The following is a 72089-nucleotide window of genomic DNA, read 5'->3' on the forward strand; positions in this document are numbered from 1 at the left end:
AGGGTAATGGGCTCATGAAGTTCCTTCGGATCACGACTTAGGACGGAATCTTGGATTTGCATCGGGAAACCCGTGATGTACTTATCAATGGCACGTTCCAAGGGAGTGACCATGTGCGGGATGAGGACGCTCAATTCGTGAAACCGATCGTTGTAGGCGGTATTATCACCTCCCTCTTGCTATAAATCCCAGAATTCTTCTTCCAACTTACGTAGTTCATATTTCGGGCAGAGCTGGTCTAACATGAGCTTCTTGAGGTCATCCCATGGCAAGGCCATGGCAACCTCAGCCCCAAGGTCTTTCTTCTTGCTATTCCACCAACTAAGGGAACTCGATTTGAAAACACTTGATGCATACATGGTCTTCTTGTCATCCGGACATGCACAGTGGAGGAACACGTTTTCCATGTGCTCGAACATTTGAAGAAGGGTTGTAGCACCCTCAATCCCAAAGTAATCGGTTGGGTTGGCGTTGGTGAATTGCTTGATAGAGAAAACATTAGGGTTCACGGGAACATTAGCGGCATTCAAGGTTTGGAGTTGGGTGATGAGTATTGGGAGGGCTTCTACAATTCCCTTCGTAATGCGAGACGATATGCTACGGCCAGAGTTGTCGACGCGGCGGGTATGGTTGATGAGGCGAGAAGACATGTTGCGGGGAAAATTGTGTAAAATTTATGAGACTTGAGTAAATATTGTAAATATGCGGGTTTGTGTAAATTGATATTTGTGAATTTTGTATAACAATTTGAGGTTGGGGTTTTTGGTTGAGGTTGAGAAGTGCATCACTTATGAAACAAAGTTTTATTATCGCTAACATTATGAGGAAAATAAATAAAATAATAGCGTAACTTGAAATTGAAATATAAGGTTTCATTTGTTGGTTAGGATTTCATGAATCACAATGGTTCCTTCAAACAAAATGAAAATATCGAAAACCAAATAAAAGTTGTTGAAATATATTAAAATAATAAAATAACATAAAATTGAAATATAAGGTTTCATTTATTGGTTAGGATTTCATGAATCACCATGGTTCCTTCCAACAAAATGAAAATATCGAAAACTAAATAAAAATTGTTGAAACATTCATGGATTAACTCCACAAAATCGATGAAAATTGAGTTGTGAGGGTGTTGAGATAGATGGTTGAAGTACTTCGGGAACCACCCTGTATTTGTGTACTTCACCCAACTATCCAACTAAAACACAATACGGAAAACCAAGTGTAGCCACGTATCACCGTGAATTCGGTTATAAATTAAGGATGTGATCATCACATGACCACGATTGATACAATGAGGGTAGTAGATCCATGAACGTTTGATGTGATACGTTTTGGCCTAACAAGTTTCACACTCACACCTAACCCTCCAGGAAGGCAACCAGGTCTCACGGCTGATTGAGATGTATGTGCATTGCACTTCCTTAGGCTCGCAAGCCTTAGTGTCAAGGGATCGATGTACAGGTGTGTCCCCCTTACAGTTACTACGTATCCATTACACGAATCATCCTCAAGGAGAGGGGAGGTAAAAGGTGGGATTTCTTAAGGAAATTCCCAATTTAAAAAAAAATCAACCTAAAGTTTTGAAAAATAATTTTGAGGCATAGCCTCGGAATAAGTGTGTGCTTTTGTGTACAGTTGTATATATGATAAACAATTTAAATAAATTAAGCTATATACAAAAATTTAAACAAGTATGGTGCACGTATAGGAACACGTATATGGAACCTAAGCATGCTACTAGGCCGTTACGTCTAACCACTTATCTTATAGCCTTCGGCTCTAATACCAATCTGTCACACCCCATCCTAAGGACACTATAATTGTATCATAGCTCAAAAGACACTATGTAAATACACGTGTCAATATCTAAATTATTTATTTCATATATCAAGTACGCAAAGCACAACATTGTCTCAAAAAAAAATAAACATTACAAACGAAAAATAATTAATTTCATCTAAAAGTCTTTATCCGTCATGAAACCTAAAGTCCAACTACTCTTTAACTCGTTTTCTTCATCCAATATAGCTACCTGCGCCATGCGTGAAAATATATAGTTTGTCAACATAACGTTGAGCAAGTAATCACGGTTTTTGAATACATATAATATTGAAAAAGTTAATTCCTTGCGATAAATATGAACCACTACACCTAGCATAAAAATAAATATAAAAATTGTCTATTCACTCGAATCACATAGATAAAGAGCTACTCCGATGGCGTATGATCATACTAATGAGGATGAGGATGAGGATGGGATACCAACCACCATAACTTAAAAGTAAACAAATAATCACGTTCGCACGTATAACCAATTGTGCAATGTCATATAAACGCAAATAATGGAATTGTAGTGTAAAATAAAATAATTGAGTTTATGAACGCATAACGCCCCCAAAATATAAAACGGTAAAAAGAGGGATGTGAATTACTTACCTTGAATAAGTAAGGCGATTAACGAGAGCACTTAAGTTAGTTCGCAGGAGTCTTGACGAAAAATCCTAATTTAAAGTTACAACTAAAATAAATATCCGTACGATGTAAACGAACAAGACACCATATCATGATGAGTTTATAATGGATTTGGGATCGATAAAGCGTTACATATATTTTATAATAAATTTATAAAAGTTGGATTAAAACATAAACCACTTAATTATTATTACAAGATTTATTTTTGATTTTTTTTAAACAACAAACGTCAACTTAATATTGCGTATAATTACATATCAAACAAATGCTATTTTGAAAGTTTAACGGTGATCAGTTCGTGTAGACGAAGAAAACCATTTTAGTTTATTATATTAGATTAAGTGGTAAAAGAGATATATAGATTTATAAATATTATATATAAGCGGAAGAGATTTAAACGAAAATTTATTTGGGGAGTTTTAACAGTGTTCGGCTCGTTAAATGAGTATAAACAATAATAACTGTTAGTATAATTATATTTAACTAAATAAAGTTGAAAGGAAAACATAGATATACATATAAAGTTATATATATATATATATATATATATATGAAAAAGTTTACGCGATAAATTATTTTAAGGGACTAATGATGATCGGTTCGTTTAAACGGTTAAGATAATATTAATTTTGATATATATGAAGTTTAAAATATAATAATGATACTAAAAATAAAGAAAAATAAAAAAAATCAGAAAACCGGGCCTGGGGGGACTCGAACCTGCGCCCCAGGCCAGTTCACGGGTTTAACAAAGGGGCACCAGCCAACTGGGCTAGTGAGTTACTTGCATAATAGATGGAAAAGAATTAAATATAAACAGACACTCAGATTACCCCCAATTTCTTATAAACCCTAAATCAATCCATTCCCAATTGAACGTTGATTGCCCTCTGTCAATTAAAATTGATAGAGGGCTTTCATTGTGGACTTAATTCTGAGCAGAAAGCACATAACAATTTACCGATATCAAGTTCGAATTGATGGAAGACGGCCACTTAGGGTTTGCGGCCAAGAACGAAATCATACATGGCATTACGGTGCTCCTTTGCTGCAATTAGGTTAAGGGTTTGTGTCGTGGGATTAGGGTGAATGTGTGTGCAAGTTTAATTGTAAATTGATCGAGTATTTATAGTGTTCTAAGGTCGGCTAAGCCGCAAGTTAGTTATAAATGAGTTAGCTGTCAAATTTGAGTCAATTTCCATGATTAAACTGTCGGTAGGTTCGATTTTTGATTGGCAATGATATGGCAAGATCAATTTCTATGTTTAATCCGTTAATTGAGGATCAAGAAAAAGAAATGGCGGTGGGGTTGCATCGGTGACAGGATGAGGGAAAGAGAAAGGAAAGTTTGAATTATTATATTGAAATTTGGTCCTTTATATTTTTTTGCCAAGGGTGCAAAAGTGATCAAAAGTTAGTTAGGGGTTAGTTTCATATGTTTTTGATAGTTGATATTAACAAATAAATAATTAATCAAACAAATAAAAAGATGGGTCTGGTTTTAATGTCCGAAATTTAACGAATGTTACGAAGCAGTTGGGTTTGGATAACTGCCTTAGGCAGTTATAATTCAAATTTTAAATTATATTAATAGGCCTCCAAAATATATCTTATGATTACGTGTGACATAATCATAAATTAATTTTACTAATGAAAATAAATTTTTTCCAATCTAACGAGCCAGGGGCTCTGCCCCCTAGACCTTGTTAGGGGCTGCCGCCTATAGTACCCTGCAACCGAGGAACACTGCCCCCGGACCCCATTTGTTAGGGGCTTCGCCCCTAACATCACAGTAGACTAAAGCAATAGCATGCACTTCGCACATCCCGAACTTGCTTAATGTTTATTATGATTACATTGATCCGCCTGTTAATCCAATTATACTAAAATACTAACAGAAATAGGTTTGTTGTTAAATAAGAAGTCACTCATCGCACGTCAAAGACACAAAATGTCACAAGGTGAAGGACACGCAAAACCTTGTTCTTCAATATGGTAGAGGTTGATATATGTATCAAAAAGAGCAAGTATCAAAATGCAAGAGCAAGTATCGAAATGCAGAATAAAAAAAAGCACTCATTGGAAGCTTACAGCATTAATGTAATTAAGATCAAACAATTTGCACCATCTCGCAATTTAGAAGTAGGTGATCACAACTTTCATCAAGCAACCCACAAACCTAGTGATGTTCGGTTTATTTGTTCATATATTAGTATGTTAACTTAGTCGTTTTACTCGTTTAGTTTAGGAACTTTGGTACTTCATACGTGGTTATTGTGTTTCAGGTCACAGATACTTAACGCACTTAATTTGGACCTGTACGAGCACGTAATGAAGACCCGGGATGATCAGCACGTAAAACAAGGCAATTATTTGGACCAACTGAGTGAAGAGACCCATCGCGTAGGGCGATGGGTGTTGAAGGTGGGGCATCGCGCTACGCGATGCCCTGTAATTTGACTACATTGACTTTTGGTCCATTGCGTAGCGCGATGGACCAGAGGAGGGGACCATCGCGCTATGCGATGGTCCACACAGACAGGAAAGTTAGGGTTTTATGTTATATTACGTTTTGACAACCCTAGACGCGATTATCGAGTTTCCAGAGCAGTTTTCAAGGAGAATAGCTGCCGATCATCATTTCCATTCATCTAGAGTCCATAGATGTGATCCAAACCATCATAATCGAAGACCGAGATATGCCGAGACGCGGCAAGACCCTTCGAGTCATACCCGGGATGTAGAGTATCGTATCTAACAGTTATTTTCTCGTGTACTAGAACGATTGATTGTAATTATTTTAATGTTAATCTATGAGTATTGATGTCTAGTATTATTGTGCACAATGTCAGTTTAGGTTTATTTCGATCAGAACGATTAGTGTGCCAGTTGCTATGATAATTGCTTATAGGATTGTTTGACCTGTTAATTATGAGAAAGCATGCATTTGCCATTAATTGAGTCACACTGGTAGGGACCGTTTGATAACCAGTGTCGTGTGTTAGCGAGCGTGGATGCCTAAGGTTTAACCTGTTAGTTAGTCTGTAGTTGACAGAGGATAGTTTATCTGTTAAGTTGCATGAGATTGCTGTTTGATTGCTTACTTGGATTCCCGGGTGTGATTTGCTTTGTTGACTGATTGAATCTTTGATTATTTGTTCGTTTATTACAAAACCAAACTGTTTGCTAGTGTGATCAGCACTTTACTTGAATTACTTCATAATGTTAGGAATTGATTTCACTTTACACCGACTACATACTCCTCGTGTTCGACACCCTACTAGCTTGCTTAGGTGATTAGAATTAATTGTTTTTGACTAGATAGTGACAGTCTATCATCAAAATGGCGCCATTGCCGGGGAGTTAGTGCGCTTAGTGTTTTTGTGTTAATTGATTTCTTTGTTTAAATTAGTTTAATTTAGTTGTTATTTCTATTTTTTGTTTAGTTTATTTTGTTTTCACATTTTACGCGGGGTGTGTTATTTGTGCAGGTAACAGGTTTATGCACACCCGCCATTCAGGAAGAAACTCTCCGCTGATTTACGAGCCAGAAATTGAACGGTTAACTCGGCAGAACTGAGCTCAGATCAGACAGTCAGACATGGAAGGTCAGAACCAGAACCAGAATCAAAACCAAAACCCACCGCCCGAGATCAATGTTTTCCAACCCGAACCAAACCCACCGAATAATCAAAATCCACCAAATAATGACCTACCACCACCAATAAACACCAATCAAGAAACCCCTAAATTCAGCCCGACAATCCAGAAACCAAAAATTGACAGACCCGGGCCATCAGTCCCGAACAACACCCCTCGTCACCAACAGCCAATTATACAAGATTTTGACCACGTCGGTATTCACACTGAAGACGAAGAAGAGGGGGATGAGGAATAATGAAGACCAATGAATGACGGGTTTGAGTCGAGAAATGCAGATGAGGGTATACAGGTTGAAGAGGTTGATGAGGTCGAGGAACTGGTTAGGGTGAGAGGTAATAGGTGGAGGAGCAGAAATCCGGATCGGGATGGTAGAGGAAGATATCAGGAGGAACGAAGACAGCCGATTCAGGTTAACCGGGGAGGTTTTGAGGAACCGAGGGCCAGACGAAGGAATTATGGGCTCCCAGCTGAAGGTGTTAACAGTCGGTTCAGACCGGCTATTTCAGATGGTGCCTCACCGATTGTCCCACAGTTACACGCACAGGGATAACTGACATTTAAATCTCGTCCGTCCTACATCAACATAGTTCCCCATTTTCACGAACTGGGATATGAAGACCCGTATTCACATCTGTCAGACTTTTCAGCTATTTGCGGGTCTATTGGTGATGGTACGTATGATCAGGATGAGGTTCGGTTACGGTTGTTCCAGTTTTTCACTAAAATACAAAGCCAAACACTAGTTCAACTCGCTACCAATGCATAGTATTGAGAACTGGGGTGAGATGCAGCAAGTGTTCCTTAACAAGTATTATTCATAGTCGAAGACCATCGAGGCCTGCATGGAGATTAGACACTTTTCATAGTTACCGAGGTGAGTTGTTTCATGAGGCCTTTACTCGTTACAAGGAAATGATAAGAAAGTGCCCGCACCATCAGATTGAGTTGTGGGAGTTGGTTAAGTGTTTCGTTGACGGGTTGACGTATGAAGACAGAAAGCATTTGAAAGCTTCGTGTAATAGTCAGTTGTTGAATCAACCCGAGGAAGATGATTGGGAATTTTTGGAATTTATGTGTGAAGATTCAAAGGCAGAGGCAGCTGCAGACCGAAGGCGAAAACACGGGTCACCCTGTGACATTTGAGCCAAAACAAGGTACACCTCAGTACGTATCTACCGATCAAGCAAATAAACGCCTTTTTTGTAACAAACGAACGATTAACCGAACAGGTCGGGTTATGACCCAGATATCTCGGGGGGGCATCTATAAGTGATATACGATCTATACAAGCTAAAATATTAGAAATATGGCCTTAGTTTGATAGCAAGCAACTTAAACAAAAATGTGCTCGTTTAACTACCCGCTATAGATTTAAACGCAAAAGATAGTTACAAACCAAGCATTGTATCATCCGTTAAGCCGAAAAAGACTTACCAAACACTTATTTGAAATGTGTTAAGCGATCCGTGAAAATATTTTTGATTTTTTCAAACATATAGTATGTTTTTATAATTTTACACAAAACTAGCCGAAAAACACTCGTTTTCGCACTGTTTAACGCACCCGATAAGTTTTTCGCGCCAAAAACTGAACCCGAACTAAATTTGGACCGGGCTTTTCATATTTGGGCTTGGAAAATCAGAATATTGGGCCAAAACAGCCCAAAGGGGGCCCATAAGGAATTCCAGCCGCAGCCCACCCCCACCCCCATTCTTTTATAAAACTTATTTGGAAGCTTTTTTATTCATTTTAGTTGATAAAAATTGAGGTCCATTCAGCTCTAAACATGAGTTTCCAGAAAACCTTCAAACCCTAAGGTAAGGAGCTCAAATAAGTAGCTTGTATACTTGTTTAAACTCGTTTAATACCATAAAAACATGTTTTGGTTACTAAAAATCATTCCTAACCCGTGTAAAAGTCCTAAAAATGGTCCATAAACATGTTTTGATCATAAACATGGTAAGGAACCTGTTTTGATAGTTTTTTTGGCCATAAACACGGATTAAAGGGTTGAAACGGCGTTTTTAAGGTTCAAAAGTTCGTTTTTGTGCACTAACCGAAACCCTAAGTTAAGGGCTGTATGTTGATGAAAAATTGCTTGGTTTGTGATATAGGACTTGTACCTAGCTTGCTTAGAAGCACAAGAACTTGAAAACTTTATTAAAAAGTCGGAAACGAGCCACACCCGCTAAGGTAATGCCGAAACACTCGCTTACGGACTATTTAGGTTAAGGTTGTGATGTGCATATTTTTAGGACTTGAAATTTTTCAAGAACACCAGGGACCATATCAATGAGTCCCTGTTCAAATTTGGTAATATTTTGACCATCCGAGAATATTTTACGAATTTATTACCGAATTGGGATGTTTATTTGAGAAAAATAGCTAAAATATTTTAAAAATTATGAAATTTTTCTGGGAACTCAGATTTGATGTATTTAGATCACATATGAATTTTGGGATTATTTGGAGAAGTTTAAATATGTTTTGTTTATATGCGTTTGTGTGAATTTTTATAACCAAATTTGGGCCGAAAAGAATATCGCACGAACATTTTACATTCTGAAATTGATACAGGTTGATTTGGGACATGATTTGAGCATTTAGAAATTTTTGTGGAATTTTTGGAAATTGTTTGGGATAAACGGACGATTTTTAGGCGAAATATAGCTGATAAAATGAATTTTTATAAATTAAAAAATCAGTAAATAAATTCCAGAAATATTTTTATTAAAATATACATATTTTAATTGATAAGTGGTTAAATTTTCATAATTTAATTATTAACGGTTAATTAATTATGCTAATTTGAATATTAAATAAATTCAGTTTTTATAAAAACCGGCAAGTTTGCGACTAGCGAATCTGCGGGAATATCAAAACACCAAGAGTGTTCAAAAATCATATTTTTGGACTAATTATGTAAAAACGAACTTTTCAATGAAAAAACTGGACAATCCGGGTGAATTGTGCGCGTTTCTTCTTAAATCAAACTGAATAAACGGAAACGGGCCCCGTGGCTAATCCGGGACCCCAGTATGTGATATTTCTTTATAACTTAATCATTTTGTTAACCAATACATTTACCCAAGCTTATTTTCCCATAACTGTTTTCTGAACGCGTAAACGAACAACTTGGCCCAGCTGGGAAAACGGGAATCTGAGCCAAATTCAGTTTTAAGTATTAGACATTGAACAACATCATAACCTAAGCCTATTGCCACTTTCTGGGCGTTCCACCTACACCCAGATTAGTTATACAGCCCAGTTTAGTATTGAGATTATAATAATATTAAAATATTAATATTATTATAATGTTGATTATAGGAACTACTGATAGCGGACCGAACAAACTACGAGCTGATATAGTACTGATTATCTACTAAACCGTGAGTTTCATGACCCCACTTCTAAACTGTTTTACGAACTTTTGGGGTGAAAAGCGTGTTTGCTTATATCTATATACTTATCTGAAACATGTGATGATGTGAATTATCTAAGTGCTAACACACGAAAGTCCCCACGATCACAGTGATTAACTTCGAGCCGGTGGCTTGTGAATAGTACTATTGGTTTGACAAACCCAGGCGGGGCCAGCACGGTTGCTGAGACATTATCCCGTTTGCACATGTCCATATTTTACTTACCAGCTATGTAGTGTTAGGCATAGCTACCGGGGCATGTTGTGGGCGGAAAGGGGCCACAGTGGTTGATTGAGCATGAGAAATGGAGGCACGCAGCACGAACAGTCCAGGCTTCACTGTAGCTTAGCATAATTACATCACATACATCATTTACATACATACATACTTATTTCATGATTACAAGTGCTGACTTGTGAATACTCATTACTGTTTTCTTGAAACTCGTAAAACTCACCAACTCTAGTAGTTGACCCGTTTTAAACTGCTTTTCAGGTGTACTTAAATCGGAATGATTTGGTGATCTGTTACTTGCTCAAGGTGTGTGGTTGATGCTATGTGAATAGAGGCAAGGGTGTTAGTAGTAAGAAGGTATAGTTAATGAACCAGTTTTGTTTGTATCACCTAGATTGTAAAACAATGATAGAACAATGAGTTGTAATATATTGTAAATTAGTTTGTAATGTTTCTTTATAAAAAATGTGTTGATACCAGAGGTGTCTGTTACATTCCCGTTTTATGCTTCCGCATTGTGCTAGTCGGGGTGTGACACACCCGAACGGTTAAATCAGCCTCGAGCGAGTCAGACAGAATTGCAGAGTTGGAACGGGAACTCGCGGGTTATCAAAAAGAGAAGAAGAAAGAGGTTGGTAAAGTCGGGGTGAAATTCCCGGTTTGTGCAGATTGTGAGCTTGGGCATAAGACAGAAAATTGCCCCGGGTTTGATGATGATGACGAGTACTCCGACGAGGAGGAAGTCAGTTACGCGTACGGGGACTCTAAGGGCCAAGGGTTCAATTCAAACACTTATCACCCGGGCCTAAGGAATCACCCGAATTTCAGATACGGGAACGCGTCCAGTCAGTCGAACCCGAATTTTCAGGGGTCCGGTCAGAACCGACAGCAAAACAGCTACCGTCAGGGTGGTTTGAACAGTCAGAGTAATAGTCAGGGTTATAACAGAGATGGTTACCGGGGTAACAGTTCGTCGGGTAATCAGAATCAGGACCAGCAGAAGGGTAGTTCAGGAAATTCAGACGAGTCAATACATTCAAAGTTAGATGCGTTGGTGAAGGTCGTGACTGATAATCAGAAGGAAACGCAGAGATAGTTTGATTTGAGAGACAAGTCAGCAAAAGCAATGTCAAAGCAGATTGGTCAGCTCGCAGCAGACATGGCAAAGTTGCAGAAAAACGCTGGTCAGTTACCGAGTGATACCACAGTGAACCCGCAGCACTTCAGTTCGAGTTCGAGTTCGAAAAAGCACTTCAATCAGGTAAGTATTTTAAGAAATGGGAAAAAGTATGATAATAAGGTTGGGGATCCACCATCTCGGGTTGATGGGATGGTGGAGGATATTGATGAGACAGTCGTCAGTGATGACGAACCGGAACCGGTTTTAACTGAAAATAATAAAAGTAAAATTAAAATAAACGAACTGGTTCCGAAGGATGGTAACAACAATTCTAAGGAAAAGGGGAAGGCTAAAACCGTCCCTTATCCCGATGCCTTGTAGTCGCCATCAAAGGCGAAGATGGCATCTAAACGGGGCCCACAGCAGGAAGAGATGTGGGAAACGTTTAGACAGGTTAAAATTAACATTCCTCTTTTAGATGCCATAAAACAAGTTCCCGCCTATGCGAAGTACTTGAAAGATTTGTGCACGCAAAAACGGAACCGAAAGATCCCTAAATAGATTGATTTAACAGATAATGTGAGTGCAATTCTTCCGGGTGCTCTTCCACCTAAGTTACAAGATCTGGGAACGCCCATTATATCCATTCAGGTGGGTGATTTTAAAATGACACAGGCACTCCTAGATCTTGGAGCTAGCATTAGCATCCTCCCGGGAAGTCTGTACGATCAGTATGACTTCGGTCCGCTTCGGGCAGCCGCGAGCATGGTTGTTCTCGCGGACCAGACACCGAAACTTCCCCGAGGAATGTTACATGACGTGATCGTCAAGGTGGAAGATTTTTACTTTCCAGTTGACTTTTTGGTTCTTGATTACGTTTCGGGTGAGAGAACCAAACAGCCCACGGTTATCCTCGGTAAGCCATTTTTGGCCACCGCAAATGCCAAAATTGATTGCCGAACCGCTACCATAGACTTGGCATTTGGTAACCATAAGCTTAGACTTAATGTTTTCACACATGTAAATAATGCTCCGGCTGATGATGAATGCTTTATGGCGGACATTATTGACGAGTGCATTCCGTTATACGACTCGGTCATGGACACGGATGGCACAACGGAGACGTGTTTTATGTTTGACAGATTACATGTGGAAACTTATAAGCAGCTGGAAGAGGAGTAGAAGAAGCTGGAAGTTGCAGCTTTACGGGGAGATCGACCCCCCGTGGTCGGTTCAGGTTGAACCGCTTCCCGAGAAGATCGATACTGGGTTGAAACCATCTTTACAGGAAGCACCGAAAGTAGAGCTGATGGAGCTACCGAGGCATCTGAAATACGCGTTTTTGGGTAAGAATGATACATTGCCTGTTATTATAGCTTCTAACTTGTCCTTGGAACAGGAATCTGCTTTGCTGAAGGTGCTGGTTGCGAATAAGGAGGCGATCGGTTGGACCATCGTGGATCTGAAAGGGATTAGTCCCTCGATATTTATGCACAAAATTTTGACAGATCCGGATGTGAAATCCGTGCATGATGCACAGAGACGGTTGAACCCGAACATGCGGGAAGTTGTAAAGAAGGAGGTGCTAAAGTGGCTCGATGCTGAAATTATTTTTGCCATTTTAGTAAGCACATAGGTGAGCCCGACTCAGACAGTCCCAAAGAATGAGGGCATCCAAGTCGTCAAGGACGACTCAGGTAACGAGGTTGCCACCCGGCCGGTAACCGGGTGGCACATTTGCATTGATTATCGAAAACTGAACGCGGCAACATCGAAAGATCACTTTCCCCTTCCGTTTATGGATCATATTGTGGAAAAGATATCAGGTCAAAAATTCTATTGTATTTTAGATGGTTATTCGGGTTATAAACAGATAGCTATTCATCCTGAGATCAGGAAAAGACTACGTTTACATGCACGTATGGTACTTTCGCATTTAGGCGAATGCCATTCGGACTGTGTAACGCCCTCGCCACCTTTCAAAGGTGCATGATGTGTATTTTTTTCGATATGGTGGGGGAGTCCTTGGAAATCTTCATGGATGATTTCTCAATTTTTGGCATATCTTTTGAATCTTGTTTACATCAGCTCGAAAGAGTTTTAGAAAAATGTGTTGAAACAAATTTGGTTTTTAACTGGGAGAAGAGCCATTTTATGGTCCAGGAAGGGATTTTTTTGGGCCATGTTGTGTCGAGTCGTGGGATCGAGGTGGACCGAGCTAAGGTTCAAGTTATTTCCACCATACCTCATCCGACAAATGTCAAAGGCATTAGATCATTCCTTGGTCACGCAGGGTTTTATAGAAGGTTTATTAAGGGTTTTAGTGACATCACCAAACCCTTATGTACCTATTGTTAAAGGATGTCCCATTTGATTTTAATGAGGAATGTGCTAAGGCCTTCGACATTCTAAAACAAAAGTTAGTGGAAGCCCCGATTTTGCAATCACCCGACTGGAAATTGCCTTTTGAAATTATGTGTGACGTGAGTGATTATGCAGTCGGGGCTGTGTTGGGTCAACGGGTTGAGAAGAAACCCGTTGCTATATACTATGCGAGCAAGACCCTCTCAGACGCTCAGTTGAATTATACCACAACTGAGAAGGAGCCGCTCGCAGTACTATATGCTTTGGACAAATTCCGTTCTTACATATGAGGTAGCAAAGTAATTGTTTATTCTGATCATTCTGCAGTTAGGTGCCTCATGGACAAGAAAGACGCAAAACCCCGGTAAATTAGATGGGTCTTGTTGTTGCAGGAATTTGATCTGGAAATCCGGGATAAAAGGGGAACAGAAAATGTCATAGCAGATCATTTGTCTCGGATTGTGTTAGAGGATGGAGATCGGGAAGGGCCCATTGATGAGTCCTTCCCCGACGAACAGATGTTAGATCAGTGTTGGAGCACGCGCATTCATCTGCGTGTGGTGGTTACTTCAGCGGACAGAAAACCGCGAGTAAAGTGTTAACTAGTGGCTTTTATTGGCCAACGCTATTTCGGGATGCTCACGAGTTCGCAACACGTTGTTTGAAGTGTCAACAACTCGGGAGCATCTCCAAGAGGGATGAGATGCCCTTGAAACCGATCCTATTAATTGATATCTTTTATGTGTAGGGGATCGATTTCATGGGCCCATTCCCGAACTCGTACGGTAATTTATACATCCTAGTGGCCGTCGTCTATGTTTCTAAATGGGTCGAGATGATAGCCACTAGGACAAATGATCACTCTGTAGTTTGTAATTTCGTGCAAAGCAACATATTTTCAAGGTTTGGAATCCCTCGAACTATTATTAGTGACGGGGGTTCTCATTTTAAAAATTTTAAATTTGGAAAATTGCTTAAAAGATATGGGGTGGATCATAGAATTGCAACGCCTTACCATCCACAAACGAGTGGACAAGATGAGGTTTCAAATCGGCAGATTAAACAAATTTTACAGAAAAACGTACGGACGGACCGAAAGGATTGGTCAACTAAGTTGACCGACGCCTTATGGGCCTACCGAACCACTTTTAAAACACCGATTGGAACCATACCATAAAGACTTGTGTATGGAAAGGATTGCCATTTACCGGTTGAGATTGCACAACGTGCTTATTGGACTACTAAGGAATTTAATACTAGCTATGATGATGCAGGTAAAGCTAGAAAATTAGCATTGTGCGAGATCGAGGTGTTGCGGGATGAAGCGTATGAGTGTGCATCGGCTTACAAAGCGAAAATGAAGAAGGTTCATGACGCGAAGATTCGGTTTGAAAAGCTTTGAAGTTGGTCAAAAGGTGTGGTTATACAACACGAGGATGAAGCTTTTCCCGGGTAAGTTGAAGAGTAAGTGGACGAGCCCGTTTGTAATTGTTGGAGTTGGTAATCACGGGCAATTCGAGATTGAGGATTTTGATGACCACATTCGACAAGTGGTAAATGGCTATAGATTGAAGCCATATTTGGAGATGGAGGATATTCATAAGATGGACAAGGAATCGGTGAGTTTCATTGTGACCTCACCGGTTTATGAAGATAATTGACACATTTGAGGCATTGTCGAGCTGTAGACAAGCAATTCAGCGCTAACCGGGAGGCAACCCGGGGTTTGTAAGTATGTTCCAGCATATTTTCTTTTTGTTAAGTAGTTGTTTGACTTTTTTCTCGAGTTTTATGCAGCAAATTCCAAGTGTGGGGAGGTTTGGGTGAAGTGCAAGTCATGGAAGTTCGGTAAGCGTTTGGTTAATTTCACGTCAATCCAGGTACGCATTGCAAATTCCGACTTCGGAAACGTGTTCAGGGTGATGTCGGGATGTCGAAAAGTGACCGGGTCGGAAAATGCCCGATCCAAAATCGGCAAAAACTTTCTGTTCACTGGGAACCGTCGCGCTACGCGATGGTCCTGGAAGGTTAACCATCGCGCTACGCGATGGTTACCTAATCATCCCAGACGGCTGACGTCATCGCGTAGCGCGATGACGCCAAACCAACCACCATCGCGCTACGCGATGGTGCTAAACCCTAAATTGACTAGATTTGGGTCGCGCTGCGCGACCTTTATTCCCAAGACCCTTCGCTACGCGATGGGTCGTGGATCTTCCGAAAAATAAAATAAAATAAAAAAATAAATAAGTAAATAAATTGAATTAATAATAATATATATATATATATATAAACATCATCACACCCACCACCGCTTTCCACCTTCTTTACATCTTCTCTCTCTCCCTCCTCCTCTCTTCTCCATAACCGCCACCATCGCTGATCACAATCCATTGTCATCTCGCCATCTACTTCCAATACCATCATCCATCACCTTCACCGTCGCCACACCGTCACCATCTCCACATCCACCATCAGCCACCGCCAGTCATCCCCATCACCTCCGGCGACCACCGCCGTCAGTCTCCACTGTCGACCACCTCAATCAACTAGTTTTATCATTCCGATCATTAGGTGAGTCTAATTGATTGTTAATTGAGCTTAATTGTGCTTCGAGTTTGTGGATCGCTGTGGGTGTTGGGATTCGGGTCATGTCGGGTTGTGTAGGTTAGTCATTCTAGTCGAGTCGTGAACCGTGATTATCATAAGAATATTAATTTGATTGAAAATCGATTTGGTGTTGTTAGTTGTTAGGCCGTGGTTAAACCGAGACTTAGGTTCAAATTATTGGATTTTAGCTTGCCGGGTTTTGGCGGGTTGACTTTTGGGGGGATTGGCATTTGTCGGATCGATTTTAAATGTCCGGATACGGGTCGGGTTTCGTATTTTTAATAATAATAATAATAATAATAATAATAATAATAATAATAATACAAGTAAAATAAATTATGAATAATAAATTTTTTAAAATTTTGAAAGTATAATATTAGTTTAATATAAGAAGTATAAAAACTTAATTTTAATACCTAATATATATAATATCATATAATAAAATTTTAATATTTTATTTAATACTAATAATAATATTAATAATATTTTCTCGTTGTTTAATATAGTCTAATATTATAATAATAATAATAATATATAATCTAGTTTAATAAAATTTTAACAAATTTTAATTAATGATAATAATATTATTAAAAATATATTTTCTTAAAATGTACGAATTTAATATATATACATAATATTATTTAACCTATAACTTTAATAATATTTTAATATAACATAATAATATAATTGAACACTATTATAATATTATAAATGAATTCTGAGACCCGAATCGCTTGATTTTGTGAATCCCGATTATTTTCGTTGTGTTGCACGTTTTCGAGACAATAGTCAGTCGTGTCTGTATTCGTGTCAGTTCAAGTCAGTCGTGTCGTGTCGAATTTTCAGGATTTTGTGCGTACTCGTATTTGGGTTATCCGCCTGTACTCAATCTCCATTCGGGCGGAGATGCCTGGTTTATTTTATTTGTATATAGGTATCCCGAATTTTTCTCGTTTTTTGTGTTTTCTATTGATATTCTATCCTGATTATGCAGCATGTCAGAGGGCCAGGGTCCTTCAGAAGGCGCCGCCGGGCACAAGAGACAGAGGCCAGCAGGCGCGGGACGACGTGGTCCCGTTGCCTGACCGAGAGGAGTTCCAGATCCCCCACAGCCCGTGGTGCGCCCACCACGGGTCATCAAGTACGATGGGGATGAGATCCCGATCACTCCCGATACGGTTCGGGAGTTGATCGTGGGGGGACGGCCACCAGATGCCCCATATCATTCTCCGATTTGCTCCTTTGTCGGAGGAGCGGGCCTTGTATCGCCGTTTCATGGCGATGCAACTCTTCCGACATAGGACGATCGACTGGACCCTGCTCCGTGCAGTGGGCCAGGAGGTGGATGTCCAAGCTATGTTGAGAGCTCGATGGGTTCAGGTCCTCACGGTTGGCTCGGCACAGTACGTAGAGCTCACCCGTGATTTCTTTTCCACATTCAGACATGTGCCCACCGACTTCTCCGAGCCCCATGCGGTGTCATTCGCCCTTGGCCGGCGAACATACAAGATGTCCGTGCCTCAGTTCGCTGTAGCCACCGGATTTTACACCGCCGAGGAGGTGTTGACCCTGGCGTTCCTTATGAGTGTCCGGGTTTATACTCTCCGATCGCAGACCGATCGGGAGTTTTGGCTGACAGTGGCCCAGTTGGGCCAGTTTTGGGCCACGATAGCGGATGGGGCCCACTCAAGCTCTGTTGTCGAGTCGTCTATTCGGGACCCCGTCCACCGTTACCTTCACCGCATTGTTTCCTGCTCTATCGTTGGCCGTCATTCGGGCCACGAGAAGTGCAACAACATTGACCTTTTTTTGCTTGCTATCGATGATTACCGGCCGGGAGGCCAATATCGCGACGCTGCTTCTTGCGTCGTTCTCTCGGAGCCGTGGTTAGCAGGGCCTGTCAGCCCAGTTATCTATGGGTCCGTACATCACTCTCATTGTAGAGCACCTAGGGGTGTTTGATCGCTATCCCCATGACTATTTTACCCCAGGTCCTGCCTCGACCCCGTACAATTTGGAGGACGCCCGGAAGGCCGGGTTCTGTGAGCTTCATGATCCACCTACGCTCGTCCTAGTCTGACGGGGAACTCAGGCACCACCACCTCCGGGGACAGACGCGGCTGTCGCTCTCCAGATGGGCATTCCTACGCGCCGACAGCCCGTCTATGTCCCCCATACTATGAGACCCCAGCAGCAGATCCGCTCCGCCAGCCACAACAGCCGCAGCAGCCAGTCACATTAGAGATTCTTCAGCAGCAGCAGGCAGTGATGAAGATGGAGATGCGGGCCCACAGGGCCCGCCAGGACGAGTATTTTCGCATTTTATTCTCTCATTTGCATGTACCGATCCCAGCATCCTTACAAACAGATCAGCAAGCTGGAGATCAGGCGGAGGCGTCATGGTCGGGTCAGGCAGCTGATCAGCCTGACCCAGCAGGAGGTGATTAGGCGAGTAAATGGCAGCAGACGCCAGTTACCGTTTTTGGTTGTTTTTCCATTTATTTTATTTTTATTCATATGGTCTCTATAATATTATATTATATTTGGGAAAACATGTATTTGGGTAACAGTTGTATATATATCTTGTGATGTTTGTCTGCTGCATTTGATCTGTATAATTGTATATATTTGTATATTTGTTTGTGTTGCTTTTAGAACTATATGGGTGTGTTCACTATAAACCCTCACGAGACCTCACTCGTCCACCCGGGCTACCGGGGATTTAAAGGGCTTGTTGCATACGCTAAATGCAACCGTGATTCCTACGAAAGTGAGTTAGGTTTTTTATTATTTTTAATTGGTTAACAAAATTTTTTATGAAACTGACTAACTCGGCTCGGTAATGATTTTTAAAATATAATAATATTAACTCTCGAAAGACCTAAGTCTTATACTTGTAAGTGGTTGCTTATACATGTCTCGAGATTTGTACAGATTTGGTTAGTCGGTATTGGTCGGAGATGGAGACGTATGTCACGAGTGTGTTGAGAGTTATGGGCCGAGTTTAGCATTGCATTGTCGTGATTATCAGGTGATTTCGGTTTCATAACTATTTTAGTTGTTAAAACTGTAATTGTATAATTTGCTTAAACCCATCACATTTGTTCCCCGAGTTTTCGAGTAGTAAACTGTTAGTTCAACCCAGTCCCTCAAATGATTATTAACTGTTTTATTATTTTAACATTGAGGACAATGTCAACCTCAAGTGTGGGGATGAGAGAAAATTGAAATTTTTAGCCCAATAGTACCTCGAAGAGTATTCAGAAACTTAAGTTATTAACTGTCACTTATTGCTATTAATGCCAAGTTAGAGGTTTTTGGTCATGGTTGGTTTTCTAGCTTCTCGATAGTTTTCCTAACAAATGTTTTTAAAATGAGAAGTTGAAAATGGAATCGTTTAGGCGGGGATAACGAGTCAAGGGGACGGGTATACATGTTTCATATCGGCAGCCTTTATTTCTAGACATATTGTGAGATTAGCCCATATACTTAATACACATATTATATAAAAGATATAAAACATGTCTTGTCATTTATTGAGGGAAACCGGTATGTTTTACATAATTAGAACTTGCTTGTCACATGCTTTTCGAGATCTCAATACCACCACCTGTATGGAGATTAGGACTTTAGAAAACCCTTCCGTACATATTTCCTCACTAAATAAATTCCTTACCCGACATTATCCCCTAGGAGCCCGTTTGGACCATATTCCTTTTTCATTTGCTAAACTAAACATTACATACCATTTCAGCCTTGGCCTTTATTTTATTTTTACCCGTGTGATGAAATCCAGTTCGTTATCGAGTTGTAAATATGATGTAAAAAAATGAAAAATCAGCAAAAAGACAAAAAGAAGTTATCAGTTTAGTATTTCAGTTTTTATTAGCAGTCGAGTATGTAAATAGCAGTTGATTGTGTATTTGGTTCGTTTGTATTCGTGAGTCTGTATATTGGTTTGTTTAACTGGGTTTCATCCACCTGATTCACTAAATAAGCCCAATCCGCACTCGAACCTAAGCCGCAGCAAAACCTTAGTCCGAGTCTTTATGCAACCGGTGGTTAATGGGTGGAGATAAGACTGACCTGCAAGCATATTAAGTTGTAACTCATATTAGGTATTTTGAGGGCAGAGACATATACTAGCACATCTTTTGCTAGTCCAGATATTAAACCGAGAGGAGTGTTGATAGTGTGAGGGGTGTGAACATGTATGCCCTAACCGGAAACAAAGTACACTTGTCTGGGCGATTCTAGGGTTTTATTGTAGCATTAACTTTATTTGTGGGTTGTCAATCTCAAAAGTGTCAGTCTGGGAAACTAGGTATGACCTTAAACCTTACTAGTATTAATGGTGATAATTGGTTGACCTATGATGGCGGTTAATGTTTACTTTAGAGTTTTGCTTGAGGGCAAGCAAAAGATAAGTGTGGGGATGTGATGTTTGGTTTATTTGTACATATATTAGTATGTTAACTTAGTCGTTTTACTCATTTAGTTTAGGAACTTTGATACTTCATACGTGGTTATTGTGTTTCAGGTCACAGGTACTTAACGCGCTTAATTTGGACCTGTACGAGTACGTAATGAAGACCCGAGATGTCTAGCACACGAAACGAGGCAATTATTTGGACCGGCTGAGTGAAGAGACCCATCGCGTAGCGGATTGGGTGTTGATGGTGGTAGCGCGATGCCCTGTAATTTGACTACGTTAACTTTTGGTCCATCGTGTAGCGCGATGGACCAGAGGAGGGGACCATCGCGCTACGCGATGGTCCGCACAGACGGGAAAGTTAGGGTTTTATGTTATATTACGTTTTGACAACCCTAGACGCGATTATCGAGTTTCCTGAGCAGTTTCCAAGGAGAATAGCAGCCGATCATCATTTCCATTCATCTAGAGTCCATAGATATGATCCAAAGTATCATAATCGAAGACCGAGAGATGCCGAGACGTGGCTAGACCCATCGAGTCATACCCGGGATGTAGAGTATTGTATCTAACAGTTATTTTCTCATGTACTAGAATGATTGATTGTAATTATTTAATGTTAATCTATGAGTATTGATATCTAGTATTATTGTGCACAACGTCAGTTTAGGTTTATTTCGACCAGAACGATTAGTATGCCAGTTGCTATGATAATTGATTATAGGATTGTTTGACCTGTTAATTGTGAGAAAGCATACGTTTTCCCTTAATTGAGTCACACTGGTAGGGACCGTTTGATAACCAGTGCCGTGTGTTAGCGCTCGTAGATGCCTAAGGTTTAACCGGTTAGTTAGTCTGTAGTTGACATAGGATAGTTTATCTGTTAAGTTAAATGAGATTGCTGTTTGATTGCTTACTTGGATTCCCGGGCAAGGTTGTAAAAGTCGTTAGGCGGTCCTAGGCGGTCGACTGGGGAGTCGCGAGTACTCGGGAGTAGTCGGGGATTACTCGGAAAATAACTACGGAGTACTCGGCCGAGGCGGGGAGTACTCGATCTAGGCGGGGAGTAATCGGGGAGTACTCGGCCGCCTACTCGGGAGTTTTACAACATTGTTCCCGGGTGTGATTTGCTTTGTTGACTGATTGAATCTTTGATTATTTGTTCGTTTATTATAAAACCAAACTGTTTGCTAGTGTGATCAGCACTTTACTTGAATTACTTCATAATGTTAGGAATTGATTTCACTTTACACTGAACACATACTCCTTGTGTTCGACACCCTACTTACCCTAGCTTGCTTAGGTGATTAGGACATTGAATTAATTGTTTTTTACTAGATAGAGACAGTCTAGCATCACCTAGCATAGTGAGAAATAATGGGAAGACCTCTCTTAGCCAACGAGTCTTCACTTACGATCTTGTCTAAAAGTTTATCTTTATAGGAACAACAAAGTTCCAAGTGAAAGTGGAGTCATAAGAATAAAGAGGGATGCCAACATCTTCTATAGCGCGCCTGTCTAATGGAGAAAGAAGCAAAGTCAGTAGAATGGTCTATAAGCTAACTTAGGTTGAACGAAAACGAATCCAAGTCACCTTCAATTGAAAATATGCCTTTCTACGCCCCTGTAATATTGGAATGAATTGGACCACCCAAGTGTTATTGTGAATAGCCGAAATAGCTTTAAGCCGTTATAGATGTGAGGATCCTTAAATCGAGTTAGCATGTGCCTCATTATAAACTACCTATCGACTTCCTTAGATCGTGTTATTCCCTTTCTTTTCTTTTCTTTTCGGCATCCGATGACCCAAATTCAGCCCAAAATTAATTCAAGTCGGCTCCCTTAATTTATGTTTTGGTTTTACAATCCAAATCAATAATTTTCACAACGACATCATTCCAGTTAATTTAAACAGATAACTTTGTTTTAAGCCCAAGATGATATTAGCAATGTAATTTAAATCTTCATGTGTAATCTCACATTCATCCCAATTGTATGGTTCATTTTCTTTGTAATCTAAAAAATATAAAAAACGAGTTATAAACTTATAATGATATATTTTGTAAATATATCGGCGTAGTTATGAATAACTAATATAAAATAAATATAAAATGCATACTATATTCCTTTGTTGAAATAACTAGTGTGAGGGATTAGCTTCGTTGGTTGTGTAAACTCCTGCTTTTGGGTCAAATTAACTCCTTTCCCATTCTTCACTTACAGCATTCACGACTCATCAAAATATGTAAATGGAGTTTTATAACGTAGGGAGTGGTTTAGGATGTTGTGAGTGGACGAAAGAGAAATGCGGTGATTTTTCTGTATATTTGAAAAGTTACTGTTCATTCGCTATAATTTTTTAATAAATTTTGTTACTGAATACCGGTATCGAACCGGTACTGTACTGGTACCGAACCGGGTACTATTTGTACCCGCTCATTACCGGATAACATCCTAATATTTGAATTTGATATGTGAATAACTAATAAATCTAAAGGCTAAAAAAATTTCTGATGATAATTGTTATACCTAAACAATCAACTAAAATCTTACGGAAACATTCATGTCATGGTCATAAAGTCTATCGTAAACCAAGTAATTTAAATATGTTTTAAAATACATATATAAAAAAAGTTATGTCAGGTATATAATCGAGTAAATGGGTAAACTTTATCGTGATCGGGTAATCGGGTATTTTAGAAATTCCAAAACCATAAAATAATTCAAAACTAAACACAAACCCGTCATAAACCCTAATGGGATGGGTTTTACCCGTCCCAATTATATTATGTTTTGGGTTTTCCTATCAAATTCGGGTTTCACGCGCCATCCTACGCCAAGTTAACAGTGGTAAGGTTACAATCTAACTTCCAAATTACATACTAAAAATATGAAAAGTGGCAATGAGTTAACTATTATATCATATTATTGCATTGACTATTGTATGTTTGAAGCCGCCTTCGTTTCAAAGTTGATAACAAAATGTCAGCGTCGGCCACTTCTTGATATTGACTATTGTATCTTTGTCAACTCCTTCACTAGGCTGTAATGAACGTGACCCCTAATTAGTAGCAAATGGTAGCCTATGACAATCACCATCATTAGCCAAATTACATGAACAATGATGATATTTTCCATATTCATTGTTTCTTTTGGTGCAATATGTACTTGCATCATGGCAGCAGACACCCTACTCATGAATCAAACCATAAAGGATGGCCAAACCATCGTTTCACCCCAAGAAACATTCGAGCTCGGGTTCTTTAGCCCCGGAAACACTTCCAACCGATATGTTGGCATATGGTACAAGCGGCTAGCAACTGGTACGATCGCTTGGGTCGCCAATCGAGGCACGCCTATTGAAAACAAATCCGGTGTGTTAACTCTGGATCACTATGGAGTTTTGGTGATCCGTTATTCTGCTACGAATGCAACTATTTGGAGATCAAATACTTCATCTAGAACCACTAGAAACCCGGTGGCTCGATTGTTAGAAAGTGGGAATGTTATGGTTATGGACCGTGAAGATGGACCGGAGAATTACATTTGGCAGAGTTTTGATCATCCAGGAAATATCGTACTACCAGGATCAAGATTTGGAAGGAATTTGGAAAGGGGAATAGCGACGAATTATACGTCGTGGAAGAGCGATGATGATCCGTCTCAAGGTTCGTTTGTGATTTATATGGATTTCAATGGATTCCCGCAAATATTTAAAAAGAATGGAGATGTGATCCACTCCAGACTGGGATCATGGAATGGAATTACGTTTACGGGTGCCAATAATAATGAACCAACTGGAATTTATGTATACACACATGTTTCAAATGAAAGAGAGACTTACATTCAATTCAATCTGATAAATAGTTCGGTTCTTAGTATGATGAGGTTAAATCCTGCTGGAAACATGGGCAGGTATAACTGGATCAACCGAACGCAAGGATGGTTTCTCTATGCCGACAGTGAAACAGATAGTTGTGACTGATATGCATTGTGCGGTGTTCATGGCAGTTGTGACATTACACAATCAACAATATGTGGATGTCTAAAAGGGTTTGAACCAAAAAATAAGGATCAATGGGAAATATCCGACTGGACTGGCGGTTGTCAAAGGGAAGTGCCATTAGATTGTGGTGCTGGAGAAGGGTTTCGAAGGTATCCGTTCATGAAGTTGCCAGACACTAGGCAATCTTGGTTTGACACGAATATGACCCTCACACAATGTAAGGTGAAGTGTAGAAATGAGTGTAATTGTACAGCTTATGCGACTTTGGATATCAAATATGACATTGGTTGCTTGTTATGGTATGGTGAACTCATCGATATGCGAACACTTCCGAACAATGGACAGGATATATATATACGAATGGCTGCTTCAGAACTAGGTAAAGTTAATTTTATTTAGTTGAGCTCTCAAATCTCAAATACAAATGTTCTAACCATGCGGATTTTTATTGTATACAGAGAAAGATAAGACAACAAGAGGCAATAGCAAATTGATGATAGTTGTTATCCCTGTTCTTCTAGGTGCAACCATTCTGCTTGGAATGTGCATTATAATCATCAGACACAGAAGACGAAAGCTACAAGGTAATAACTTCATTAATTTGCTCAGCAGTCTTTTGAGCAGTTAATATAAACTACTAACCTGACTAGTGTACCGCCACGAATTGCTTGTTTCACTTATGAGAATGTACTTAACATCCAACTAAGGCTCTTCTGCTCTTGCTTTGTAGAAAGGCATGGTCCAATTACTCGACAAGATGTCGTAGACCTACCTTTTTATAGTTTATCAACATTAGTTGCTGCAACAAATAACTTTTCAGATAGTAACAAACTCGGTCAGGGTGGCTTTGGACCAGTTTACAAGGTATCATTCAATCTTGAAACAAAATTTTGGCATTAGTTTATACTGCTCTGATTAAAAACATCTGAAGAAACCTATCTCTTAAGGGATGTTTGAAAGATGGGCGAGAAGTTGCAGTGAAGCGTCTTTCCACAAGCTCCTCGCAAGGAGTTGAAGAGTTCAGAAACGAAGTTATATTCATTTCCAGGCTTCAACATCGAAACCTCGTCAAGATTCTTGGATATTGTTTCAAAGGTCAAGAAAAGATGTTGGTTTATGAGTACATGCCTAACAAAGGCCTTGACCAGCTTCTGTTTTGTACGTTTTTTTTTAATTGCTTTTAACAATATAATGTTTGCCCTTCGTAGTCCTGTTTTGTAATTTTAAAATAAAGTTCTTTTTCAGATGATCCCAAAAGCAAAACACTTGACTGGTCGATACGGTTCCATATTATTGATGGCATCGCTCGAGGTTTACTCTATCTTCATCAAGATTCTCGTCTACAGATCATCCACCGAGATCTCAAACCTGCCAACATTTTGCTTGACCATGACTTGAACCCAAAGATATCAGATTTTGGCCTTGCAAGAAGCTTTGGAGGAAATGAGACCCAAACAAAGACTAAAAGAGTCGTTGGGACATAGTAAGAAGTCATTATAAATGTTACAGTTATATTTAATACTCTGTACTTAGTATGTTCTTGTTTGATAACATGACCAACACATTGGTGCAGTGGATACATGTCCCCAGAATATGCAGGAAAAGGAATTTTCTCTATAAAATCAGATGTATTCAGCTTCGGTGTTTTGACGCTAGAGATCGCAAGTGGGATCCAAAGTAGATACAGTGTTCTGGAAAAAGTAAGACGATACTTCAACATAGAATGTTAAATTTATTATGTTTTAATTGTGAATTACATTTTGTAATTGTTCTTTTAGGCATGGAATCACTGCAAAGAAGGAAAACTGTTTGAACTGGCTGACTCTTCTTTAATCAAATCAGACGATACGTTTGAAGTGTTACGATCAATCCAAGTGGGCTTACTCTGCGTTCAAAACAACCCTGAAGACAGACCAAACATGTCTACTGTGGTTATGATGTTGAGTAGCGACAGCCAATTACCAGAACCGAAACATCCTGGTTTCTACACAGAAAGTAGTTGTGCAAGCTCGAGCAGCATAGAAGCAGAAAACTCATACAACAACGTTACGGTCACACTTATGACAGCCAGATGAGTGGTCTTCCCAAATATTTGCCAAGAAAATTCATGAATAACATATTTCGGTTAAGTTCAAATTTCAGTTGTTGCTGGTTGTTAATTAGGGTTACCTTATTTCTCGAATCTCCACTCTTCATACACTGCAGCCTTCCTTAAACGTCATGGATCCATGTGATATTTTTATAGCCTATCATGTGTCAACATGTGGCACGGTGATCAGGCAGTATCAGTTGCAAAATAGTCTAGTTTAATATAAATCTGTCACTCAATGACTCATTGACTTATGTCTATGAAATACAAGTCATTAAGCTTGCTAGTAAAGTACTGTTATAGTTTATCACAATACAGTTGATTCTCTCTGTTCTCTTTTTTCTCTCTTGATGAGACTCATAGACTTTTATTAGCTGTTACATACAAAATTCAGTTTTTTTCTGCATCAAGAATCAGAAATCCTTAGACTACAATTTGTTTTGATATAATTTCTCAAAGCCTTCCAGTTGAAATCAACTTAAGTGCAGACTATCTGCAATAATGAGTTCAACCCTGTACTTAATTAAGAACCTATGAATGGGGCTAAAGAGAGAAAGAATTTGATAAAAGAAAAGAAACATAATGAGGCAAATAGATATCAAAAGGCCTCATATGAGTACCATAAGCCCGAAGGAGACAGAAAACTTGCAAAAACTCACCTTCAAACACACATAAAATTTGCAAAAGCCATGAAATATGGTAAGGATACACAAAGACACTAGCTGAACGGTATAGACATGTTATAAGTTATTTTAGCTACAACCTACGACAACGGAGATTTGCTTCTGTTAGAATAGACTTGCATGTAGTCATTGTCATATAAGTCGGAGCGAAATGTGTCAATACTATAACGAATTAAGTACACTTGATGTTACAAAGATAGTCTAGTTCTAATATAAATCTGTTAGAAAACACCCCTTGGAAGCTTACACCATTGATACAATTGAGACCAAACAGTTTGCGCAGCTCGCAATTTAGAAGTAGGTGATCGCAACTTTCATCAAGCAACCCACAAACCGAGCATACTGAGAAGTATGGGATGACCTCTCTTGGCGAACGAGTCTTTATTCAAGACCTTGTCAGAGAGAACACGTCATGTAAAAAATTTGATATTTATAGGAACAAGAGAGTTTCAACTTTTCAAGTGAAAGTGGAATCATAAGATTAAGGATGCCAACATCTTCTATAGCTCGTCTAATCGAGGAAGAATCAAAGTCTGTACTTGGTAGAATTGTCAATAAGTCGACTTAGATTGTGCGAGAACGAATCCAACTCATATGCCTTTCTACACCCCGTAATATTAGAATAAACTAGACCACTAAAGAGTTATTGTGAATAGCTGAAATAGCTATAAACCATAGCCTATGAAGATCCATAAACGAATCAAGTTAACATGTGCCTCATTATGAACTACCTACCGACTTCCTTTGATAATTTTAATATTTAATTACAGTAGTTTTGACCCCTATGGTGAGACTCGTATTGCAGTAATCGACCATATGGTGGATTTTTTGCTGGTATCACCTCTGGGGTGGTCCTTTTTTGCAATTGGATTTGCCAACGTTTGGTTGACCCTTAAAAAAGGCCAGAAAGGTACTTTTGCGTCCAGGTCTGTGTAGAAACGATTTTGAACATAATTTTGATTTCACCTTAACGATTCTTCAAAGATTTAGAGTGTTGGGCTTTTAGGTAGTGATATCCAACGAACACACTCAGTATCTACAAATTGGAGCTTGTTTATGTGTAATGGGTGGTGTATTTTGGATATGTTTACCCGAGGAGGAGCATCTTCCACTGTTCATGGTAAGTAGATTTCATTTTTTTTAGCTTAAGTGTTTAAAAAAGGGGATGAGCATACCACACTATTTACAATTAAGGTTTTCTATAGAGGTAAATTTACTACATATCCTAATAGGGATATGTAGATGATAAGGTATCATACATTGATAATATTGGAGGATTTTGGAATTGAGGTGTTGTAAGAGATGCTTAATGCTCTAGGATATCCAAGTGAGTATGTTTTTTACTTTCATTATAAGGAGCCACATGTGTGTCTAGATTGGGGATTCACCCTTTGGGTGATTTCAGTGACTTCTGACCTATGTTTTCTCAAGTAAGGGTTGGTGTTAAGCTCATTGATATATAAGTTAAACACTGGCATTCACGTATACGTTTGGAGAAAGACATAATTTTTCATGAAGTCATGGATTTGAGTCAAGGTGTACCGAATATCGTTGAGAAAGCTCACTTTAGTTCAATTGTTTCATTTCCACCACCAAATCAGCCTTTATCTTCTGATGAAGCAGGGGAGGAAGATTAAGAGGATGATGATGAACATGAGGATATTTTATTATATTAAAGATGGTGAGTATAAAGTGTTAGAGGACAATCATGTAGTTGACATGATTAAATTTAAGGCTAATGTTGAATGACGTCAGTGAAATTGATAATGGTGATAGTTAAATTGATGTTGTGGATAATGATGCTTGATTTTCATGAGGATGATGATTTTGCCACAACTTTGGAGAAGGTGGCAGCTAGGGTAAGAAGGAGAAATAATCCTGCTGCGGATCAAGCTGTAGAAGGTATCGCGAGACAGCCCGAGGCGGAAGGAAAAATACGAGGTACTTTATTGCTTAGTCTAGCTTTTATGGAAGCTTTAACAATTTATGGCCTGATTGTAGCATTAGCACTTTTATTTGCTAATCCTTTTGTTTAATATTATAAATATGAAAAATTTTTCTTTTTCATATTTTATTGCCCTGGACTTGTGCTTTGTTTTTTCGAATTATATAAAGATTTCATTCCTAGAATTACTTATTCATTGAGAAAATAACCCACGTGAAGGGCTGATTTGCATATGAGAAATTAGCATACCAACTCGCTTTCATCTTTCATTCTTAAAAGTACCGTTGTTGATTGTCACACCCCAATCTAAGGCGGAAATGCCGAGGCGTGATCTGATTGCTCACAGCTCGAAGATACTATCATATATAAAATGTGGCAATATCTAATTAATTATTTAATTCAAATAATACACAATATTCAAATACAACAATACAATTTAAATAAATAAATACAATCAAGTAATTTAAGTTTGTCTTCAATATAATTCTCTGGTCTTTCTAAGTGTCCATCCTTCAACTCAGGCAACCTGCATATGCATAGAAAATGGAGTTTTGGTCAACAACACATGTTGAGTGAGTTTACCACCAGTTTTGCAATAAAATAAGGATAATATAATAAATAAGCAAAACGTAATAAAAGCGGCAATGAAATCAAACCATAAGCATATAAGTTGTCGATTAAACCATTGACAAGCGAATCGGGCGCCGGCAAATCAACCATAAGCATATAAGAATAAGACCGTTGCCAAGCGAATCGGGCGGTGGTCAATAGAATGAGAATCCTCTCCAAGGAGATATGTCAAACGATTGCATACAAAGACAAATAAGCACATAAGTAAATTTGATTAATCACACACAAGTACACGTTTGCTATCTTTGATATGTATGTATATATAAATAAGTATGTATAGTATGATATACGCATATGTCCCCAAAACGTTTGTGAAAATTGAGTAAAATAGGGGAATGATAAAACTCACCTGATCGAATAAGCCAAACGGGAATGATTACGACAAGAAAGCGATAATCACGATCCTCGAGAATTACCGACAAGGATCCTAATTAAATGATATTACGAGTGAATTATAATGATATAATATGTATAACGAATTTAAGATTTCGATGTGATGTGGATTACAATTATGATTATTATATTATGGATTGAACGATTGATCTCTACGAATTATTATTATTTAATTATAAGAACCATTGTTTGTCATAAAAATCGGGTTTACGTACAATTAGTTTTAAATAAATATGAGCTGAGATCTATTATAATAATAAATGTTTAAATATATAATCATCGTAAAGTTTATATTTTGGAATTTTTAACGAGATCCGATGGTAAAAATATATTAACACTTTAATCATGTTTAATACGTTTATTATAATTCTTGTTTTAAAAAGACTAATATATATATATATATATATATATAATTATGAACAATTTTATAAAAACGTTTTAACAACGAGGAACATCAATTGTAGTGTCGGTTTTTAATAAATAATAATTGTTGGATCTTTATTAATAAGATATATATACATATATATATACACATATATCCGAAAACTTGGAACGAATTAACCGACACGAAACGTTAATTCCATGATGTCGGTTTAATTAAAATATTATTTATTTAGTATTTAATATTAACTATAATATACTATTAATACTTTAAACAAGTTATATAAAAAAACACTAAAAGTTGGCCGGCCGGGAGTCGAACCAACGACCTCAGCCGTCCAAGAGAGCTAACACACACACACCAGCCATGCGTGCTAGAGATGGGCAAAAAAACCGGTTGGTGAACCGGTTCAACGGTTTAAACCGAAAACCGGTTTTTACAAAAACCGGTTATTTAAAAACCGGTTTGACCGGTTTAGTAACCGCCGGTTCGTATATCGGTTACAAGTTCTAGAGAAAAAACCGGTTACTAAACCGGTTATGGAAAAAACCGGTTAATTTTAATACCGGTTATTATGAAAAAAACCGGTTATTAACCGGTTATTTTAAAAAAAAACCGGTTAATTAAAAAAATCGGTTCTAACCGGTTTCTAAACCGGTCCTAACCGGTTAGACCGGTCCGAGTTTTGCACCAAAAAAACCGGTTAATAAACCGGTCCGGTTATTTAAAAGCCGGTTTTTTTCCAGGCCAAGAAAAACCGGTCCGGTTATTAACCGAACCGGTTTTTTTAAAAAAACCGATTTGTTCACCTCTAATGCGTGCTGGTGTGTCAGTTGATTATGGAATGAAAACGAATAATTATATACATAAACTATCAATCCCAATTAAATCATAAACCCTAGATACAACAATCGATCAATCCGTTTAATTTTCGTTGGATTAAAGTTAGGGTTATTGTTCAGCTCATCAAAACGAACTTGTATATATAATTTATTACCTGCTTGGATGATTAAACACAGCCTAATTAGATCACAACACGGCCGGCGACGAGGGTAAACAAAACGAGTATTACCAGCCTTCGATAATACAATTAACCATAGGGGTATGGCTGGCGACGGTCTTAATGTTGTGAATACGAGATTAATTGCATTATGGTTAAGTCTAGCATATATAATCGATTTTAGGGTTAGTCGGTTCCTAGATATATCAATTACGAGTTTGATTTGATCTTGTTTCTAAATTAATGGGTTTTTTAGGCCGGTTAAGGTATGAATAATCATAAACACGATTTAATTCCAAGTTTATGACGAGAATTGTGGCTCAAGTAAGATAAACGGGTATCTGGGTACAGTTAACGGGTCATGGATCATGGGTTAATGGATCTGATTAATGGGTTATAAGGGTTTTACACAGAAATTGCAATTTAATCCCTGGAATTTGATGTGGATACAATAAGGAATCAAACTTTGTATTTTGGGTTAAATATGTACATTTTCCAAAGTTTTAATATATATTAAATAAATATAATAAATAAATATAAATAATAATAAAATTTTCTTGATAAACGTGATTGTTTTCAGTGATAATTTTTTTCCGAATATAAAATGGGTCGAGTAACGGGTATGAGTTGTTTCTGGAAAACTCGAGTTGTTACATTGATCTTCCTTTCTATGTTGGGCAACTTCTACAAAATGAGGAGACCATTAATGAACTGGTTAAATATTTTGCAAATAAGTCAAGAAGACAACTTTATATAAAAAAAATTGAAGCTTGTAAGGATAAAGTTATGTATTTAGGTAAGAGTCAAGTTCATTATTACAGGGGGGCATGGTTAAGTAATGAAAACCCTAAGAGGGCAAATGGCAATGGAATAAATGGCAGGGGTTCACATAATGGAGGTAACGGAAAGTCCAAGGGCCAAATGCAAACATTGAAAAGGGCAAATGGCACTAAACCGACTTGCCCTTTTGCAATTCAGATCTCAAGACAATCTAACAAGCATTAATGTTGTGTGCAGACCATAAACAAAACTCATGAATGTGTTCAAACAAGAGAACTTTGTTCGTTGACCATGACTACTCTATCCAAGGATATTGATCCGATTCTTGAAGACAAACCACAAATAGTCATGCATGCTCTACAAAACATAGTCCAAAAAAAACTCCAGGTACATGTTTCAATCCATAAAATCCGTAGAGCAAGGATGATGGCTACAAAGAAGAAGGAATGGGATTATAGAGATCATTATGATAAGCTAAGAAACTATTGTGATGAACTATTGAGATCAAGCTAATCCATGGAGTACTATAAGAATAGATGTGGAGCCTAGTACCCTTGAAAGTACTATAGGCAATTCAGAAAATTATACATATGTTTTGCCTCAATGAAAAAAAGGGTTAAAATGTGTGGAAAAGATATAGTAGGGTTAGATGGGTGTTTCATGAAAGGACCATTTCCTATACAGATCTTGATGGGTGTTGGTGTAGATGGTAGCAATGATATATTTCCATTTGCATATGTAATTATAGATCCTGGTCATGGTTTTTAGATATCCTCATAGATGATCTTGATTTAACAGAGGAATCTCCTTTCACTTTTATTAGTGATAGACAAAAGGTAATTTGATTCATCAGAAAGGTTTATGTGGTATAAATTTATTCATCTTGTTTGATCCATTTCTGTAGGGACTTATACCAGCTTTATCCAAGATGTTCCTCAAAGCTGAGCATAAGTTTTGTTTTAGACATATTTTACAAAAGAAGAAGAAGAAGAAGAACTCCTTAAAGGCCTGACATATAGGGAAGCTTCTGTTACTAGCATGGTCTATTTCAACACTGCTATGGAAGATATAAAGAAAGAAGATCATGCTTTTGTTTATAAAGCATGCCTGTTAATTCTATGAATAGTTATATCAGGAACTTCTGTTATTTCTGTGAAAAGGTAATTCCTGCTTTGATTAGAAAAATCAACAAGAAAGAAGAATTTGTCAAAGAAAAAAAAGAACAGAATAGCAAAAAAGGTCATTTATGTTTAATCATTTTTTCAATGTACGTCCTTTAGCAAATGATATGGCAGAAAACATCATTTACGTTTAAAAACTCTATAACATTATGTCCTTTGGCGATAACCCAATTAACTTTTTTCATTAAATCTGGTCATGTGCAAGGCACATAAGGGTTTTTTTTAATCTACACATTTGCTTTATAATTAAAAATCAAAACTAAAATTAAAACTCTCTCTCTCTCTCTCTCTTTCTCTCCTTCTTAATCATTGTTTGGATGATCTGCTCGAAGCCTACCGTTGACTTGCATTCTCACCATCGCAGCGTCCACTGGATTCCGGAAGGCTACATCAATACCGATAACCAATAACCTAGTAGTGATTTTCCAAGATAACTAGAATTTTTTAGTGGATTCATCAGTCCACTTTTTTCCGGAAAATCTCGTGCAACCCCATTCTAGTGGTAGAGTACAAAGTCCGCCATAGAAAGGTGGCGGACATGCAAAAAAAAAACGCAGAAACGCTTTCAATTCGGTAAATCTACGGAAGCCTGTCCAGATCTGGCCGCCGCTGCTGGAATTGCAACTTCTCCGGCTCTGTTTTATGAAAACACAGGACGGAGATTAGGGTTTGGAACAATAACAGGAGCTGATTTACCTTGTAATTGCATACAGACTTTAATCAGATCTGAGTTAAACATCCTTCAACAATGGAGGCAATTCCACCTTCAACAAATCCCTCAACACCCATTTAAGTATCTTTTGCGTATATGATAAATTAAGAACCCAATTAGGGGTTAAATCAGTGGAAACAAGAAGATGGTGGAAGGCTATGGAGAAAGAATGATGAACGATGGATCTAAGAGAGAGAGAGAGAGAGAGGGGGGAGAGGAGAGGGAGAGAGAGTGCAAATTTAATTTTATGTTTTAGTTTTATATTTTAAATAAATACGTACCCTCGTGTGCCTTGCACATGAGTAGATTTGACGAAAAAAGTTAACTGGGTTAAGTCCAACGGACATAATGTGATAGAGTTTTTAAACATAAAGGATGTTTTCCCTCATTTCTTTTGCTAAAGGACGTGCATTGAAAAAACAATCAAACATAAAAGGAGGTCTTGCTATTTTGTCAAAAAAAAAAAAAAAAAAAAAGAAGCCAGTGCAGTGTAGCCACCAAATGGAAGATATATCAAGGAATTAGTTAGTTGTTATTTGTTTTTTATGTACTCAACTTCTAAGAAGTAGTGTTGTTTTATTATGTTTGTTGTATGAACCTAATTTTAAGATTATGGTTTGAATTGAACAATTATCTTCTTTATGCACTTCTTGTTCCGACTCTTAATCTAATTTTGTCATTTTGATAGCCATCTTGTAAGTACAATGAATCTGTTCAGGATTAATAAACAAAATGATGCTGATAAAGTGGAAGAAACACAAGATTTGGAAGTAACTGTAGGTCTAACAACTAATCTCGGATCAATCTGTAAATTTGGTGAACGGAAATTACCAAGAATATCCAGATCAAGAAACACACACACAAAATTGAGAAAAAGAAGAGTAGAAGAATAGATTATTTGCAAAAGCTTATCTAGTGTGTGGAGTATAACATGGTATTTATACTCCACACCTAGGTTACACTTCAAATGAGCCTCTTGGGCCGGTCTAACATGGGCAAATACAATTTCTTTGGCCATTGGCCCAAATACAACTAACTAAATAAAAGCTCATTAAAGATAAACCTTACAAAATGCATTTAATACAAATGCATAAATAAAACATTAAACAAATTGGGACTCAACAATATCCTTCTAGGCTTTAGTAAAGATCCATGCTTCTGACTCTAGCTTTGCCTTAATCAGTCTCATAAGAAAACCAGATTCTCTAGTCATCAGGCTATCTCCGAGAATTTTAATACCTCGACCGAGCTTAAACAAAAAAGCTCATAAACCTAACAAGTAACGAAATATATAAGCTAATTTTTTAAACGACATTAATGCCATTTAATGTTATAACAATAAAAATGGAAAAAAATATAGTAATAATTCCAAATACAATAACAGCTAACTGCTAGCCTATGATTCGTGAAATTCTCCTAGCATTCTTGGCAGCAAATTATTTGATTATCACTTTCAGTTTATATTATCCAAATATCCAATCGTTCGACAGAATAACGGAACAATCATAAAATAATCAAATAGTTAAAACTTAAAATCATACCCTAGTGAGTCACTGAGTTGGTATGATGAGGGAATTAACATGTGACTTGCATGTGGAGAGAGAAAATATGTCATATTACTTTTATACCATTTTTCCTTTGATCCCCACTTGACACATGTCAATCAATTATGTCTTCTCATTTTTGTTAAACTTTGTAGAATAACTCAACCCACATAAGCAAATTACATGGATATTTAATATCCATATGGTGATCTATTGGTAATAACTTCATGTTACCTATATTTAAAAAATCCACATGCTTCATGTGTATACTAATATTCAATGGGGACAAAGAAACTATCACTATGATTTCACTAATGTGTTCTTCATGATTGTTGTAATAATATTACATATCCACATTTAAATAATTAATATTTAGATCTAGTTTTAATTTAACGAAACAAATAACAAGAAACACATATTATTTCTTAATAATATTTGTCAGAACCATATTAATATCAATTCAATCATGATTCTTATAAAACAAAAGAATGAATACTTATTTGTGGAGATCTGAAGTCACGAATAGTATATGGCCCAATCTTCTTGTTCCTCATAATGCCTCATAACACCAAAAAGAAAACCATATCTATATCTCTTTGTTTCTTCTAGAAATCTCCCATTAGAACCATGCCAAAAATGGCATATCATTTAATTCGAATCACATGGTTAAGGTATTTCCCATTTGATAGTTATTGTCAGAACTCATAAACCCAATTCATCATTTATATATTCATCAAAACATACCAACTTGTTGTAGGGTTTCAAATAATGGTTCACAAACCTAACTCCAAAAAATAAATAAAACTTGAAAACAAGATCACCTATTCTAATCAAACCTCTAAACCACAAGAATTATATTCACCATATGCGAATTAGGGTTTCATCAAAATTCAGTTGAACCAGACAAATAGATTTGTCTTTATTGTATAATTGCATACCTGGATGATAAATTCGATCAAATATTCAAACCTTATGAACTTGATTTCAATCTTCATAAATACTAAGTGGCCCTAGATAAATCTCTAACTTTCAGATAAAACTATTTCACTGGTTGCGGGCGATTGATTTATCAGATAAGGCGGAGATTTCTCGTTCTTGGAATTGGATTTGTATTAAAGATAAGACAACAAGAGGCAATAGCAAATTGATGATAGTTGTTATCCCTATTCTTCTAGGTGCAACCATTCTGCTTGGAATGTGCATTATAATCATCAGATACAGAAGGCAAAAGCTACAAGGTAATAACTCTGTTAATTGCTTAACATTCTTTTGAGCAGTTAATATAAACTACTATGAGAAGGTACTTAACATCCAGCTATGGCTCTTCTGCTCTTGTTTTGTAGAAAGGCATGGTCCAATTACTCGACAAGATGTCGTAGACCTACCTGAAGAGGTAGGTCCTTCAGGTAGGTCCCAGGAGAGCCCAGTTGGACCCGCAAGACTCACCTTGAAAATGGACGTCTGCGCAGTTGAACCCGCAAGACTCCTTAACGGACGTCTGCGCGGTTGAACCCGCAAGACTTAACTTAAAGGGACGTCTGCGCAGAGACCAACTGGATCCGCAGGACCCACCATGCTCAGAGACGTGACGTCCTTACGCGCAGTACGCAAGCTGTTCCCGCAGGAAAAGCCTCCCAATGGTGAAGTACTCCGCCTGTTCCCGCAGCTGCGGATACAAGCCATCAGGGAAGGCTACCCGCGCAGCAAGGCTACACGCACAAGGCACTTAACTCTCATAATAATTCAGTAATGTCACCTGAAGAAGGAATGAGCAAAGCCGGGAATACTCCCGCCCAAATGAGCCAGTCCGTACGATACTGGAGGATCTTTTGTACTGTACCTGACGAGGTATGGACAAAAGATCTGACCAAAGATACGACAGCTCACTGACAACAGTATGACGAGCAGCACGCTCTTGTACTGTATGTCACTATTAGCCGCTGCCTACTCACCAACCTGTCGGAGGACGTGCATAGCCTGCAGTTGGTGGAACAGGAATAGTACACAGCCGGCCTGGTCACTATCAGCCGCTGCCTACCCACCAACCACCAGCATGGCATGTGCGTAGCTCACAGTTGGCAGAACAGGAACACTATTCAGCCGGCTGTATCTTCTTGGAAACCTACATTCGGCTATAAATACTCCAACACCTTGGAATGGTATATCATCTTATCTTGTATCTTATCTCATATCTTATATCTTGATATATTACCTGATATCTGCTCTAGTCATTCTCTTAATATACACTTATATTCAAGAGCAATCTAGTCTGATTCTCACGCCGGAGGGTGGTCACAAGGAGGTACCCCCCCTTCTCAGTGACGAGCTCACGGTGTCTGTTTTGCAGGTTATCAGAAGAACCATCTTTGCCGGATCTAACCCCTCGTGGGAAACATCTATTTAACCCCCAGATTGTTCATAATCTGCCCGGGGTCGATTAGTGTTTCTTCATTGGCGCCATCCGTGCATAAAAGCTAGAACTTAATCCTTTTCAGTTTTCTCAAAACTTCTGGAAAGATGGTTAAAGAAACTCCGGTAACCACAACCCCAGCTACTGGGGGGAATACCGGCGACTACACAGTTTTTACGAACACTACCCCGGTTACCCAAGCCGGGGCAAGTGCAGTAAATTTTACGAACACTACCCCAGTTACCCGAGCTGGGGCAAGTGCAGTAAATAATCGCTCACTGGGATTCACCGATACCCAGTTAGAGAGACAACGAACGAGGCTCCCCCGCCAAACACTCGATGAAGTTAAAGCGTGGGCGGAAGCACGTCAAAAAGAATTCCAAGCTGAGTTGGATGAACGCTTACGTTCACTCCAACAGGCTGATGAATTCGTAGAGTACTTGGACGATGATTCGGAGGAATCCGATAGTGACGCAAACCCTCGTCATAGGGCGAAAGGGAAGCGTAAGGAAACGGACTTCCAACCGAGAAGGCATTTTGGAGAAACCTTCAAACCAAAAAACGCTGGTGGAAACCCACGTGACTTCTCCAAAACATTTAGACCAACTGCGGAAAATACGGGAACGTCCAAATTTGCAAGGGACATTGCGGAAGCAATCGCCCCGAAAAGTGCCAAACAGATGTCCAACATCGGCACTTACGATGGTATATCTGATCCAGACGATCATTTGAACAGATTCATAGCGGGGGCAACCGTCAGTAATTGGACGGAACCTACGTGGTGTTACATGTTCCAAATGAAGCTTGTTGGGCCAGCTAGAGCGTGGTTCGATCGTCTACCGGTCAACCACATCTACGATTGGGCAGACTTCCAACAGAAGTTTAGCCAACACTTCAGCCAACAAAGAAAGTATACCGAAGAGCAATGGACAATCCTCAATTGCATTCGAGAGGAAGATGAATCTTTGCCAGACTTCATCACTCGCTTCAACTCAAAGAAGCTAAGTCTGGGTAATATTAGCGAAGATCTTGTTCGCGCTGCTTTCATCCAGGGCGCGAAAGACCCAGAGCTCATCCGCACCTTAACGGGTAAAGATGGCATGCCATCCACATGGGATGCCATCATGACAGCAGCTAAACGCTTTGCGGAAACGGAGAAGCAACTGGGTAGAGATCTCCCCCAGAGCACAAACCTCTACACCCAGAAAACAAGAGAAAACAACGTCCTTACCACCCGACTAAACAAAAAGCGGAAGCAAGGCATTTGGCAGTCAAGGGTAAACTTTGACACCTCATCCGGCTTGCAACATCGGTTAGGCGGAAGGGATAACGTACAGTCGAACCAGAACTCCAGATGGACGCCACTCACCAAAAGCGTCACCGCCACTGAGAAGCTCCCATGGCCAAAGGCTCCAATAATCCGACATCGTCACAATGCTGATCGGAGCAAATACTGTGACTTTCACAGGACAAAAGGCCACAACACTAAAGAATGCACAGACGTGAAGGACATCGTCGAAGCATTTGTCAGAGATGGGACGCTCGCGCACCTCGTGGCGTAACGAACGCTGAATAGGCTGATGCGTGTAGAACCCCAGTTGGGGAAAACACGAATAAAACTACAGCTTCAATGTTGGAGACTACATACTGCGTAAACAACGAGATTCCGAACCAAGTGCATATCGGCTCGAAAGGCTCGATGACACTCCCAAGAACATGGAAGGGAGCTCAATTACACAATCTGCATGTAGATCAATTCCAAACTTGTAAAAGAAAAGGCCTAGAGCCACTTCTAATGGAAATGATTCTCCTTATCACATTGACGCTGATGGTCTTACATTTATACTTAATGAACTTTCCACACTGATATGCCGGTCTTCACCGCATACATAAGTGGGGAAGTAAGTCGTTGCTTGTGGAAGGCGGCAAAACCCGCATAAACACAAAAAACGGCAAACCTTCACGCAGGTCAGTCATAGGTAAAGTTAGGTCATCCCACTAAATGAAAGTGCCGGTCTTACCCGCACAAATCATGATAGAGGAAACCGAACTAACCTATTGACAACCACGCGTCGAACGGTTAATTTATTCAACACTGATATGCCGGTTTTCACCGCATAAATAAGTGTAAAGAAATCGTTGCATGTGGACGGCGGCAAAACCCGCGTAAGCACAAAAAACAGATGAAGACAACCTTCACGCAGGTCAGTTATAGGTAAAGTTTGGTGATCCCACTAAATGAAAGTGCCGGTCCTAACCGCACAAATCATGATAGAGGAAACCGAACTAACCTATTGACAACCGCGCGTTGAACGGTTAACTTTCAAAATACTTAGAAAATTTCTAACAAAAGGATGAGGAAAACCTCCAAGCAGGTCAGATATAGGTGAAGTTTAGCCATCCTACTAAGTGCAAGTGACGGTCTTACCCGCACAATCACGAAGGAGGAAGCAAAACTTCAACCTATTATCTACCACGTTCAAAGGTTAACTTATTCTAAACACTTAGAAAATTTCGAAGATGAGGAAAACCTCCACGCAGGTCAGATATAGGTAAAAGTTTAGCCATCCTAAGTGCAAGTGACGGTCTTACCTGCACAATCACGAAGGAAGAAGCAAAACTTCAACCTATTATCTACCACGTTCAAAGGTCAACTTATTCAGAACACTTGGAAGGTTGCTAATTTAAACTAAAGTATGCATGAGCAAGTCATCCAGTGAAAGTAGCGGTCCTACCCGCACAAAGATTTATATTTCATAATAATTCAAGTATTACAAGAATGGCCGGGTATCTACCCGCCTACAAGAATATAAATCTGTACAATGTAAACCTATCCTAACAGTGGGAAGGGATCTAAAGGTTCAAGCTTCAGGACCACTTCCTCTAAACCCACTTGTACCCGCACCATCACTTGGCTGTGGCGGTTCAAGGAAGGTCTTGAGAATGGTTAACCCATCATCAGCAGCAGCAACTTCGTTCACCTTCTCCACCACCGGATGCGGGAAGGCGGCATACTGGTTCACTGCTTGGTCATATACAGCTTCAGTATCCACATCATATAAAGGGAAGTTGGAAGGCGGGATGCCCTTCTCAACGAACCCTAGACCAAGCAGGAAGCCGGCCTTTTCCCCATCCTCATGAGAAGCGTTGAGGGCTGCGCTCATGGCATCGTCGTATGATGTGTCCGTGAAGACTCGATGCACAACCTACAAGAAAAAATACAAGTATCGAAACCTTTTCTATGTACAAAGAAAAGCGTAAAGATATTATGAAATTACGCATACCTGAGACAACGCTTCTCGAAGAAGCCATTCCTTGGCAACCAGAGCCTCCTGGAGGGCAGCTTGAGCTTGGTTACGGGCGCGTTCGGCTTCACTTTTGTTAAGGTTGGCGAGCAACACTTCCTTAGCAGCAGCCTCTTCAACGCCCCTTAGCTTCCGCTCAGTGTGGTCAAGCACGCCCCTCTGGTCCAAGATCTCCTGGAGCTTCTTGGCGTCTTCCATAGCCAAGGCATCATGAGCCTGCTGGAGCCTCTCTAGCTTGGCTTTAAGCTCCTCATTCTCAATGCGTAGAGGCTCAGCAACAGCTTCAGCCTTGGTGGCCCTCTCAGTTGCGTTCCGTGCAGTTTCCTTAGCCAGCCGAAGCTGTTCGTTAACAGCTTGGGCAGCCTTGGAACGGGCCTCGAGACGGGCCTGAACTTCAACTTCAAGGGCCTGGAAGGCCTTCTCCTTTTCCGCAGCCACTGCGGCAAGCCTCTTGTTCTCCTCCCGGATGGCCCGCGCCTGAGCCACTTCCAGACTACGCGCCGTCTTTAACTTGTCGTTTTCACGACAAAGTAACTCGACGCGCGGCTGCATCCGGGCAAGGAGAATCCGTAGTTCATTCGACAGCCTACCCTCCTAGTAGCTGGACATGGCTTCCCCCACCGCACCGGCGGGGGCGGCGTGGCGCGCCCATTCGACGCATTCTACAGGCGTCCGAAGGGTTGTTCCTCGGTGGATGTTCCATCGTGGAACATACACTTCAGTGGAATCCGACACTGCAAAAGCATAAGGCAGTTAGGAAAAGATGATAAAAAAATATATATAAAAAATAAAGGCCAAAATAACCCTACGCACCTGTAGGGTCGACGACAGGCCTGTAGCCGCCAAACCCATCACCCGAACCTAACGGATATCCATCCAAGAGGTCAGGCAGATGGGAAGGAGGCGGAGATTGGCTTGACGCCCAACCCCAAACATACCTGCTGAACCGGCCGGGGGCGAGGTAGTTTCCGGCGCGGGAGGCACGGTCGAAGCCGCTGCGGTAGAAACCAACGGAGGTGAACTCACCAGAGGTGAACTCACAACCGTGGCCGTGGCTGCGGAAGAATCCACAGTAACACTCACCGCCGGCTCAGTGAAGGAATCAGTAAATATGGCACTGACAGCCGGCGGAGATGTCATCACAGTTGGAACAGTTGGCTCAACTGGATGAGCAACTGAACCAACTGAAGCAGGCTCAGTCGCCTGGGTCATCGCCTCAGGTAGGTTGACCAAGCCTACCGTCATGGGTCCGGAGGTGCTCCTCCCCGCTCCACCCTAGAATGCGGTAGCATCCACGCCTGCACAAAGAAGATATATAAGTATAATGGCGGAAAGCTATGCAGTTAAAGTAAAGGAAGATTATACTTACGGGTTTTCTTGAGCCTAAAGGTTCTGACAGGCGGGGAGGAACCCGATGGAGCCGGCCTCTTCACGCCGCTCACCGTCGTCACACTGGGCTGCCCGGAGGTGACAGCCGTCTCAACCTCCGGAACAGTGGTCTCACTACCACCAGGGTTCCCCGCCGCCTCCTCGCTCTGGGTTTCCAAGTCAGACCGGACAACCGGATCGGCGGTGGAGGCAACCTTCGCCTTTCCCTTCGCGCCAGTAGCCTTCTTTTTCCGCACCAACAAAGGACCATCTGCGGATTCCTCGTCAGAAGATGACAAAATTAGAGGAATTCCCGCAGAGGTTTGAGCATTGAGAGGGCGAGGGTCAAAAAGTTCTTTACCTGGCCGTCTGGCGCTCAGGATCTCGTGGCCTGGCGGGTAGACCTCCACGAACCGATCCGCCGTTTGCTCAAGAATGGGCAACTCGTTCTCATCTAGAGCACGAGTACCCATCCGAGCGGGACCATCAGCCTCCCGCGGATGCAGGAGCGACTGCAAGTCATTCCCCTCTGAAATAAAAAAAAGAAACAGTTAAAAGAAAAACCTATATCAACAAAGAAGACAGAGCATACCGTAAGGGACAGAGTTCAAACCGTATTCGAGGACGATGGGAATCTGTGACGCCTCCTTCCACACCCGGCTCATCCCGAGCATCACCATCCCGGACTCCGCAAAGCGGTACACCGGAGTCTGGATCCGGGAGATCTTGGCGAACCACTCCGCCTCCTGGTGGTTGAGGGCGTGAAGGGCGGGGAGTGCTCTCCCATTCTTAAACGTCATCGCAAGGGGGACGACGCGAGCGGAGATATAGAAAAACTCCCGCTTCCACGACCGAAGACTGCGCTCGGTGGCGCAGATCTTCAAACCCTTGATGCGATTGACCAAGGTGTACCACCCCTGGATGCACCTCCAGGAGTAGAAGGTCATCAACCGATCAACGTGGGGCTCCACGCCCAGAATGAGGCACACCCACTCAAAGTGGCGGATCTTGGCGATCGCCATCGGGTGTACCTCCGTCAGATGCACACCGTGCCTCTCCAAGACACGGTATACAAACTTCGTCAATGGGAACCTGAGATTCCCATAAACGAAGAATGCAGCGTACACCCCTATCTTACCCTTGGGGGCATCGTACACCGTCTGATGAGGCTCCGGAAACTCAGGCTCGAAAGGCTCGAGCATGAACTTCCGGACGATGTACTGGTAGAGGTCAATAGGAAGAGCGCACTGGCACTCGCCAGCAGTGCTCTTGTCGTCCTTTTCGGACGTCGACGTCGGGTTCTTGACGAACAACTCAGACTCCTCGGCAGTGGCCTCAAAATCACGGGTAGAAGACATGTTTTGGATGTACAGAACAACGATTTCAGAAGAAGGCTCGACGGAATAGTGAGTATTCGCCGGAAATCGTTTGGAAGATGAAGAGAGAAGTGAAAGTGTGGACTAAGGTGCACCCTCTCGCCCTTTATATACTCATCGCAATTAATGCGATGAATTTAATGCGGAAGAGAGAGAAATCGCAGGTGCAATGAAACTATGACACGTGGCAAAGAGCAAGCTGGCAACAGCTGTTGAAAGGACGCGTGCCATTAATTTCGCGGCCACGCGCCCGAAAAATCGCGCCCACGCGCCTGAAAAAGCGTCTGGAATGACCATGTACTGTCACGTCGCCATAAATTCCTGCACGTTCTGACACAGTCAGAAGAAACCGTCGGACGACGTTTTAACAGTTTGGACTGTTCTTATCCTTTCACCAACTCTTCGAATTTCAAATTTTCAAAAAGATTCAAAAGTAAGCGGGAATATACCCCTTACCTTGGCAACCAAGTAACTATAAGACAGGTGCGAGTACAATGTTAAGGCAAAACCCTTCACATACTTAGCACCTGCAGGGAATTGAAGCCAAGAATACCTCGGCAACCAAGTAACCATAAGACGGGTGCGAGTACAGTGTCAAGGCAAAACCCTTCACATACTTAGCACCCGCAGGGAATTGAAGCCAGGAATACCTTGGAAGTAAAGTAACTATAAGACGAGTGCGGGTACAGTGTCAAGGCGAAACCCTTCACATACCTAGCACTCCGCAGGGAATTGAAACCAAGAAGGATCTTCTGGGCCGTGCTTGCGAAAACGGGAATAACATCCCCGCATAGCGGGAACGTCGAGAACTAGATTGTTTGAACCTCCAAGATGGAATTGGTTGTTTAAACATAATTGATCACTATGTTTAAAACTACCAAAACCTCATGGAGAATCTACACAAGTGGAACTCAACGCTCCTGACTTGCGAGGAGGTTACAGACCTACCCGCATCACACCCAAAGATCAAGCAGAAAAGTCGGGAATTTCTGCAGTGACATTAGGACTTCTGCGGGAAGAATCCCCATGGAAAACCTTAAAACTAAACCCCTTTTCAAAACCCCTTGCTTAAGTCCAAAAGTTCACCTCACTTATTAACAATTCATGAGAAGAACATTGGACTGGGGGGACTTGAAGAGGTAGGTCCCAGCAGAGCCCAGTTGGACCCGCAAGACTCACCTTGAAAAGGGACGTCTGCGCAGTTGAACCCGCAAGACTCCTTAACGGACGTCTGCGCGGTTGAACCCGCAAGACTTAACTTAAAGGGACGTCTGCGCAGAGACCAACTGGATCCGCAAGACCCACCATGCTCAGAGACGTGACGTCCTTACGCGCAGTACGCAAGCTGTTCCCGCAGGAAAAGCCTCCCAATGGTGAAGTACTCCGCCTGTTCCCGCAGCTGCGGATACAAGCCATCAGGGAAGGCTACCCGCGCAGCAAGGCTACACGCACAAGGCACTTAACTCTCAGAATAATTAAGTCATGTCACCTGAAGAAGGAATGAGCAAAGCCGGGAATACTCCCGCCCAAATGAGTCAGTCCGTACGATACTGGAGGATCTTTTGTACTGTACCTGACGAGGTATGGACAAAAGATCTGACCAAAGATACGACAGCTCACTGACAACAGTATGACGAGCAGCACGCTCTTGTACTGTATGTCACTATTAGCCGCTGCCTACTCACCAACCTGTCGGAGGACGTGCATAGCCTACAGTTGGTGGAACAGGAATAGTACACAGCCGGCCTGGTCACTATCAGCCGCTGTCTACCCACCAACCACCAGCATGGCATGTGCGTAGCCCACAGTTGGCAGAACAGGAACACTATTCAGCCGGCTGTACCTTCTTGGAAACCTACCTTCGGCTATAAATACTCCAACACCTTGGAATGGTATATCATCTTATCTTGTATCTTATCTCATATCTTATATCTTGATATATTACCTGATATCTGCTCTAGTCATTCTCTTAATATACACTTATATTCAAGAGCAATCTAGTCTGATTCTCACGCCGGAGGGTGGTCACAAGGAGGTACCCCCCCCCCCTTCTCAGTGACGAGCTCACGGTGTCTTTTTTGCAGGTTATCAGAAGAATCATCTTTGCCGGATCTAACCCCTCGTGGGAAACATCTATTTAACCCCCAGATTGTTCATAATCTGCCCGGGGTCGATTAGTGTTTCTTCATCTTTTTTAGTTTATCGACATTAGTTGCTGCAACAAACAACTTTTCAGATAGTAACAAGCTCGGTCAGGGTGGATTTGGACCAGTTTACAAGGTATCATTCAATCTTGAAACAATATTGTTACGTTAGTTTATATTAAAAGAAGTTAAACCTATCTGTTAAGGGATGTTTGAAAGATGGGCGAGAAGTTGCAGTGAAGCGTCTTTCCACGAGCTCCTCGCAAGGAGTTGAAGAGTTCAGAAACGAAGTTGTATTCATTTCCAGGCTTCAACATCGAAATCTTGTCAAGATTCTTGGATATTGTTTCAAAGGTCAAGAAAAGATGTTGGTTTATGAGTACATGCCTAACAAAGGCCTTGACCAGCTTTTGTTTCGTAAGTTGTTTTTCCTTCTGTTAACAATATAATGTTTGCAACTTTGCCCATTGTAGTCCTGTTTTGTAATTTTAAAATGAAGTTCTTTTTCAGATGATCCCAAAAGCAAAACACTTGACTGGTCGAAACGGTTCCATATTATTGATGGGATCGCTCGAGGTTTACTCTATCTTCATCAAGATTCTCGTCTACAGATCATCCACCGAGATCTCAAACCTGCCAACATTTTGCTTGATCATGACTTGAACCCAAAGATTTCAGATTTTGGCCTTGCAAGAAGCTTTGGAGGAAATGATACCCAAACAAAGACTAAAAGAGTGGTTGGCACATAGTAAGAATTCATTATAAATGTTACAATTATGTTTAATAGTTTACTGCTTAGTATTATGTTCTTGTTTGATAACATGATCGACCAACACACTGGTGCAGTGGATACATGTCCCCAGAATATGCAGGAAGGGGAATTTTCTCAGTAAAATCAGATGTATTCAGCTTCGGTGTTTTGACGCTAGAGATCGTAAGTGGGATCCAAAGTAGATGCAGTGTTCTCGAAAAAGTAAGACGATAATTCAATGTAGAGTGTTAAATTAATTATCTTTTAATTGTGATTTATATTTTGTAAATGTTCTTTTAGGCATGGAATCACTACAAAGAAGGAAAACTTATGGAATTTGCTGAGTTGTCTTTAATCGAACTAGACCATACATTTGAAGTGTTACGGTCGATCCAAGTGGGCTTACTATGTGTTCAAAACAACCCTGAAGACAGACCAAACATGTCTACTGTGGTTATGATGTTGAGTAGCGACAGTCAATTACCAGAACCGAAACATCCTGGTTTTTACACAGAAAGTAGTTGTGCGAGCTCGAGTAGCATAGAAGCACAAAACTCTTACAACAACGTTACGGTCACACTTATGACAGCTAGATGAGTGGTCTTCCCAAATATTTGCCATGAAAAGACCTGAATAACATATTTTGGTTCAGTTCAAATTTTCAGTGTGCAGCCTTCTTTAAACGTCATGGATCCGTGTGCTCTAGTTTTACCCTATCATGTGTCAACATGTGGCACAGTTAGTATCAATTCCAGAGAGAATCTAGTGTTATTATAAACCTGTCACTTAATCAGTTGTATCTATGTATAATTTTTTTTCTCAATATTCATTGTCATCTCAAGCTACACAAATAGTAAGATATAAGTATGATAAAATGCATGATATGATGTGAAAATTAAGTGTTTAAAGAGCTATATATGTGCCTAAAATGCAACTAAGCAAGTGAATTAAACTAAGTTAAACAAAATTGCCATAAAATGTGAACATTCTTTAAACAAACTAATATTCTTTTTGTTGAACCGTATGATTGAATCCCATATCAAAGCCGTACAGAATCATATGATAAAACAAGCCTAAGTTCATCACGAGAAATTATGTGATTTGAAAGTTGAGATTCGTATTTCGTAATCATATTGCATGATATAACTGTAACTTGTATAAATGTTTGTATTTTTGTAGCAGGATAATTACAAAATTGTAAGTAAAATAAAAATGGATTGTCCATTCGTAATCCGTCCAGTACATAAAACTCTAGTTGGAGAAGTTTGAAACTGGACAGAGAAGAACCTCAATAAATATGTCCTCAATAATCCACCAGTAACACCCATCGATAAACCATCGAAAACACTATTACTCACACCTAATATTGGCAAAGCATCGATGATGGATTCTCGTTAGTAATGACTATGACCGACAGATATTCAACAATATGTTCGTCAGTGATAACGCTTGTTTTTGTAGTGTAAGATATGAAATGGTTATTCGAGTTTAGATCATTAGACACGAAAGATGAGAGTGACATGATCGATCTGTAGAGGATATTAGCGAAGAAGAGATCACTCGATAGTCGATATCTAGACAAGAAGATCGGTATTTACCAAATTTCTATGTCTTGAATTATTCTTTTGATTTTCTTTATTCTCCTCATTTAATTATTTTTGGTTGAAATGACACCCATTGTTGTGCATATTGTAGCTACAGAGTGTAATCCGACATGTTTTATTACATTTTAATCAAAAAATTTCAATCTAAAATAAGTTTGCCAGCTAACACCATATATATGAACTGTAAATTAATAAATTCAATGTTTAGTAACCATTCTTTTAACGAATATGTAGCATAAAACGTTCAAGATCTTGGAGATTGGTTGCGAATTGATTAAACATGATTTTATGTTTGCGGTTCAACCAAAAACTTTGATGGAACGGCTTGATAATGCTAGGATTCATGTCAAGAAGAAAAAGCTTATCGAGGTTGTTTGTTTCTCCACCTGGTGGTGTGCTGCGGAGATACAGAAACACTGCTATATTTCAGCCGAACAAAATTAGAGACGGAGAGATTTTTTAATCTATTTTACATTATTCGTATCTTTGGTATGTTCATAGGAACCGCAAAGTGACTTTTTCTTGGAACAAGTGGTTAAAAAACCCTTTCCTCTTGATGTAATTTGCTTGTTTTGTTTTCAGCTTCTTGCTGAATTCTTTTGATCTAATATATTTGCCGTTAAAAAAAATGTAACATAAAGTGTTTAACCTTATTTTAAATCTTTCTATAGAAATATTTACAGGCCGCCCCTATAGCTCAGTGGTAGAGCGCCAGTCTTGTAAACTGGAGGTCTGTTGTTCGATCCTGCATGGGGGCATGTTATTGACATTTTAATTTTTTTATGCAACTTTTAATATTATGGTCAGGGCAACATAACTAGAGAACTTGCAAACACAAAGCTTAACTTTTATTCATATTCTCTCATTTTCAAAATACAACACCAATTTTAACCATAAATTCAACTTTCTTTTACGCATACGGAACCTTGATCCTGTGTGTCTCCGGACCAGCCACCATATCTTCCCAAACCAAATCCGATAACGCCATTGTCAACTCCCCAACTTTCCCTGTAACGAAACCAACATCATTCATTAATCACCAAAAAAAAAAACTTCATTTTAACGATGAATAATCGAAAATTTAGTTATTTACCGTCACCAATCGGCTTTTCATCCCATTCAACAATAGGCAACACAGGAAGTGTGCTACCAATATACATCATTTCAGCAGCCTGTTTAGCTTCCTCAACTGTAATATTCCCAACTGTCACACTCTTCAACCGCCCGTTTTCAACCAACTTTGGCGCCAATTCAAGAAGCCGTTTCGCAGTACACCCGCTTAAAATCTTATCAAAAAACGGCAAAATAAGCTCCTTGTCACGCATCACAAATCCCACATTCACGTTCGGACCCTCGGCCACATACCCGTCATCGTCCACCCAAATGGACGCAAATGCGCCTTTCTCTTCCGCTTCAAGTTTTGATAAAACGTTTGGGAGGTAGTTAACGTTCTTGCTTGTTGCAAATAATGGTACTTTCATTGGGATTGTGGAGGTTATTACTTTTACGCCTTCTTTACATTGTGAGAATTCTTCGTCTATAACGACTGCGTAGAAAGCGGATGTGGGACACCCGGAAGGCGAAAGTAAGAAGTCTCCTGGTCCTGCACTTATCCAATATCGTAAAGTTCCTTTCGTGCATTTTGATGCGGATGTCAGCTGGATGAGGATGGACCGAAGAGTTGATTTTGGGAATGGAGGTGAGAGTTTGGCGCGTGATGCTGATAATAAGATTCGATCGAGGTGACCATCGAGCTCATAGAGGTATCTGTGATATGCAGATGTCGAATCAAATTAGTGTTTATTGAAGATTGATTAAAGTATGTATGATGAATTAATAATCGCTTGGTCAAAACCTGTTAACCATTTTAGTCAACATCCGTTTTGACCCGAACCAAAATAACTATTTTCTTAAATGGCCCATCCTGACACAAATCCACTCTATCCCAAACCAAAATGACCATTTTTTTACATGGCCCGTCATGACCCAAACTAAAATGACCATTCTGTTTAGACCCGAACCGAATTGACCATTTATAAAATGGGCCAACTGACCAAACCAAATTGACAATTTTTAAAATGGCCCCTTCTGAGCCGAACCTCTCCTGACCCGACCCAACCCCATTCTGACCCGAACAAAATTGACCACTTTTTAAAATGGCCTGTTCTGACCCAAACCAAATTGATATTTCTTAAAATGATGCGTTCTCACCCAAGCCCATTCTGTTCTAACCCAAACCAAAATGTCCATTTTTTAAAATGGCCCGTTCTGACCAGAACCAAGATGACCATTTTTCAAAATGGCCTGTCATGACATGACCCGAACCCATCCTAACACAAACCCGTCTGACCTGAACCAAAATGACTATTTTATTAAATGGTCCATCATGAACCAAACCCATCCTGGCACAAACTTTTTCTAACCTGAACCAAAATGATAATTTTTTTAATGTCCCGTTTTGACCCAAACCCATCCTAAACCAAAATGGCCCCGTCTTAACCCAAGCCCGTGCTGAACCCACACCAAAATGACCTTATCTAAACACCCATCCCGACCCAAACCCGTTCTAACCTAAACCCATTACCCTCCAACCCAACCCGTCCGCATTTCCACATCTAAATTCATAACATCAAGAACTTACCCATCAAGGATAATGGCAGTATCAAACACACCGTGCCCTCGATGCACCATATGATCATCAATCGGGATGACCATCATCGCGGGATCGAGAATAATCCCACCATAAACACTAGAATACATTGCTGGATAAGGCACCTTCTTAACTAAATTCCACTTATCATGTAACTTCTCAAGTAACTAATCATATAGACAAAAAACCACCATCATCATTATTATTATTTTGCATAATTAAATTTATAGCTTCAAATATGACATATATGCACCTCAGATGATGATGAAAAAACATGAACTTGTACATCTTCAACTAAAATCAACCAACAATTGAATTAAACATCAGAATTGTAAAATTAATTAGAAAAATTAACACAAATTAAATAATAAATAATAAAAATCTAAGAATTAATAAGAAACTTGCCTGAATTAGCAGCCATTTGATTGAATGAGTGAGTGAAGTAAATTGGTGTGATTTATAGAGATAAGTTTGGCTACTTTCCCAAATATAAAACAGAGGAATCAAGAACAGATTATAAGTAAAGACAAAAGAAGGTGGCTGAACCTTTATTTGATTCTTTTATAAGTTTGTATTATCTATTATCTATAGTTCTTTGATTTCTAAAAGATTTTGTTAACATGGTTACATGGTATCTATCAAACAAGACAAGACACAAACTCAATACTAAACTTTATCTAGTTTAAAGGGTAAAATGAAATATAAATTAGAAATAAATAATCTCATTTTTGTAGATAATAATTATATTTTTAAAAATCCTAGTCAACGGTTCAACCTTTCTACTATTTTTCTCTCAATGAATCTCAGTTAAAAGACACTTAACATCGCTAAGTGTTTTTTTCAAATTTCAAACCGATGTTTTAAGGCTTTTGATCGGAAGGACACAAGTCAACCGATGTAAAACTTATCTCGAAACGGTGATCCAAATGACGAAACACTCAATGGATCACCATTTCGAGATAAGCTTTACATCAGTCGACTCGTGTCCTTCTTCCGATCAAAAGCTCTAAAGCATCGGTTCGAAATTCGAAAAAACACTTAACGATGTTAAATGTTTTTAACGGAGGTCCTTTGAGAGAAATAGTCGAAATGTTGTATCGTTGAAAACAATTTTTAAAGATAGATTATTGCCGACTAATATACAAAATGTGAGATTGTTTATTTCCAATTTGCCAATATAAAATTGGTACTTGGTTATTAACTTATATAGAATTCTTTGATTGTTTTTCTCTAAATGTTTCTTTATTTCTTTTTTTTTTTTCGTAGTTATATTATTCAAGTCGGTTGGTTTACGGTTCAAAGGGTAGAATCTTATGTCACGATGGACGTCAAGTTATAGAAGGATTTATGGACTTTATTTATGGCTGGACCCTGCAAACATGTTATTGTACTTTTGTTGAAAAAATCTTATCTTTTTACAAGATTGAAATAAAATGTTAGATATAAGTTGAGTGTAGAATTTGTATGGTGAAGTTATGAAACAATCCATGAGTGAACTTATTTCGCTAAGTAATCGATGCGACTAGACCAACGAATTTGTAGCATGATAACAAGGCATACGTACATATTGCGAGACAATATGATAGAGGTTGATTGCTACTTCACTCGATAAAAACAAAACGATCGCAATAAAAGTTAGTAGTCATTTAAATGGTGTCCTTCATAAATCGTTTTTCAATAGATTGGATCAATCTTATTTATAACAAGTGGTGATTATATATGTTCAATTGTGAAAGGAAGTGTTGATAATGTAATTAACTTGTAAACATAATAGAGTCCAATATTGTAATAGCCCTCTAGCGCATACAATAAACTTCCATTTTGTATAGCAATTCATTAATCTCATGTGAGTTGTTTTTAAGCTCCTCAAACCTTATATGATTTCAACTAAAAAGACAAAGTTGCCGTCTAGACCAATTGTAAAATAAAGCTACTTTGATTACTTATAATATGTTTTTTATTTAAATCATTATTGTGGTGTTAGCAAACCCATTTTGTAAAGAAACTAAAAGTTAGGGAATATGATCAGATAGTAATACTAATTTTTAAATCTTAAATTTCAAAGTTTAGATTGGAAAAATATGTAAATGTCCCATTCATTTTCTAAAGCCATATTATGTATCACCATATTCTGATTTCTGGCCCTGAGTTTCTTTTTTCCTATGGGCTTATGATCACTCTAAATTTATATGTGGGTCAATATTGGTTTAGGCCCATAATCCCAAAACATAATATGTAATGTCATTTTTTAGCTAAACAACCTAGAGGTGCACAAACTGATTTAAAACTAAAAATCGGTTTAATTTGGTCAATAAAAGTCAAAATCAGTTTATAGTCGATTTCGGTTCAGAATGAAACCGGTTTCTTAACTAGGTTACAATAGGTTTCAGTTCGGGTTTTCATCAGGTTCGGTTTTGACTGGTTTTTGCCCAGTTTGGCCGGTTTCGGTTTGGATAACCAGTTTTGGTAGAGAGAATTACAAACCGTTCCAAACCTACGGTTTCAATCAGTTCCAAACCGGTTTCTACATAATCGGTTTTAAACCGGTTCGGTTTCGGTTTGATTTTCGGGTTGGGTCAGTTAATCGGTTTATTTGCCCAACTCTAGAATATAACTATAAGTTTAAAGGACCGCTTAATCATTATTAGCTATGAAGACCTTAAAAGGTCCATCGGCTACTACAGCACCTACAATGCATATTCTACAAACATGTCTATGATGCTCAATGCACATTCCAAAACCTGTCTAGTTATCTAGTTATATCAATGGTGCATCTATTCTTAACAAACACCTAAATACTCTAGAGTGTACCATCTTTCACAAACGTCCTTCTATTTCCACCATATCACTACATTTTACATTTATTTATAATCAATATTTATGAGTTTCCTTTAGATGTTTTTTTTTTATATATGATGAACAAATTAGTAACGAAGTCATATTCATTAAAGGTAGTTCATAAGAAAATTGTATATTATACTTCTTTACAGCTCTTCGGTTAATCAAGAAGACGAGACGCTATTCTTTGAACAGGAAGTCAGCAACTTAGCACAACCCGGCAAGATCTTGGTTAATCCATAAAGACTACCTCGTTCTTTTGGATAACCATAGAATAAATATGTAGTTATAAATTTGATCTCATGATATAACTTTGCATTCTAAATATTTGTACGTTGCTAGCGTTATGCTAGTGTTTATAATTGATAAATAAACTTTTCACAAAAGAATATAAAACGAAAATCGGCTAGAATTGTGTAAAAAGTTGTCAATAGTATTTAATGCCTTTTGTCCTGCGTTAAAAAACAAGAAACAGAAACTTGTGCATAGTATTTGTTTAGATAATAGTTGAAGGGGTATGCACCCGCCTTAACATCGAGCGGGGCGGGTCAACCCACAAGATATAGACAAGAGGCTTGAAATCAGGATGTCATGAAGACACAAAGCCAAAACCTATGCGCAAGCGCATGAAACATCTGCGCGTGGCGCATATCACATATGCACACAACACACACATTTAGTGTGAGAATAAAGAGAAGACCTTGCGCATCCCCGGGATAGGCGCATAAAGGCCGCGCGTAAGCGACACACAACAAATGAGACAATAGTCTAATCCAAATCAGGATAAGGACAACCATGATTGTACTCATCAGACAACCTTCCAGAAGGTATCTTTTAAGGAATAAAGAATGTGCTGATGCTGACAGCTGCCAATGAAGGGTGGACAACTCAGCAAAGCCCATGTGCCACCGCGTGATGGCACATGGGTCAGGTGAAATACTTTGGTCAGAGAATAATCAATGAAAAAGCACCAGGTGTCCTAAGTACACGTGGCGCGAAGCAATAGGAGGAGGCCAAAAAGGCCCTAATTGGGTCTGAGCCCAATCATTGGAAACCCTAATACTATAAATACCACACCACCTCCACAGTTGGGGGCAGGCAAGAAAATATATTCTAAGTCCTTTACTCATTTTCAAATTCTGATTATCCTATCCTACAATATCTGATTCTCACACCGGAGGGTTACCCCAAAGAGGACCCCTATGTCCCTTTTTGAGGGGTAAGCTCACGGTATTGTTCGTTTTGTAGGTGGAAGAACTCGTATCTCGGAAAACCATCGGTGATATAGCACACTCGTACCCGAGGAACGTTGATCGCATACAAGTAAGTCGATACACGCTTCTTCAGTATCTTTTAAGGAATAAAGAATGTGCTGATGTTGACAGCTGGCAATGAAGGGTGGACAACTCAGCAAAGCCCATGTGCCACTGCGTGATGGCACATGGGTCAGGTGAAATACCTTGGTCAGAGAATAATCAATGAAAAAGCACCAGGTGTCCTAAGTACACGTGGCGCGAAGCAATAGGAGGAGGCCAAAAAGGCCCTAATTGGGTCTGAGCCCAATCATTGGAAACCCTGATACTATAAATACCACACCACCTCCACAGTTGGAGGCAGGCAATAAAATATATGCTAAGTCCTTACTCATTTTCAGATTCTGATTATCCTCTCCTACAATATCTGATTCTCACACCGGAGGGTTACCCCAAAGAGGACCCCTCTGTCCCTTTCTGAGGGGTAAGCTCACGGTACTGTTCGTTTTGTAGGTGGAAGAACTTGTATCTCGGAAAACCATCGGTGATATAGCACACTCGTACCCGAGGAACGTTGATCGTATACAAGTAAGTCGATACACGCTTCTTCATTGGCGCCATCACCTGTTACAACGGCAACAAAACCACTATTTCATCAATTTTCTCTCTGAAAATCTTCACCATGGTTTCCGGTGTTCGAAACAACGATCAAGTTCTGGAGGATAATGAGCTTGAGGATGTTAATGAGGGACATCGGGTTCTGAGGGCGCCGCGTGACACTGCGCGCACCACCAGTAACCATCCCTTCAACACAACACCTCATAGTCAAACTGAAACTCCTCCAGACGATCTCACGTTCCAAAATCTGACTGGTACAAAACAAAAAGGACCAATGGGCCCGGAAGTTGAAACCAATGACCCTAAAGAATGGCTCATAAACGAACAACGGCGTTTAATGGACAAATACAATGAGTTGGTAAAACACAAAAAGTTAGCCGATTTAACACAAAGGCTCGCATTTGATAAACAAACCATTCAGGGAACAACAAAAAAGACGCGCGCGCTGGAAGACGGTCATTCTGTTCACACCGAACAAGCTGATATTAGTGATGAGGAAGAGGTGCACAGCATGAAGAAGACGCGGGATACTCATGCAGGAGGTTCACAGCTTCGCGCACACATGCACATAGCACCTGGAGCCAAAGCTGATATGGATTTATACACACCATACAACCCACAAGCGAAAGGGCAAGTGGACGTAACCACACCATATAGGCCAGCCATCTTGGTAAAACATTCAAATTCGCTGAGCACATTGCGAAGGCTCCCATTCAACACAAAACCAAGATGCCAAGTGGTTTAGGCAAGTACGATGATACAACAGATCCAGATGATTTCTTACAAGGTTTTTATAACACTGGAAACTTAGAAAGCTGGACGATGCCAACATGGTGTCACATGTTTGCTCGCTGCCTCACGGGTGCAGCGCGTGTCTGGTTCGAAAGCTTGCCGACAGGACAAATCGATGGGTTCGAAGAGCTATTGAAAAAGTTCCAGGCCCACTTTGTACAGCAGCGCAAACACACGCGCGACCCCGATGACATCATGCACTGCGTACGCAGGAATGATGAAACCATTGAAGACTATATAACTCGTTTCAATCAGGAATCTCTTGCAATTGGAGGCATCACTGAACAACTCTTGCGCGTGGCCTTTATACAAGGTGTGCGCAGTGATCAACTCCGTAGAGCTCTCGTGAACAGAGAAGGCATGCCAACCACTTGGGCTAAGCTTATGGAAGCATCGCGAATCTTCGCGCGAAATGAAAAACAAATTGCCCAAGACAGAGCAAGAGATAAAATGCATCAAACAGAAGCACCACGCAACAATGAAAGGAGGGGCAAACAAAACTCCGTATGGTCCAGGTTGCAACAAACCAATTATTCTCCTGCAGAAAAGCAAGCGCAACAAAGTTCACCCCAACCCCAAAAAGACATTCTTAATCGCGGAGAAGGTGACAAGAAGGAAGGCGGCAGAGAGCCTAACAGACCTCTACCAAGAATATGGACTACCCTCACCAAAACGCCTTCGCAAGTGTTAAGCACAGAGAATGTCCAGTTTAAAAACCCCAAACCATTACTCCATAAGGGACCACCGAACAGGGGCAAATATTGTGAGTTTCACAAATCCACAGGGCACAACACCGATGCATGCCATCATTTGAAGGATGCGATCGAAAAAGATGTGAAATCAGGCAAGTTGGCTCACCTGGTAAAAAAATCCAAGACCAGAGAACGAACAACCAGACGGAGCCTCAGCCACTAAAAAATTCAAAAGAATCTGTGTAGCTGAAGGAAGAAGGCAAGGGCAAGGATCGAGGAAGAGAAGCGCGCAAATCCAAGGGGATTGGCGCGAGCAACAAGTAATCTTTCCAAGAATCAGAGGAGGCCCGTCTATCAGCAGTCCTCTAGTCATCACTGCACACATCGCTCATTATGAGGTGTCAAGAGTCCTGGTGGACACCGGTAGTGAGTCAGACATCATGTATGAGCAATGTTTCAGGAAGTTGGATCCAGCAGACCAAGCAAGGCTCGAAGTTGTGAGTGCACCAATCTCGGGTGTCTCAAACGAAATTATTCACCCCCTAGGTCAGATACAATTCGAACTAACTATGGGGGATGAAAAGCACAAGCGAGCTGAAATTGTCAACTTCCTGGTCTTGCCCACCACTTCATGCCATAGTATGATCTTGGGTAGAGGAACGATTGCCCAATTCAACGCCATACCGTCACCAGCGCATGGCGCGTTAGGGTTCCCAACACCAACAGGAGTAACATTTGTGTACCGAGATCATTTATGCGCAGTAATAAGTATACCTCGAAAGGGGAGAATGAAGCTTCCAGTGGCAAACAACGCGCCAGAGGAATTGATTCTCAACCCAAAATTCCCAGAACAAACAATCACAATCGGAGCTACGATATCAGATGACACAAGAGTGAGAATGAAAAGATTGCTCACAACGTATATGTCAGTCTTCGCGTGGCAACATTCTGATATGACTGGGGTTCCGCGAGACCTGGCGCAGCACTCTCTCAACACATTCAAGTCCGTGGAGCCAATTGCTCAAAAGAAAAGAGTCATGGGAGACGAGAAGACAGAGGCCATGAATGAGCAAGTAGAAGATCTACTGCGCGCGAATATCATTCGCCCAATACGATATCAAACATGGGTAGCCAATCCTGTGATGGTAAAGAAGAGCAATGGGTCATGGAGAATGTGCATTGATTTCAAGGACCTCAACAAGGCGTGTCCAAAAGATTGTTACCCCCCTCCCAAACATTGACATGAAGGTGGACTCTGTGGTGCCATTTAAGCTCAAATGTTTCCTGGATGCCTATAAGGGCTATCACCAAATTCAAATGGCACCACAGGATGAAGACAAAACTGCTTTCAGAACTGACTAGGGTGTTTTCTGTTACACAAAAATGCCCTTTGGTTTGAAGAATGCAGGAGCCACTTACCAAAGACTCATGGATGCAATTTTCAACGAGCAGATTGGAAAAAACTTAGAAGTCTACGTGGATGATTTGGTGATTAAAAGCAGGGTGGAAAAACAAATGCTCAAAGACATCGAAGAAACCCTTCGGCGCCTAAAGGAAGTAAACATGAAGCTCAACCCGAGCAAATGCACATTCGGCGTGGAAGAAGGGAAATTTCTCGGCGTAATGGTCACCAAGGATGGTTTCAAGGTGAACCCAGAGAAGGTGGAGGCTATCCTCGGCATGCCCTCACCATCTACCATGAAGGAAGTTCAAAAGTTGAATGGTAGATTGGTATCAATTAACAGGTTCCTAGCAAACCATGCAAGCAAATCTACCCCATTCATTAACACATTGAGAAATTGCTTAAAGAAAAGCCAATTCAAGTGGACGACTGAGGCCGAGCAAGCTTTCAGTGAGATAAAAGAATGTCTGATAAATCTGGCTGCGCTCACAGCTCCACTACCTGGTGAAACTTTAACGTTGTACCTGTCAGCAGGAGAGCGCGCCATTGGCGCAGTATTATTGGTGGATCGCAAGGGAATCCAAACACCAATTTATTATGTAAGTCGGGTGCTGACAGATCCTGAGACGCGCTACACCATCATAGAAAAGTTAGTTTTATCACTAACGCATGCGTCGCGCAAGCTTCACAGATATTTCAATGGTCATCCTATTGAAGTCCTGACTGATTACAACATCCAGCAAGTCTTGCGACGTCCCACACTCTCAGGAAGGCTGACAAAATGGGCGCTGGAATTAGTGGAGCACACGATCACCTATAAGCCTCGTCCAACAATCAAGGGACAAGTCTTAGCTGATTTCATCGCAGAAATCCCTGAAGGAAAAGTCGAAGAGGCTCAGCGCGAAGTAGACCCTCCGCAAGCCAATAATGAAGAAAACGTTTGGAGATTATTCACTGATGGAGCTTCAAACAATGAAGGGTCCGGCGCAGGCCTCAAACTGGTGGATCCAGAAAATCATGAGTATACTTACGCAATCAGGTTGGATTTCAAGAGCACCAACAATGAAGCTGAGTATGAAGCCCTGCTGGCTGGTTTGCGCATCGCGCACAAGTTCGGAGTTAAAAAGCTAGAGGCTCATGTAGATTCATACCTGGTAGCAGCACAAGTCAATGGCCTTTATGATGCCAAGGAGAACACAATGCCTCTGTATTTAGAGCAGGAGAAGAAACTCACCGAACAATTCGACATTTTCAGAATCATACACATTCCGCGCAGTGAAAATAAGTCTGCCGACGCGCTAAGCAAGATGGCATCAACCAGCTTCGATCATTTTGGCAAAGATGTCAGGGTGGAAGTAATGAGCAACCCGTCAGTGGGAGCGAAGTCTGTTCTTGTAATTCATACAACACCTTCATCATGGATAACTCCAATAATGGAATTCTTGAAGGAGGGAAAGGTACCAGACGATCGCGCACAGGCGAGGAAGATAAGACACAAGTCTCAAAAACTACGAAATGCTCGATGGTACGTTATATCGACGCTCTTATCTTGGACCACTCATGAAATGCCTAGACGCTGAGGAAGCAAGCTATGTGATCAGAGAGATACACGAAGGAATCTGTGGAATACATGTTGGCCCGCGCATGGTGATCGCCAAGGCAATGAACGCAGGTTACCTTTGGCCAGGCATGTACTTGGACGCGTTAAAAGAGATCCAAAAATGCAAAGCGTGTCAGAGCTATGCGCCAAATACCATTCGGCCAAAGAACAACTTGATTCCGGTGACCTCTGCATGGCCTTTCCACAAGTGGGCAATCGATATTGTGGGTCCCTTACCACAAGCGCCAGGGCGAGTAAAGTTTTTGGTAGTGGCAGTAGACTATTTCACAAAATGGGTTGAAGCCAAGCCACTGGCAAAAATCACAGCCGAGGCAATGAAGCAATTTATATGGAGTCACATCGTATGCCGTTTTGGCCTGCCCATGGAAATCGTGAGCGACAATGGCAAACAATTCACTGACAGGAAGATATCCAGTTGGTTCAAGGAATTGCACATCAATCAGGTCTTCACTTCAGTATACCACCCTCAACGGAATGGCCAAGTGGAACGCGCGAACCAAAGCTTGCTGAATGGGCTGAAGAAAAGGTTGGAGGGAGAGTCCCATGCATGGGTCGAGGAGTTACCTTAATGTCCTGTGGGCGCACAGGACATTAAGCAAAACCAGCAATGGCGAGTCCCCGTTCAGCCTAACCTATGGAACGGAGGCTATGATTCCAGCAGAGATTGGATGCCCATCCCATAGAGTGCTCATGATGAGTAAGACGGATAACGAGCAAGAAAGGAGGTTGGATCTCAATTTACTTGAGGGACGCAGAGAGGCGGCTATCATCAGTGAAGCCAAATACAAGAAAAAGCTAGAAAAATACTACAATCAGCGCGTGAAAGAATGCCACTTCAAGAAGAATAATTTTGTCCTTCGGAACAATGAAGCTAGTCGCGCAATACCCCCGGGAAAGATGTCTCCCAACTGGGAGGGACCTTATCAAATCTCGGAAAAATTGGGAAAAGGCGCATACGCTTTAAAAGATTTAAATGGAAAGAAGATTCTGCGCACATGGAACGCAGCACAACTTAGAAAATGTTTCATGTAAAAGTTGTCAAATTTGTAATCAAGGCTTTTTAAGCCATTATGAATAATGATACGCTCTATTTTTTCTTAATATGCGTTCTATTACCTTTTGCATACATGTTTCACACTTCCCTTTATTAATTTTGAGCAATATGACAACATTGTATTGACATCAAACTAAAAATAAAACGAAGTAAAACATACATGCGCGAGCTTCAAGCTCAGACGCGTTAACGAGTTTTAACTCTAAAACGTCAGGGCCTTAGCCCAATAATATGAGCCTTAGCTCAAATTACTCATAGCATCCATCCTACGTATTGCGCAGCTGGACCATAAAAATACCTAAGCACAACTAAGGCAAAGCACATGCCAAAGCATAGTTGTTAAGGTCTCAGGTCGGGGCCGCGCATGGGATTATAATGGATATAGGCAGAGTAACACATACTGACACGTAATGGCTAAATAACTCATTCATAATTCCTTATAATAAATGCACGATAACGTCGAGCAAAAGAGGAATAATGAAATGCCAAGGCACGTGTCAGCATATTCAGAATATCGCAAAATAACTTGAAATATGACAACTATTAAGGATTAAGTAAAAATAATTTCCTTACAACCTTGTTCAAGTTTCAATGTGTAAGCATACCTTATATTCAACAAGCACACACATGCAGTATAAAGAGATGAATTGAGAATGCGCAAGATGCGAATAAGGGAAAAACAAAATTTCATTCCGAAACATAGAAGTTTACAAATTTACAAATGATGAGGTAAAAACTACAAACACAAAAAAAAAACAAAAAAAAAAAAAAAACAAGAAGGGCTTTTCAAGTCTCTATGTTAATATCAGCCTCTTCATCTTCCTCATCATTATTTCCTCCCTCAGCATCTGGCGCAGCCCGCTCCTCGTCATCTCCAAACTTACCATAATCAAGCTGTTCGTCTTGAATATAGTCGTCTTCTGTCATGATAGCGTCAGGAGTAGGTCCTTTGGCCACGCCAGAGCCGCTGGCAGAGGTAGCGTTGCCCGTGCCATCATCATTGCCACCAGTCCCTTCACATTAATCAAGTAATTTCTTCAAAGCGCCAAGATCGGGCTGGTCAGCAAGCGCGGCTATCTGCAAGTCACAAGGAACAGTATAGGTACAAAAGATTATGAAAATAAGTCAAGTAAACTCATTAAGGTTAAAATACCTGCTCAAGGATGGGAATTGGAGTATTCAAGTACTTCTCCCCCACCTCAGCCATGTCAGCGCAGACAGCGTCGAGCTGATAAGGGTAGTCAGATGGATTCTTCTTTAGCATGCCATATTCATAACCATCCTTAAACCCCTCAGCCCGACCCACCAAGCGCGACGCCGCATTACAGTCCATCACAAGGGTCTGAAACTCGTCTGAGTATTTCATGGCATAAGCGCAACGAGTCACACCCTGTGAAATCAGCCATTGACGGTCCTGCGCGAGGGAAGAAACAGACGTCTCAAGAGCAGGGATTTGAGAGTTTAACAACTTAACAGTTTCCTTGGCTTGTTTTAGCTCTTCTTTGTCAGACGCTGCTGCCGCCAAGGCTTCATTCTTTTCCGCTCGCGCAGCATTGAGCTCTTTCTTCAAGCGCGCAACCTCACTCTCCAATAAAGATTTTTCAGTATTAACCTGCGCGATAGTTTGGTCATGCGCCTCCACTGCCAACTCCAGGTCACGCGCTCGACGCGCGTACTTGGCCGCATCTGCCTCTGCCACTTGCAGTTTCTCCCGCGCAGCTTGCAGCTCAAGCCCGCGCTTCACAAAAGCAACGTTGGAACTTGCCCGGTTCTCGCTAAGTTCTGCTTGGAGTTTCTCAGCTTTCTCTCAGGCATCAGAAAGATTCCAAGCAGAAATCTTAGCCTCTTGCTTGGCCTCCGCAAGGGCATCACTGTCACACCCTCAAAATCCACTAACGGAGTTTTACCGTCAGAGGGTGTGAACTGGCAGGATCGGAATCATTAGTTATAACCAAACCAAAGAAAACGTTTAAATGAAAAATAAGTGCGGAAGCGTAAAACCTTAATTCAAAAGTTGCGTCACGCAGGACGACTTAAAACCAAATGTAAATGTTAAAATTAAGTTTGCAGAGTAAGATGTTTAACAATTAATGCATGCTCCTAAACCGCGCGCCCGCCTCGGCTACCTGAGAATAACATACTAAAAGGGGTCAACACGAGGTTGGTGAGTTCACAAGTTATATAAGACAAATCGTTTAGCGTTGAGTTCAGCGTTTTCGTTAAGTGTTTTGCGTAACCACGTTACGGCGTTTAAAAGTTTTGCGTAACCACGTTACGGCGTTTAAGTGTGTAACCACGTTACAGCGTTTAAGTGTGTAACCACGTTACAGCGTTTAAGTGTGTAACCACGTTACAGCGTTTAAGTGTTACCAGATAATGTTATGTCAAATTATATATCGATAGGTAGCTAATCTATACAACAAGTATTACTAAGTGGTTCGAGACCGAAGCTGACTGTTTATCAAGTGCCCGTCACCAGGTCAACCCAGACCATGGTAAGTGTTAGCCAAAATTACACCCACTCAACCTCCAGTTGAGCTTAGCGTCGGGTGGGGTTTGTCAAACCCAGTAGTACTACTCAACAGTGACTCGCTATTCCAAATATTAACCGGTTCGATGCGTGGGACTTCAAGGGTTACGTGCCGCTTAGCCTCTACAAGTGATATATATAATTTATAACAAAATCTTAAATATGTGTTTATCTCAAAAATGCGTTTATCGGAGTATGTTATCTCCCCCAAGTGAAAAACGTTTGAAAACAGTTCAAAGAGCGGGGTAAGTGAACTCACTGTTTGCGAAGAATATTCCAAATTAGATCACCGAGTGATGCGCGTCGTAGAAAACTCTCTAGCGTTCTAAAATAACAAAGAGATTTTCTAAGTATCGGAACGTTTAACGAGTCTCTAGACTCGGCACATAATACCTATGCACGTATCATGTTTCGTGTTTCGTTTGTGAACCGTGTGTGATTTAAACAAGTACAATTGTGATACGATACACGAGTGAGCAATTACTTTCGTGTCATGTATTAATAACATACTTACAAGCAATTATTCCCGTAAGGGCATTTTGGTCAACAAACAAAGACTAACTAACTATTATTCCCCATAAGGGCAATTTGGTCAATTCATGGCAATCAACTAGCAATTATTCCCCGCAAGGGTATTTTGGTCAAAATACCACAATTATATAAAAACTATCATATTTCATGCATTCCTATACAACTCAGCAGCTAGTTTCATTGTGACAGAATTTCTACTTGAAAGATTGTACTATTTCACCGATCATATCATCTCAATTAATTCACCAAAAATCACCACTGAAACATACATGTCTTAGGTTTCCAGAACATATTTTATATTATTTTTATTCCATATAGATTTCTCATAATGATCAAAACACTACAGTAAACTCATATCAGTCAGGTTCATGCACAACAGAATGTTATTTGCAATTCCCGGTAAACGAAAAATCCAATAAATGCAAGACCACTTGGGTTTGGTTCCTAACTCAGTGAGTCAACTTCCAGAAGTGGAACCAACCCAATTGGCCTCGTAGTTCATGAGATATAGAATTTACAATATAACCTAACAGCAGGTCTAACAGCTCAGCTTTGCATCACGTTTTTGTAAAATCATAAAAGTATACTTCCACTTATCCAAAAATTACGAATTTATACTTTATAGAAACTAGACTCAACCTAGTTTACTGCAGTACTCACAATCTCAATCAATTTTCACGTTTACACTTCGTTACAGTCAGTTAAACATCGTATATATATTCTGTCCAGAATCTGTTCACATCAAAACTCAACATCATAACAATCTATGAACTATCATGCATCCATATAACCCTCTAGACACCATAACTACTATCCATGCATATAAATCACACCATACATACAAGATTAGGGTTTGTGTTTTAATTCAAATCAAGAACAACAATCAATCATGCAACAACATCAATCTAGTTATCAATCTATTATCCAACTAACAACTATCATATTGATCACATACATACATATAATCGGCTGAGTTAGGGTTTACATACAACCCATTAAACATCAAAATTACACAACAAGGAGGTAAGAGATGATCAAGTATACCTTCCTAGCACCTAGTTCTTGGATTAATCTCTTGATTGATGTGTGTGTGTGTGATGAAGGTGGACGGCAGCCGTGGATCAAGAGAGGGAGAGAGAGCCGATTTAGGGTTGTAGGTTAATAATAAGTTAGGGTTTGTTTATTAGTGATGTATTTATAATAATACAAGTTACACTCTAGTCCCTCTTCTTTCCAAGTGTTGTTTTTCTAGAACATTCCATCATACTTGCCCAATAAGTTAACATGACCATAGTTTTATCACATAGCACATAATCCTAACACATAATAATCACATAATTATTGTTTTTACGTTTATCGTTTATTTATCAATCGTTTGCGTCAACTCGTTTGCGTTTCGGTGCAAATCCCGAAAGACTACACATGTAGTAAGTGTTACGCGTCATTTAAACCCTAGTTTAAATGTAATGAAGTGTACGTTATAGATTCAACGATCTTAAAGTTTGAATTGACGGAGTTGAGTTAACGGAGTTAACCTGAAATTGACGATTGTCACATCATTCCCATGTTAAAGAATTTTCGTCCCGAAAATTTGAGTCAAGTCGTGATGAGAGTCTGAAAGAGTAAGAAGAAAAATTTTCAGTTTGTCATATCATCCCCTAGTAAAAAGAAATTTCGTCCCGAAATTTAATTCATACCTTCGGTGATGTTTGACGGTTTGCCGGGTTTCGCGGTTTTCGGTGTTTGGTTAGCCCTTCAAAAAGGTGAGGATACTTTTTCATCATTTGATCCTCGCGTTCCCACGTGAACTCCGGTCCACGTCTCGAGTTCCAACGAACCTTAACGATTGGAATTTTGCTGTGTTTGAGTGTTTTGGTTTCCCAATCCAAAACTTCGACTGGTTCCTCAATGAACCGTAACTGTTCATCAACTTGCAGTTCCTCCAAAGGGACTACTTGGGTTTCATCAGATAGGCATTTCTTCAAATTTGATACGTGGAATACATCGTGTACGCCACTGAGTTCTGTTGGTAGGTCCAGTCGGTACGCCACCGGACCAATGCGCTCAGTTATCCGGTACGGACCAACATACCGTGGGTTGAGTTTGTTTCGCTTACCAAAGCGAACTACACCTTTCCAAGGTGAGACTTTGAGTAACACCCGATCGTTCACTTTAAATTCGAGAGGTTTTCGGCGCTTGTCGGCGTAACTCTTTTGGCGATCCCGTGCTGCTGCCATGCGATTTCGGATTTGAACAATCTTTTCCGAGGTTTCGAGTACCAGTTCTGGACCAGTGATTTGGCTGTCACCCACCTCTGCCCAGCAGAGTGGTGATCGACACTTCCGTCCGTACAGCGCTTCAAACGGCGCTGCCTTAATACTTGCGTGGTAGCTGTTATTATACGAAAACTCTACCAAGGGTAAGTGGGGTTCCCAACTTTTTCCGAAATCTAAAACGCATGCACGCAACATATCCTCCAGGGTCTGAATAGTCCGTTCACTTTGCCCATCCGTCTGAGGATGGTATGCTGTACTCATATCGAGACGTGTGCCCAGTGCGCTTTGCAGCGACTTCCAAAAGTGTGAGGTAAAACGAGAATCTCGATCGGAAATGATCGAGACAGGCACTCCGTGTCTAGACACCACTTCTTTCATGTATACTCGAGTCAGTCTTTCCATTTTGTCCGTTTCCTTAATCGCTAGGAAATGTGCCGATTTAGTCAACCGGTCAACGATCACCCAGATGGTATCGCATCCCGTCGGTGTCTTAGGCAAACCCGTAATAAAATCCATTGAGATGTGCTCCCATTTCCACATTGGGAGTTCCGGTTGTTGCAGTAGACCAGATGGTTTCTGGTATTCAATCTTGACTCTGGCACAAGTCAAGCATTTGCTCACGTAGGTGGCAATGTCGGCTTTCATGTTCGGCCACCAGTAAAGTTCCTTTAAATCATGATACATTTTATCTGAGCCAGGGTGGATAGAATATCGGGACTTGTGAGCTTCGTCCATCACTAGAGTTCTCAACTCTCCGTATCGTGGAACCCAAATCCGGTTCTCAAAATATCGGACCCCGTCCGATCTGGTTTCAAGTTGCTTGTTCATGCCCCGCATGAGTTCCGATGGAAGATTTTCATCTTTCAAAGCTTCCAGTTGCGCATCGCGAATCTGATCGGGTAAGCTGGCATGAATCGTAAGTTGCAATGCTCTTACTCGTCTGGGTTTATCTGTTTCTTTTCTGCTGAGGGCGTCGGCCACCACATTGGCCTTGCCCGGGTGGTACTTGATGGCACAATCATAATCTTTGAGCAGCTCGACCCAACGACGCTGTCGCATGTTCAGCTCCTTCTGATCGTAGATATGTTGGAGACTCTTGTGGTCGGTGTAAATGGTAAACTTGGTACCGTACAAGTAATGCCTCCATATCTTAAGAGCAAACACCACAGCTCCGAGTTCCAAATCATGGGTCGTGTAGTTCTTCTCGTGAACCCGTAGTTGTCTAGAGGCGTAGGCTATAACCTTCTCGAGTTGCATCAGCACACAACCGAGACCTTGTATAGATGCGTCACAGTGTACCTCAAAATTTTCTGTTCCCTCGGGGAGGGCTAAAATAGGGGCGCTACAAAGCTTGGTTTTCAACAGTTGAAAAGCGGATTCTTGCGCGTCACCCCAGTTGTACTTAGTGCCCTTGTGAGTCAAAGCGGTGAGGGGTTGAGCAATCTTTGAAAATCCCTCGATGAAACGCCGATAGTAGCCGGCCAGTCCTAGGAATTGTCGCACTTCAGTCGGAGTCTTAGGTGCTTCCCAGTTTTTGATGGCCTCTACCTTACCGGGATCGACATGGATACCATTCTCGTTGATCACATGTCCTAAAAAGTGAACCTCGCGAAGCCAAAATTCACATTTCGAGACTTTAGCATACAGTTGTTCCTTCTTCAGTAGCTCCAGAATTATCCTTAAGTGCTCTTCGTGGTCAGTCTCGTTCTTGGAGTAGACGAGAATATCATCAATGAAAACAATCACGAACTTGTCGAGGTACGCCTTGCATACTCGATTCATGAGATCCATAAATACGGCTGGTGCGTTGGTTAGGCCAAAAGGCATAACCGAAAACTCGTAGTGACCATACCGTGTTCTGAAAGCCGTCTTTGAAATATCTTCTTCGCGCACTCTCAGCTGGTGATAACCGGATCGTAGATCGATCTTCGAGTAGTAACTCGATCCCTGAAGCTGGTCAAACAAATCATCAATTCGGGGTAAAGGATAACGGTTCTTGACCGTCACTTTGTTCAACTCCCGGTAGTCGATGCACATTCGGAAGGTCCCGTCTTTCTTTCGGACAAACAAGACAGGGGCTCCCCATGGCGATGAGCTAGGTCGGATAAAACCTTTATCCAACAAATCTTGCAACTGGGTGGACAACTCCTGAAGTTCCGCCGGTGCGAGCCGATACGGGGCTCGTGCTATGGGTGCTGCACCGGGTGTCAACTCGATTTGGAATTCGACTTGACGAATAGGAGGGAGTCCAGGCAAATCCTCCGGGAAAACTTCCGGGAAGTCTCGCACAACCGGTATGTCTTCAATTCGTTTCTCCTCCGCGGGTTTCTCAACAATCTGCGCCAAAATTGCCGGATGACCCTTTCGTAAATACTTCTGTGCTTTCATAAGGGTGATGATGCTGTTGGTCATGCCGCTTCTCTCGCCTCGGACCGAAATGATCTCGCCGGAAGGGGTGGTAATATGGACTATTTTATCATGGCATATAATCTCCGCTCGGTTCTCGGATAACCAGTCCATGCCGACAACGACATCGAAACTACTAAGCGTAAAAGGAATAAGGTCGATGTCAAAAACATGACCTGACAGTTTCAACTTACATCCCGCAAGTATATGAGTTGTTACTACAGTTTTACCATTAGCTAATTCAACAGGAAACTTAGCGTCTAACGGGGTTGGAGTAAGGTTTAAAAGTTGGCTAAAGGCTTTCGACACAAAACTCCTATCAGCTCCAGTGTCAAACAAAATAGAAGCAAAATAATCGTTTACAGGGAACTTACCGGACACCACATGCGGATCATTGCGGGCTTGACCCGATCCAATCACAAACGCTCTTCCTTTGCCATTTCCTCCACCGTTAGTGCCACTTCCATTGCCCCCATTGTTGTCATTATGTTTCAGCTTGGGGCAATCCTTCCGGAAATGACCTTCCTGTCCACATTCAAAACATCCCTTAGTCATCGGTTGCTTAGGAGCACCCTTTGCCGCAAGGTCTCCTCTACATTCTTTCGCTTGGTGACCTATCTTTCCGCATCTTTGACACTTGACACGGTCACACTGGCCAACATGATGATAGTTGCACCTGTTGCACTTTGGATACTTCCCAGCATATCCGCTCGAAACCTGCCCGCTACCGTTGTTGTTGGAGTTGTTGTTGTTGTGATTCTGAGTGTTAAAGCTCCGGGTGAACTCGGGTTTACGGTAGTGTTGTTGCGGTGGGAGGTTCGAGGATGAAGATCTGGTGTTGTCGAACTTTCTCTTCCCGCTGTTCGGGTTGCTGTTGTTGTTACTGTTGCTGACGTGGTCATTACTCGGGTTGTCACGGGCTTTAACAGTCGAACCCCTCGGTGGTAACGCACCCTGGGTCACAGCCTGATCCGTCAGTTTGTGAGCCAAACGGATCGCTTGTTGGATCGTGGCTGGTCTGGAAGACGTCACCATACCCTGAATCTGTGGTGCTAACCCATCAATGTACATCTCTATTCTCTTGCTCGGCGGATCCACCATCCGCGGACACATCACAGCCAACTCGTGCGAACGAGTAGTGTAGGCTTCAATCTCCGAACCTACCATCTTTAGTGACCAAAATTCTGATTCTAACTTCGAAATTTCTTCCCTCGGACAGTACTCCTCTCGCATCATGCTTTTGAACTCCTCCCAGTTCATCGCGTTAGCCAGTTCCAATCCAAGGATCTGGACGTTCGAATTCCACCAAGTGAGGGCGGAATCCTCAAGTGTCCCAGCAGCGAATTTGACCCTACTGGCAGGGGGACAGTTACACATCTCAAAAGCCGACTCGGCCTTCTCAGCCCAACGCAGGAAAGCCTATAGCTCCCTCAGTGCCCTTAAACGTACTGGGCTTGCAGTCTAAGTAGTTCTTGAAGGTACATGTTCCATTTGGACCCCCAGTTTGATTCTGAATGTGTGAGGCTAAAGCGGCCGCCACATGGTCATTCAGCAGGGTTTGGAGTTCAGCTGCAGTCATGCTGATGTTACCACGTCCGTGTCCAGCGTTTCTTCCAGCCATCTAGGTATTATCATCCCGAGATGTCGTCGCCTGAGGACACATCCGAGTGTGCCTCTGGCTCAGCCGGTTCTTCCTCCGGTTCCTCTTCGGGTTCCTCCTCGGGATCTTCCTCAGGTTTCTCCTCAGGCTCCTCTTCGGGATCTTCTTCATCATAACCTTCATTTGTTGATCACTAGCCCCTTGCATATCTTTCATTGCCGCTGCCATGCGGGCAATCTCCTCCTGAGTCTCGGTTCCGTCTTTAAACAGTCTGGAAACATTTTCTCTCGTGTAGCGCATGTAACCCACATCACGCTCCAAACAAGAAACGATAGCTGCGAGAACTCGCTCTACAGGTTCGGTTATAAGTGGTAGGGTGTTAGGGTAAGCAGGGTGGTTCGGGTGTGGCAACGGGGGAACTTGTTCACGGTAGACCATATGTCTGATCATGTTAGGGTACCAATCCCAGCTAACGTTGTTTTCGTAAAGGCTTCCGGATAGGCGGTACCTCTTCGGTGCGGGAGCTGCGAGTTCCGGGACTACGCGGGGTGGCGAGGCGGTAGGTAACTGAGGTTCCTTCCCGTGAGCATGCGTCATCGAATCGGATGATGATGAGGGTGGCGTCGACATTTCTACAGGTAAGCCGTGTATATGCGCGCGTATGAGTGAAGGAGATAAGGAAATAAGATTTCAAGACTACACAAACCTATGCAGTGCGTATCATTATAACTAATGGGTCGTCGCGGTTATAGTCTAGTATGCATGCAGTTTCTAGTTCGCTATAACCAATGGCTCTGATACCAATCTGTCACACCCTCAAAATCCACTAACGGAGTTTTACCGTCAGAGGGTGTGAACTGGCAGGATCGGAATCATTAGTTATAACCAAACCAAAGAAAACGTTTAAATGAAAAATAAGTGCGGAAGCGTAAAACCTTAATTCAAAAGTTGCGTCACGCAGGACGACTTAAAACCAAATGTAAATGTTAAAATTAAGTTTGCAGAGTAAGATGTTTAACAATTAATGCATGCTCCTAAACCGCGCGCCCGCCTCGGCTACCTGAGAATAACATACTAAAAGGGGTCAACACGAGGTTGGTGAGTTCACAAGTTATATAAGACAAATCGTTTAGCGTTGAGTTCAGCGTTTTCGTTAAGTGTTTTGCGTAACCACGTTACGGCGTTTAAAAGTTTTGCGTA

The 72089-nt window shown here is 40.8% G+C and overlaps 3 protein-coding genes, 1 non-coding gene and 2 pseudogenes across 4 annotated transcripts; 4 read left to right on the forward strand and 2 right to left on the reverse strand.

Annotated features, from left to right (window-relative positions):
- Positions 1–23498: 23498 nt before the first annotated feature.
- Positions 23499–24728, forward strand: LOC143580845 (G-type lectin S-receptor-like serine/threonine-protein kinase At4g27290 pseudogene; annotated as a pseudogene).
- An 81-nt stretch (positions 24729–24809) lies between these two features.
- LOC143580846 (G-type lectin S-receptor-like serine/threonine-protein kinase SD1-1) lies at positions 24810–26404 on the forward strand. Its single transcript, XM_077063775.1, has 6 exons — positions 24810–24913; positions 25060–25193; positions 25277–25487; positions 25575–25812; positions 25903–26029; positions 26108–26404. Exons 1-6 carry the CDS (start codon positions 24823–24825, stop codon positions 26402–26404), a joined length of 1098 nt encoding a protein of 365 aa, XP_076919890.1. The 5' UTR covers positions 24810–24822.
- A 7442-nt stretch (positions 26405–33846) lies between these two features.
- On the reverse strand, positions 33847–34201 carry LOC143580847 (mitochondrial uncoupling protein 5 pseudogene; annotated as a pseudogene).
- A 627-nt stretch (positions 34202–34828) lies between these two features.
- On the forward strand, positions 34829–47619 carry LOC143580848 (G-type lectin S-receptor-like serine/threonine-protein kinase SD1-1). Its single transcript, XM_077063776.1, has 6 exons — positions 34829–34900; positions 46306–46407; positions 46478–46688; positions 46782–47019; positions 47118–47244; positions 47323–47619. The coding sequence occupies exons 1-6, from the start codon at positions 34829–34831 to the stop codon at positions 47617–47619; spliced, it is 1047 nt and encodes a 348-aa protein (XP_076919891.1).
- Positions 47620–49312: 1693 nt separating this feature from the next.
- On the forward strand, positions 49313–49384 carry TRNAT-UGU (transfer RNA threonine (anticodon UGU)). Its single transcript has one exon. It is a non-coding gene; the product is annotated as a tRNA-Thr (tRNA).
- Positions 49385–49498: 114 nt separating this feature from the next.
- LOC143580855 (D-amino-acid transaminase, chloroplastic-like) lies at positions 49499–51452 on the reverse strand. Its single transcript, XM_077063780.1, has 3 exons — positions 51268–51452; positions 49720–50393; positions 49499–49634 (listed from the first exon to the last, which is right to left on the reverse strand). Exons 1-3 carry the CDS (start codon positions 51384–51386, stop codon positions 49537–49539), a joined length of 891 nt encoding a protein of 296 aa, XP_076919895.1. The 5' UTR covers positions 51387–51452; the 3' UTR covers positions 49499–49536.
- Between the last annotated feature and the right edge of the window lie 20637 nt (positions 51453–72089).

The sequence above is a fragment of the Bidens hawaiensis genome, unplaced genomic scaffold (assembly GCF_021521415.1).
Source record: "Bidens hawaiensis isolate Kalapana, Puna unplaced genomic scaffold, B.hawaiensis_p1.1 tig00030699_1, whole genome shotgun sequence".
NCBI classification, from domain to species: domain Eukaryota; kingdom Viridiplantae; phylum Streptophyta; class Magnoliopsida; order Asterales; family Asteraceae; genus Bidens; species Bidens hawaiensis.

Coding starts and splice junctions, on each gene's coding strand:
- LOC143580846 (XM_077063775.1), top strand. CDS start 24,823: ATGATAGTTGTTATCCCTGTTCTTCTAGGTGCAACCATTCTGCTTGGA. Junction 25,194..25,276: donor GCTTTGGACCAGTTTACAAG/GTATCATTCAAT, acceptor CTATCTCTTAAG/GGATGTTTGAAAGATGGGCG. Junction 25,488..25,574: donor CCTTGACCAGCTTCTGTTTT/GTACGTTTTTTT, acceptor GTTCTTTTTCAG/ATGATCCCAAAAGCAAAACA.
- LOC143580848 (XM_077063776.1), top strand. CDS start 34,829: ATGAATCTGTTCAGGATTAATAAACAAAATGATGCTGATAAAGTGGAA. Junction 34,901..46,305: donor CACAAGATTTGGAAGTAACT/GTAGGTCTAACA, acceptor GGGGTCGATTAG/TGTTTCTTCATCTTTTTTAG. Junction 47,020..47,117: donor AAAAGAGTGGTTGGCACATA/GTAAGAATTCAT, acceptor ACACTGGTGCAG/TGGATACATGTCCCCAGAAT.
- LOC143580855 (XM_077063780.1), bottom strand. CDS start 51,386: ATGTATTCTAGTGTTTATGGTGGGATTATTCTCGATCCCGCGATGATG. Junction 50,394..51,267: donor ACTGCCATTATCCTTGATGG/GTAAGTTCTTGA, acceptor TGCATATCACAG/ATACCTCTATGAGCTCGATG. Junction 49,635..49,719: donor TGAAAAGCCGATTGGTGACG/GTAAATAACTAA, acceptor GTTTCGTTACAG/GGAAAGTTGGGGAGTTGACA.